This window comes from Sorex araneus, chromosome 2 (genome assembly GCF_027595985.1).
Source record: "Sorex araneus isolate mSorAra2 chromosome 2, mSorAra2.pri, whole genome shotgun sequence".
Lineage (NCBI taxonomy): Eukaryota > Metazoa > Chordata > Mammalia > Eulipotyphla > Soricidae > Sorex > Sorex araneus.
The window spans coordinates 369,216,302-369,286,255 of NC_073303.1; the positions used below are offsets into that span (position 1 = coordinate 369,216,302).

The window sequence follows — 69,954 nt, forward strand, 5'->3', positions numbered from 1 at the left end:
GTGGGGGGCTGGAGAGATAGGACGAGGTAAGGCATTTGCCTGGCATGCAGATGACCCAGGGTTGTCCCTGGTACCACATAGGGCACCGAGCTAGGAATATGCCCAGAGGCTCGGCCAAGTGTGGCCCCAAAACAAAAAAATTAGTTGTGGATCTCACATTTAACCTTCAATTATTTAGCACATGCCAACTGAAAGCATGAATATTTCTCCGTATGACCACAATATTATCTTATTACCCAAGAAAGTTTTGATTCATAAACTGCATCTAGTCAGTATATATTCAATTTTGCCCAATTAACTCCAACATCTTTTAGCAGTTTGTGTTTTTTTTTTCCCCCTGTGGTGCCAGGTATCAATCTCCCGACCTCACAAATATGCTCTGTTGCTGAGCTGTCTCCTTTGCCCCTCTTTTAGACTTGAAAAAAAAAAAAAAACTGTCACTGTCATCCGGTTGCTCATCGATTTGCTCGAGCAGGCACCAGTAATGTCTCCATTGTGAGACTTGTTACTATTTTTGGCATATTGAATATACCACAGGTAGCTTGCCAGGCTCTGCTGTGTGGGTGAGATACTCTCGGGAGATTGCCAGGCTCTCCAAGAGGGGCGGAGGAATCGAACCCGGCTTGGCCAGGTGCAAGGCGAATGCCCTACCCGCTGTGCTATTGCTCCAGCCCCTTCAGATCGTATACGTATATATATATATATATATATATATATATATATATGAAGGAACAAAAAACCTAAGGTCAGTCTGAGAAAGATAGTACAGTGCTTGCCTTATAAGCGGTCAACTCTACTTTGAATTCTGACACCAGATATGGTCCCCTGAGCAGAGCCTGTGGTTAGTCCTAAGTGCCATGAGGTGTGGGCCCCAAAGCAACCAAAAAAATCCTAAAATCCAATCATAGATTATATACGGCATTTGGCTGTCACCTCTTGAATTTTCTTTCATCTAGATCCTTCCTAGTTTTGCTTTTATGATGCCTTGTAGATTTGTGCCGATTGTCCCACAATCTAGATGGCTTTTACTTAATGATTAAATCCAGTGGGTACATTTTGGGAGGAATATGGCAAAGTATGAGTTTTAGTAACATCCATGACATGAAAATATTGAGTTGTTCCATTAGTGATCATGCTATTTGTGACCATGTGGCTAAGGTCTGTCTGTCGAGATCCAAAAGCCCCTTACCACTCTAACTGATAATGAGGGGTCATTTATTATTTTCTTGTCTTTCAGCCATATCCAGCTGTGCTTATTTCAGCACATCATTTGGGGGTCACTGCAGGCAGCACTCGGAGGTCCATGCTGGGCTAGAGATCAAACCCAGACTTCCCACATGACAAGGTACACTAACCTTTTAAGCTAACTCCCTGTCCCGAGATATTTTGAGAACAGGTGAATATTTTGCTTTCCATCAACTTTGCACTTGGTGGAAAAAATGCCTATATCATTTAGTGCTTGCAAAACAATATTTTTCCTTCTAAAAATGTCAGCTGTCATTCTTTTGTGAAAACAAGAGTTCCCCCCACCCTGAGTCCTTTTTTCCTTTGTGAATTCCTATGAATTTGGGATTCTCTCGTTCACTGGTACCATCTTACTCTTTTTGATACTAAAATTCTGCCACTTTGGGCCCCCTTATGTACCTATTTATTTTATTTCATTGGTCTATATGCCTTTTTCACATTACCCCACATCATTCTGCATTTCTGAACCAGTTAGCAAGAAGTTTGGAGCTTTCAGATTGGAATGATCAGACTGGAACTGCAAAGGTATCTGCAAGCGACACAGGGTGTTTTGTAGGTTGGATACTTGGGGAGGGGGCGTGGGGAAGAACTCAGGATTATTTTAAAAAGTAGGGGGTAAGATAGAGAAACTGAAGCTTGTTTGACAACCAAAATGTGACTAGTTATTTGACACAACCATTTATCCAAATACACCAAATAAAACACATCAGCATATTACACTCCAGGCAGTACTCCTGGCATGGTGGTTAGTCAGCCTTCTGGGCCTCCAGTTCTTCCTTTCCACAGGTCCTGAGAAACCAGTGTTATCTTTTGGGGGAGCTCACCCTTACCTTCTTGAACAGTTTGGCCAAAGGTCCACCATTTCCCGAGGCCCTTTAGGACCAGGGAGCTTAGTTTATGCCCTCTCCCTTGGCAAATGCCTAATGTTATTCAGTTCCTTTTTTTTTTTTTTCTTCAATTGTCTGAAATTTCTATAAGCTTGTTCTGGATGGAGGAGGGCAAGGCCGCAGGTCATTTCATACTGTTCTCACAGGCACTATAGGAACACACAGGGTCGTTCCATACCCAAGCACGCTGCAGGCTGGCAGTAGTTTCTCAATTTCTAACACAGGCCTCAGAATTTTCCACCCCAATTGCTTTAGAGTCATTTCTTTTTGGACAGGGTTCAGAGATTGGTGGACACTAGGGTTTCTCCGAAAGTTTCAGCATAAACATGGGAGAATTTTAGCAGTCCCGTCCCTGGGAACCTTTCTGACAGATAGAACACTGACTTGACCCCAACCCTACTCTTTAAAGAAAGGTGACTCCCGCCCCCACCCCAACACATTGGAGGCCCCGTCTACCAAAGGGGATACTGTCAACTGCTTCACTAGTGGTTTCTATCTCAAATTTCAAATAAACGTATAAAAATGCTTTTAAAGATGGATCCCACCCCCCCCCTTAAGTTATATACCAATGAATTATTTACCTGTGTTGTTCACAGGATCTTTAGACTAGCTTGTTAATTGTAATTAAAAAAAAAATAAAACAATTTAGTATTAAGTAGCTCTTAAAAGCATCATCTAACTTCTAGCTTTAACTATGGGTTGTGACCCCATATGGAGTCACTTAACTAAAAGTAGGGGCTGTTAAAATGTTTGACACTAGTAAAAGGTTTATGAACATGCAGCGACCAAAAATCAATTCTAAATCAACCTCGTAAAGAATCCAAGGTTTCTGGCAACGCTTGCCTGAGTCGTATTTCTCTGGCCACAAGGGTTTACAAGTGGGAAAGGCTTAAGAAGCCCTGACCTAACTAAATAAATGTATATGAACAAAAATTCCTATGGCATTTTGAGTGGTTGAGATTAAGAGTCTCTGCACGAAACTGAACAGAACTTAGTGGCTTCTCTGATACTTATGTTCCCAACAGTCCCAGATTCTGAGTGAATATTCACTTGATCCTAAGACAACTTTCAGTGACTGATCAGCAATGGGCATATATCCTAAGCTCAATTGAGGAAGACGCAATCTTAGCACTAGCCTGGCCATGAGGGGATTCAGATATTTTCTATGCCCTTGTTAGATAGAAACAGATTGATGCAGGAGTGTTGGGTTACTTTTGGTAACCATTCTCTACAGAAGAATGAACACCTACTGAATACCAGATGTTGAAAATATACAATTAGGCAACTCATAGTGATGGATGTTAGGACATTTATATCGAAATGGCAGTCAGAGTGGTGTAACTGAAAATGAATCAATAGGTATGAAGACTGAGAGCTCAGAATCTTGGGATGGACCTGGCTGGCTGCATCAGGATCTCATCTGGGGTACAAATGGTTTTCATCAGAGCCTCACTTTTACGGAGATGAGTTTCATGACCAGTCTGCTTGCAGCCACCTAATTAAGTTTCTTACAGTAACGTAATTGCAAAAAGGAATATTGAAAAATCTCCTTAATCTTTAATCACTGTCATAAAATAGCCTTGGACTTGAAACCAGTCTCTTGGTGGCATACAAATATTAGGACAGTAATGCTAACAATACCATATTTTGTTAATGTGGCACATACAACAATATACTTAAGATGCTCTCAGGGATGAGGGGTTGGATAGTATAGTGCAGTAAGGTGCTTGCCTCAGGCTTACCCATGTTTGATCCCCGGGCCCACCCCATAGGCCTCAGAGAATTGCCAGGAGTGATCCCTCAGCAGGAGGCAGGGGAAGTCCTGAGTATGGCTCACACACACCTCTGTGACTTACAGGGGTGGGTCACTCAGCCTGATCTTGATAAGCTGCTGGAGAAATGGGGCTCTGAAGCACTGCAATGGAGTGGGGGTGGGGTACGGAATAATTAGCACACTGTCTAGCTGGCGGATGAGAACCAGAACCACTAAATCCTAATGCATTTTCTAATATTGGTCAAAGGTATTGACAAAAGTCACCCACACTGATTACAAATCTGGATTCTGATGTGAAATTTATGGCTCCAGCACCCTGGAGAGTTGGATCACGTGGCTTCTGTTGTTGAGGAAAATAAACTTTTGCCCTGGTAACATGTGAAAATCATATTCAAGTTTTAGCTACTACACAAGAAGTTACCCATCTGGGTAACTACCCACAGAGCGCCTGGGGGTACCTCGCAAGATGACTATGAGTATCGGGTTTTTAAAATATTACACCGTGAGGCTTAGAGACATGGGAAAGGAGGTAGAAGAAGATGACTGGGCCAGTTGGTCACCAGCCAGAGGGGCAGGGATTTGCTAATAAACTTCCTACCGAGCTTTCTCCTGATAGTAATGACTCCTACACTACACCTAAAGAATGCAAGAAAACGGGAAAACTACACAAAATAATGGCTTTCGTGCAGTCTGTCAAATCAAACGTCAAGAACGTAATTGTCTCCCCAGGTTACCGCTGAGAAACCCAGTCAGGCTTCAGTGCAGCTTTCCCCCATTAAGGAGAAATTAGTTCCATTTATAAAGCTTTATCAATATATCAATATGAAGCTTTGTCAAGGGACAAAGCTATGACAGAGGCTTCATTCAGTATACTCTTCCGAACACTGCCAGAAAGTCGAGCACAATTCTTTGCAGAAAAAAAAAGAAAAGTTCCCACGTAGCTCTAGCGGGACTTGATTTTAAACGCTAAAACGTTTTTTAAAACCATTAAAAAAAAAAATTTTAACCCTCACAGGACCCGACTGGGTTACAAAATGTGTCCACTTAAAAAAGCCGGTCAAAAAATAAGTAGATAGAAGTAAAAATAAAATAAATTCAATTAAAAATTCAATTGAACGCCGGCCAGGGAGGGAGCCCGCGCCCCTGCCGGGGTCCCGGGCGTCAGGTGCAGCGACGCGGGCACAGCCCAGACGCTCCCGCGGCGGCGCGGCCCGCGCTGCTCAACCGTCGCGGAACTCGTCCCACAGAGCGTTGCCCACCCGCCGCGACCGTTAGCGGGCACCGGCCGCCCCGTCCCGCGGGCGGAGGCGAGCGGCGGCCCGCGGCGGGCGGCCTGACGGGCGGGCGCGCTCGCGGCGGGAGCCTGAGGCGGGGGAAGGCCGGCGCCCGGCCTCCTCTCACGCGGGCCGCCCCGCTCCCTCCCGGCCGCCGCCGGGCCCCCGGCCTTAGGACCGCGCGGGAGCCGCCGAGAGGGAGGCGGCCGGGGAGCGGCGGGGCGGGGCCTCGCGCGGAGGGGCGGCGCCGGGGGGCGGGGCGAGCTACGCCACGGCGGCCCGGGCCGCTGATTGGCCGAACGGCCTGCGCGGAGCCCGCCAGCGTCTCCGCCCGGCCGCTCCTCATCTCCGGCCCGCGGCTGGGTCCGCACCGGCTCGGGAGGGAACCGCTCGGGTGCCACCGCCGCCGCCACCGCCGCCGCCGCCGCCGCCCCAGGGGGAGCGCGGACGCCGCGACGACAGGGAGGCGGAAGGAGGACACGCTCGCTCGCCGGCGCGGAGCCCCGAGGGCGGAGCCGCCGCGGGCACGCCCCGCCTCGGGCCCGAGAAGACGTCGCGGGCGACCCCGCCGGCCGGCCGCCGCCCCCCGCCGCGGCCCAGACCCGCCCCCGGCCCCGGCCCCCCGCCGGCGGCATGGAGGGGCCGCGCTCCTGACGGCCGCGCCCGGCCGCTCCCGCACGCCCCCGCTCGCATGTCCGCGCCGCGCTAGCCGAGGATGCTGAGGATGAAGCTGCCGCCGAAGCCGACGCAGCCCGCCGAGCCGCCGCCCGAGGCGGACGAGCCCGAGGCGGACGCGCGGCCGCGCCGCCGCCGCGACGGTCGCGCCCCGCTGCCGCCGCCGCCGCCGCCCGCGGGCCCGCCGCGGGGACCCCCGGCGCCCCCCGCCGCGCCGCCGCCGCCGCCCGCCCGGGGGCTCGGGCCGCCTGTTGCTGGCGGCGGCGGCGGCGGCGCGGGGCCCGCGGCGGCGCTGCGGGAGCAGGAGCGCGTGTACGAGTGGTTCGGGCTGGTGCTGGGCTCGGCGCAGCGCCTGGAGTTCATGTGCGGGCTCCTGGACCTGTGCAACCCGCTGGAGCTGCGCTTCCTGGGCTCGTGCCTGGAGGACCTGGCGCGCAAGGACTACCACTGCCTGCGCGACTCGGAGGCCAAGGCCAACGGCCTCTCGGACCCGGGCCCGCTGGCCGACTTCCGCGAGCCCGCCGTGCGCTCGCGCCTCATCGTCTACCTGGCGCTGCTGGGCTCGGAGAACCGCGAGGCCGCCGGCCGCCTGCACCGCCTCCTGCCCCAGGTGGACTCGGTGCTCCGGAGCCTGCGCGGCGGCCGGGGCGACGACGAGCCGGACGCCGACGGTGACGCCGACGGCGACGGCGACGACGATGCGGAGCTGGACGGCTCGGGGCCGGAAGGCGGCGGCGGCGGCGGCGGGCTGGGCGCGCGGGCCCAGGAGGAGTTGCTGCTGCTCTTCACCATGGCCTCGCTGCACCCGGCCTTCTCCTTCCACCAGCGGGTCACGCTGCGGGAGCACCTGGAGCGGCTCCGCGCGGCGCTGCGCGGTGGCCCCGAGGACGCGGAGGCGGAGCCGTGCCGCCTGGCCGGCCCCTGGGCGCAGGTAAGGTGGGCGACGCCCCCCACCCTCGCCCGCCAGAACGGAAGCCTCGGGACGGCTCCTGCGTGACGCAGAACGCCGGGAGCGCGCCCCCCGCCCCCGCCCGGGGGTCTAGGGAGCGGCCACTGGGGGCACCAAAGCCCAGCGCGGGGGGTGTCGAGCGGGGGGGCTAGGGCCACCGCTCCGGGTGCACGGACCTGCCCGCCCCCACGTGGAGCGAGACGGTCGGCACCCAGGGCCTGGGTCCAGGCATCGGAGGGTGCCCCGAGAAGTAGCTTGGACGGTCGCGGAAGACCCCAGACCGGCCCAGGGACTGGGGCCCGGGATGCCCGCCGGGATCGGGGTGGCACAGATGGGCCCCATTGAGTTCGACACGAAGTTGTAGTGGCGGACACAGGTGGACCAGTTGTCGCAGCTACTACGTGTGATGTTTACGGGCGGGAGAGCGGACTCGCCTAGGCCCGGTGGGGAGTATTTGGGAGGGATTGCAGTGGCGGGGGGGGGGGGGGGTCCGAGTGAAAGCTACTTGGGATTGGCTTGTCCCTGTGGCTCGCGCGCAGCCCCTCCCGTCTCTGCAGAGTGCCCTCCGCGCGAGCTGGTCCCCGGGTGGCACGGGGGACGCGCAGACGCCTCCCCGCTTCCTGGCTGAAAGGTCTGCGTGGTTGTGCCCTGTCGTTCGGTGCCCTGGAATGAAAACGGTGCCTTGCGGGTCTCGCCGGCTCCGTGGGCCAGCAGTCACTGGGCATCGGGGCTGGAAGGCGTTGGCAGTGGCCCGCCGAGCCTCGCGCCCGTCCCCAGAGCGTCCCGAGCACGTGCTGTACCTGCGCCGGGCCCGGCTCCAGCCCCCGCCCCGCGCCCCCGGCACCGCGGAGTAGCCGCCGGAGCACGCGCACGGGTCACGGAGGACCGAGTGGGAGTCCCTATTCCCGTTCGGGCCCTGGGTGTGCACTGTAACGGTGACCTTAGCCGGCGGGGGTCACGGGAATGCCCCCAGTGGGGCAGATAGCGTCACTTGGGCTAAAAGGCTTCTGGGTTAGCCGCTGGGCGTCGTCCTCGCCTCCTTGGCATTCAGCACGTCGTGTAGGGGTGGGGGAGGGCGGGCGTGCTCGGGGGACCGCAGCTGGTGCTGGGGCCCGAACCGGGGTCGGAGCGTGCGGGGCAAGCGCCCCGCGAGGAGCTCTCCTCCGGACTGCAGCGTGGGTGGGTGCGTGCGGGCGGGGTGGCGGTCCCCGATTCGCCGCCGGCCCGGACACCCCGCCAGGCTGTCACTCGGCGGGTGCGGGAAGAGGGCTCGGCGGTCACGCGCCGCCGCCGACCGGCCGGCTGGGGGGGGGCGGTGCGGGCGGGGGGATGTCGGGCCCGCGGGCTCCGCCCCGCCCCGCCCCGAGAAATGGCGGCGGCGCGCCCACGTGACCGCGCTCCGCCCCTCCCCTGGGCGTGGCCACGGTGGCCCCGCCTCCCGGGCCCCGGCGGGGCGGGGCGGCGCGGGGCCCCGGGGGACCACGTGGATGGAGTCGCGGGCGTGACGCTGGGACGCGGTTGGTGCGGTGCCCGCTCGCTGCCCCGGAAGTAGCGTAGACGGGTTGGCGCGTTAGGGGCCTCGCCGCCAGACACCTAGCGCCGAGCTCGGTTTCCCTTGTAGCGCCCCGGCCCAGAGGAGGGTTCCGGACTCACTTGCAGGACGAGTCGCGGCGGCAGCGTCCCTTTGTCAAACAGGCGCGTGGCCCGGACAGGTAGAAGCCGTGCTGTGGGCAGCTCCCGCACCCTGGCTTCGCGCGGGTGGTGTGAGCGACAGGGCTGACCGGGCCGCGGACTGGGCCTCTAGAAAGTGGTTCCTTTCAGGAAGAGAGGGCGAGTCAGTGTTTGAAAGGCGGGTCTCCGCGGGCTTTCTCGAGTGGAGGAAGTGGTAGCCTTGGATTTCAGCCGAAACGTTGCCCTGCTTTTAGGAGAGTTTTGTGCATACAAGATGCAGCAGGTAGGCTAGTGGAGGGTGGTGTCCTGGGAAAAGTGCTGCATGTAGTTGACTTGTTAGAAAGTTTTTACTGCTGTGCAGCACAGTTGGAAATACCTATTTGTTAGTTGGTTTATTTATTTATTTCTTTGCTGCGGGGGTCGCGTGGAACACCCAGCCCCGTGCTCCCGGCCTGCTGCTAACTCTCTGCTTAGGGATCGCAGGGTCTCTGGGGGGCTCGGGAAACCCATCTGTGGCGTGGGGGATCCGTCAGGGTCAGGTGACACGTGCGAGGCAAGAGCCCTGCTAGCTGTACTATCACCCTGGCCTAAGACCTGGTTTTAAAAATTGGGGGTGGGGGTGGGGTGTTAATTGGGAACCACTAGATTCTGTGCACTGGGCAATAGCAGCAAAAAACTGCTAAACATTTTTAACATGTTTTCTTCTCTTTCATTGTAAGGTGAAAGAAACCAAGCATATTTTCATACCCAGAGAAAGTTAGGATATGGACATTTCGAATTTGGAGATTTACACTTAACTAGCAACACACACACAAATGTAACCTAAATTGCTGGACTGCCATAGTAGTAGTTAATGGTTATGTCTGACAGACCCTTTCTTTAAAGTCAGCTTTCCTGTTACCTTTATACAAAGTTTATTGTTACTGTAACAATTTTGCAAAGTTTTTTTAGTGAGATTATTTTTTTATAAATGGTCCATGCCCTCTTCTTTGGGGGTGCTAATCTCCAGAGAAACCCCAGATGTGATATTAGATCAGATATTTTAAAAGTCCCTTTTAAAGGGCATTTTTAAGTGAACTGCTCTTAGTGACTGTGAAGTAAACATAAATTTAAACTTTACAAAAGTGTTTTCTCCTAGTGTGTATGTATTAAGTATAAAATCTGAGGAGGCCAAGTACTTCAGCCGGTTTTTAACAATATAGAAGGAAACTTAAGGGTCAGTGTGAATACGCCTCTTCAGCAGCTTGAATATTTATTACATGGCAACCATAATTTTAGTAAGAACAGTAACTTAAAAGATGGGCCTAGGGAGGCTGGAGTGCAGCAGGACGCATGCTCGCTGGGAGGGCCTGGCCAGCACAGCAGGAGTGGCCCCCAAACAAACTTCCAAACAAAAAAGGGGACTAGACCCAGCACAGGGGACCCCAACAATAGTAATTTAAAAAAAAGAATCTGTCAAGGAGTTGGGCTAAGGGTGGGTGGAGATTGGTGGAGGGTGACTGAACAGTGAGATTGGAGGTGGGAACATTGTGTGCCTGAAACCCTAGTTTAAAAAAACTGTAAATCAGTGTCTGAGTTTTTTTTTTTTTTTATTGAAAAGAAAAAAAATCCTGCTTAATGGAAAGGTGACTTAGTGGCAATCACTCACATTGTATATGTACTCAGAATGTTGAAGTATAAAGCTGCTCTTTTGAGCCCTATGCAATGTTATAAATTAGTTACCTCATTAAAAATAACAAAAAGAGGGATAAGCTTATCAGAATTTCAATTGTATTAGGCACTAAAAGACGCTTCCTAAAAATTACTTTTCAAAAGAACTACTCAACGTAGTAGTAGTACCTATTTTCACAAGGTTTAAAAAAAAATCATCAATTTGTCTTTGGAGCAGTGGATGCTGTTTGAGCTTTGCTCGGCTCTAAGGGAGGGTTGGTAACTGAGATTAAGATTGCTAGAATAAAAGCGGACCAGAGCTGGAAGAGTGTTTGTGCTTCTCAGTATAAGTTAATAGCGGTGGATCAGAGTTGAGCCTTGGTTGGTATGTGGTAGTAGAGGAGCCTGGAGTAGAACTTAACCCTGCGCGTTTTGTGGGAAATTTTAGGGTATTTGGCTGCAGCAAAGAAGAAAAGCAGTTGAATTTTATATTCCTTTTGGAGAAGGGACTTTTTTGAGTATCAGAGTTAAGTGTGAGTTTTTAGCAAATGGGAGCTTTTGGTTAGCTTTCTCCAGTTGCTTACATTTTTTTTTCTGCAGTCATTTTCTTAGGTAAGAAGCGCTTAGGGAAGAATTTCAGATTGCGTTTGGAGAGGATGGTGGCAGGCAGTGGAGAGAAAGCGAATTCTTCTCAGATGAACGAGATTAAAGTCGTGTGCTTCTTGTTTCGGAGTTTCCTACTTTTCCGTGACTAGGAGGCAGGGATTGTGTTGTCGGGCTACGGAGACTTTCCGGAAGAGTGATGGTCAGCCTTCCAGAGCAGGCGCGCTTCACTGAGACTGCTCTGTGGAGCACTGGGCCCTCAGAACCCCTCAGCATCTGGGTTTTTTTTTTTTTTCTCTTCTCTTTTCTTTTGGAGAGGGGAGCCATCCTAAGCAGCTGGGTGCTCTCCCAATGATGCTCGGCCAGCTGGGCTGGGCCGTTAAATGCTGTGAACCACCAGGGTCATCCTCGCCGTGCTGGGGGCCATGTGATACGAGGTTCTGTATCCTTGACTCCAGAGTTCACCCCCCCCCCCCACCGCGCCTCAGTCTTAGCTATAAAAGGAGGACAGCAAAATCCTTTGGAGGGTAGGAGGACAGCAAAGTCCTTTGGAAGGTGTGGAGGTTAAACTAGCAAGTTAAGTAAATTAAGAATCTGGAGAAAATAGTACAGCAGGTAACACACTTAGCTTGCATGTAACCACCCAGGGGTTGGTCCCTAGCACCATATGTAGTCGTCTGAGGCAGTCTGGAGTGACCCCAAAAGCCAAAAAAAAAACCCCGACAAAATGAAAAAATAAAATGCACACATACATCCTTGAGCATGAATTTCCCATTGAGAATGATTCTTAGTGCTGTTATCTTTTCAGTTAAGATGCGAACATCTAGATTGTTACACCACTTTTTTTTTTTCAGGAACAGGTTCTCCTTTTTTCCCCACTTAATAAAATAGGTCCATATCATGTATTTGTTTTGTTATCTATTACCATACTTCTAAATATGTTTTAAAAAGCAAATAACAGGGGCTGGAGCGATAGCACAGCGGGTAGGGCGTTCGCCTTGCACGCGGCCGACCTGGGTTCGATCCCCGGCATCCCATATGGTCCCCCAAGCACCGCCAGGAGTAATTCCTGAGTGCAAAGCCAGGAGTAACCCCTGAGCATCGCTGGGTGTGACCCAAAAAGAAAAAAAAAAAAAGCAAATAACAGATAAAATAAGCTCAAAGGAATGTTGGGTCACAGACCATTAAAAATACACCATCAACCCATATGGGATTTGAGGGTTGGGAATAGAGAAAACACTTACTTTGAATTGGGATTAACTTTACCTTCCATGCTTCTATACTTTATTTAAGGAGGGTAGTGGACACCAGTGAAATGATTGGTGTTGGAACATTATACTTATAAAACTCAATCATACCTTTATAACTTTCATGGTGACTCAGTTGTTTTTTTTTTTCTTTTTGGGTCACACCCGGCGATGCACAGGGGTTACTCCTGGCTCTGCACTCAGGAATTACTCCTGGCGGTGCTCAGGGGACCATATGGGATGCTGGGAATCGAACCCGGGTCAGCCGCGTGCAAGGCAAACGCCCTACCCGCTGTGCTATTGCTGCAGCCCCGGTGACTCAGTTTTTTAAAAAAGTTTTTTTTTTTTTTTTTTACCAAAAACTATTTTAAATCTTTATATACGTTTTTCATTTCACTGATGAACCGTAAAGCTATTTCTCAGCTCAGGCTACATAAGTTTTTGGTGCAGAGCACAGACTGCATAGAGTTCATGGATAATTCAGGACTTACATTCTTAACACTTGTTGGGGCGGGGGGGGGGGGGGAGAGGGCGCCTCATAACCTGGTGGTGCTCAGGTGGCTCTCCTGACCCGCACCCAGGGATCACTCCTGGAGGGCTTGGGGGACCGTGTGTGGTGCTGGAGGTGGAGCCGGGCCAGCTGCATATGAGCACGCGCCCCCCTCGCTGTGCCATCGCTCTGGCCCTCTGGATACTTGTTTAATAGATGCGACTAAATCAGCTCATTGTAAAGCTTATTTAGTAGTTCCTGTTTTTTCTTTCTTTTTTTTTTTTTTTTTAAAAGACATGGAAAGCTCAGATGTTTCAGAAAGGGAAGCACCACCCGCGGAGCTGGCACACTGGGCTCTGTTGACTGTTCTTCCTTCCCGAGGACTCAAGCAACTCTCCCTGACTTCCACAGAGCCTTTGTCACAAAAGCCTCTGCAGGCAGACTATGTAAACAGCCCTCCAGAGGGAAGTGCCTGATCCGTGTTTGTGTTACAGGTGGCTGAGCTGCTAGGCTGGGTAGTCTGTTTCCTTCCCTTACGCTCCGGGGAACATTTGGCCTTTAGCGCTCTTCTAAATGTCTTAGCTCCTTAAAAGGGTTTCATGCGCATCCAAGAAATAATTTATTTGAGATCAACTTCAGGTATTGAAAAGGTTACTTTGACAAGTTTGTCTTCCCAATTTTCAATTGCTCAATATAAAACAGGGATGTTATCGTTTATTACCTATAGCTGTTATAAAAATGTGCATTATTATCAATTGAAATGGTCAGACAAGTGTGAGATTTATTGATTGTTCAGAGTGACTAGCACAGTTTGATTACAGTGCATGAACAGAAATAGAGTAGTTTGAAAATAACAGGGATTGAGTTACAGAGCGCCTTGAATGGAAGGTCGGGTGAAAGGAGCAGGCTGTCAGCAAGTTGCACCGGAGTCAGTGAACCCTGGTGTGCACTTGCCTGTGGCCTCGCTCCCCGAACTGTCCACTGTCGCCTTAAGTTTACTGTGTATAAAAGGAGCGCACCGTTGATTACTCAAGAAATCTTAGACTCGTGCTATTCTCTCAATGGTACCATTATATTTCTGTGTACTCGGATTGGCTTGATAATATTTTTGCCCCTCGTATCCCGAGTCCGCTCGTTCTTCCTTGCCAACAGCAGACTCCTTGGGGCCTTTATGCCTACGTCTACCACTGCTGCCACTAGTGGAGACAGCCGCTAGACCTATTTTCTTTTTTTTAAATGACTTTTGAGGTTTTTCTTTTCTTTTCAACCTCTTTGCGCGCTCACCAAGACTAATTCTTTTATCAGTAGCTTAATTGAAGATACAGGATCTGTGATGGGCAGACCCTTCCCCTTCGTTAGAAGGGACACCCTCCCTTGGCCCCTGAATCCTGACAGATCGGAGGAATGAGATACGTCTAGCAAGATCAGAGTCAGCAGAAATGAAGTTGGTTTCCCCAGACTTTCCGCCTCCTCCTTCCAATTAGGCTGACTTTTGGTGTCAGTGGTGCGCAGGGCTTAATCCCAGCTCTGCTCTCAGGGGTCCCTTCTGGTTGGGGCTCAGGGCACTATGTGTAATGCCAGGAACCAGGCCCACTTGGGCTGCATTCAAGACAAGTGTCCTACTCAGCGTACGATCCCTCCAGCCAGACTTACCTGCATTTCGGCAGTATTTACGCAGACCACATTTTCTCACGGTGATCTATAGAGCTGACCTTTGATAGGGGTGGGAAGTCAAAATCTCCTTCTGCCGCAGCCTTCCTTTCATGGAAAGCTGGTTCCTTTCATCACGTCTTACGTGATGCTCTCTGGAGCAGTTGTCTCTACCATGGGCTTCTCTGAAAATTCTCCGCTGTCACTCATTTCCAGGAGTGTGTATGTTTGTACTGTAATTTGAAGCTACTGCCGTGATCCTTTGAATTAATTTTCATAAAAAATGGACTTATCCTACTGAATTTTAAGTCCCTCAGTGTTCAGACATCATGGTCAGTATTGTAGATCAGTGACATCTTCATAGTGATTTTCTGTGCTCTGACTTTGTAGATTGAGCTCTGGAAATTGCCATTATGATAAATTTAAGACAATATGCATCAGGTAGTATTGTTCTTGTTTGTATTAGATTATACTTATCAGCAATGTTATTAGAATACTTGCAGCTGTGCTATAATCACAGTTGTTTGGGAAATCATAAAAGGATTGTTTCTTTAGGTACAGAGTACAGTATAGGTTCAAAGTGAATCTTCAATGGTGAATGTTGAATCGTACATTTGCTAATTACTATTTCATAATCAGACCATTTGTATATTTCCAACATGAACTAAACATGTGCCTAGCACATGGGATATTTTGGTCCATGAATTGGCTCATACCTATAGGTGATATTTTGGTAGAATGCAAAAACTAATAGACATTGTAGCTGTCAGGAGACCTTACTGCTGATTTTCAGTTTATAGTTTGCTTCAGAAATGGAGGATCAGATGTTTCTGTGAGTTGCTTACGATAAGAATGTTAAGAACTTTGGTCACTGAAATGAGCAACCTGAAATCTTTGAAGAGTTATAAAGTGCCATCTTTGTGCTTCTTGGAAGGATTGTCTGAATTGGAGTCTTAAGAATTTAACTTCCATGATATATATATATATACATATACATACATGCATACATTATATATATAATATATATATAGTCTCAGAGAGCCTGGCAAGCTACCGAGAATATCATGCCTGCACAGCAGAGCCTGGCAAGCACCCCGTGGCCTGTTCAATATGCCAAAAACAGTAACAATAACAGTTCTCATTCCCCTGAAAGAGCTTCCAATCTTTGGGAAAGACAAGTAAGGAGAGGCTGCTAAAATTGCAGGGCTGAGACAATTGGAGACGTTACTGGCGCCCACTCGAGTAACAGTGATACAGTGATACAGCAGTGTAATTGTTTTGGTATCAGAATTCGCCTTTTGGAACTGCAGTGGTGCTGGAAGGATCAGCATGGTGAGATGTGAAGGAGAGTGCCGTGGTGTCTGAAGAATACTTCTCCAAGAGTTCAGAACCAGGTGAGGGCGTGTGTTGCGATGCGCCTAGGTAGCATTAGTCAGAACCCCTAATGCAGTAATTCCCAGCACGGATGTTTATCAACCTATAAGTCACTATGAAGGATTCTCCTCAGTTTCTACAGGTTCTTGGAATGTGTCTCCAGGGGGAGGTAGGTGGAGTCTGCCACAGGAGCCAGGAGTCCCAGCAGCGCCATCGTTTCCAAGCTTCTGCTCCCGGGGGCCCTTGCTCTCTAACTCTCCTCTTTACCTGGGAATCCCTGCCCTCCCCTTCCTCTCCTCTGTGGAGTAGAGCTGTAAACGCAAGGGCCCTAGGAAGGCTACCTGTTGGCCAGAAAGGCTTAGGGTTCACCCGCCTTAAATTCTCTTATGTTTGGGGCTGGAGTGATAGCACAGCGGGTAGGGCGTTTGCCTTGCATGCGGCCGACCGGGGTTCGAATCCTAGCATCCCATATGGTCCCCTGAGCACCGCCAGGGGTAATTCCTGAGTGCATGAGCCAGGAGTGACCCCTGTGCATTGCCGGGTGTGACCCAAAAAGCAAAAAAAAAAAAAAAAAAAATTTCTCTTATGTTCACGGGTTTGTTCTGTCTTCTGAAGGCCATGGAGCAGGTTGCAGTCTGGAAACAGGTTGACTTGGAGCCACCTATCACAGCTTGCTGTAGCAGTTGTTAAAAGCTTGGGCTTTAATGTTAACCGCTGATGTTTAGAACTGCAGTGGGGAGACAGACCCAGAAGGTGCTTGAGCTGTGTGTTGTACATGCGTGAGGCCTCAGGACTCCGAGTGATCCAGGCTCTGCAGCTTCTTCCAGCCTGACCTGCACAGTCCCCAGACGTCCCTTCCGTCATGTTCTGTTGACCAGGCCAGTCTCGCAAGTCCGCCCAGACCTGCCTTCCAGTGGGAAGAATATCAGGGGATTTTTGACTGTCCTTATTCTTTTGCTCATGAGAATTTCATAGAATGGGGGTCAGAGTGACATCACAGTTAGTGGGTAGGGCGCTTGCCTTGCACAGTGGCCCGGTTTGATCCCTGGCACCCAAGATGATCCACCAGGAGCCATCCCTAGGCGTAGTCAGGAGTAAGCCCTGGAACCGCTGGGTATGGCTCAAAAAAAAAAATCTTCTCTTTTGTAGAATGTTATTTCAGAGTGCTTATTACTATATTCTAAGTTTCATTTTGTAGGTAGAAAATAGGCAGTTAAAAATTCAGTAAAAAATATTGGAATCTTTGTTTTTTGTGACTTTAAAGTGGAGGCAGACTTGGCATTTTATAATTTACGGTGTGTGTCAAAGAATTAGAGAAAACATTCGGAACATTATTAGATGAGCTAAAATAAACTCACCAGTTTCACCTTTGTGAAAATAAAGCAAAGCTCAGTGGGCCTTTTTCTTACGTGTTTCCAGAGAGGAGCCTCCTGTGAGCCGTCCGCCAGTTGGGACTCAGCCCAGCGCTACACTCGGCTATGAAGTGCTGTTGGGCTTCATGTGTGAAACTTTTGGGGGAGCATCTGTAGAGTGAAGGAGATGTGCAAGTCCCTGGCCAGGTGCTCTTAGAGGTTTCGGGCATGAGTTACAGACACAGTGCCAGGAGTACACACTCCCAAGCCAGGGCCTGGCCTTAGGGTTGGAAAAACTTTTGGAGCAGAGCAATAGCACAGCGGCAGGCGGCTTGTCTCGCACAGGGCTGGCTGGGGGTTCATCCTCCGTATCCCGGAGGGCTCCTCAGACTGATCCCTGAGAGCAGAGCCAGGATAAGCCCAGAGCACTGCCAGTGGCGGCCCCAACACGAGACAGCGCAAACCCTTTCGTATTCCTGGAGCAGTGTCTGCTTGTCGCTGGGCTGGCACTGCAGTAGTCCTTGTCAGGTGCAGCTGGCAGGCAGTCCCTTGCTTTCCCACGGGAGCTGAGCTGACCTGAGAAAATGGATGTCACTCTAGTAAATCCCATTAAAGCCGTGACGAGTGCTCTGAGCATGAGGCGCTCTCCCACGGAAGGTGGCGACTGGAGAGGCAGGGCACGCACAGCCGTGCCCACGTGTTGGGGCCAGCGAGACTCAATTCTCATCTCTCGAGCTAAAATGTTGTGATAAAACATCTTTTTTGGGGGCCACACTGGGCGGTGCTGGGGGGTTGTTTGCAGCACACAAAGCTTGCCACATGTGATTGAATTCTCTGAACAGAGCTGAGAGAGAGTACAGGAGGTAAGATACCGCGCATGGCTGCTTTGACCTGACCCCGGTTTGATTCTTAGCACTGCAAAACCTAAGAATTTGTAACATTGATAGGTGCTAATGGGGCAGTGGAACTTGTAGGTATTTCATAGGCTGATGAAGTTAGGCCCATGATTTTTCTCTGTAGGTTATTCATTTGGGGGGGGTGGGGGGGCACACAGGCAGTACTCGGGGTTTACTCTTGACTATGTTCAGGGCTCAAGAAATAACAGAATATATTTCTTTTTTTTTTTTTTTTTTTTTTGCTTTTTGGGTCACATCTGGCAATGCACAGGGGTTACTCCTGGCTCATGCACTCAGGAATTACTCCTGGCAGTGCTCAGGGGACACATATGGGATGCTGGGAATCAAACCCGGGTCGGCCACATGCAAGGCAAACGCCCTACCCACTGTGCTATCGCTCCAGCCCCTATTTTTTGTTTTTTAAATTGTGTTCTTGAAATAACTCAGATGTTAAAAATGTGATTTTGAAGCAAAACTTTTCTCAGAGTTGTTTTATATTTGCAGAAGCAGCATAATGAAATATAAATATTTTTATTTTAGAATTTGTATTGTCATAGGATGTGCGTTTTTAACCCTTTTCGGGTGTCAGTTTAGTGTAATATTAAGTTCATTCGCAGTTTTACGTAACCACCACCACCACCACTGTCAATGGATCCCAGAACTTTTCTTTCATTGCAAACTGAGTCTCTTAACTCTTTAAGGAGTGCTCGCCGTCCCTTTCCCCTGCCCCCTGGAGTCACTCTTTACTTTATGCACTCAGTGAGGAACCTCTTGAGAGTGGACCCAGGTAGTGTATGTCCTTTTGTGCCTACTTTACTCAGTATGGTATTCTCAAAACTTGTTCTTATTGTGGCTTCTACCTGAATGTGACTTGTTTGTTCCTGGGCCACACCTGGTGATATTCACAGCTTACTCATGGCTCTGTGCTCAGGGATCATTCCTGGTGGGGCTTGGGAGACTAGATTAAACCCTAGTCACCTGCATACCTCATTAAACCCTAGTCACTTGCATACCTCTGTACTGTCAGTCCCAGAATGTTGTTACTTTCTATGGCTGCATACTATTTAGTTGTATCACACCTCACTGTGCTTAGTTGTTTATCACTGGACATCTGTTTTTTTGGTTTTGGCTATCAAGAATAATGCTGGTTTGGGGCTGGAGTGATAGCATAGCGGGAAGGGCATTTGCCTTGCACTCGGCCGACCCGAGTTCAAATCCCAGCATCTCATATGGTCCCCTGAGCACAGCCAGGGGTGGTTCCTGAGTGCAGAGCCAGGAGTAACCCCTGTGCATCGCCAGGTGTGACCCAAAAAACAAAAAAAAAAAATAAAAAAAAAAGGTAGTTTGACATTTATGAACAAATCATCTATTTGAGTCCCTGTTCTTAGCTCTTTTTGGGCTGGAGCGATAGCACAGCGGGTAGGGCGTTTGAACCTGGGTTCAATTTCTCCGTCCCTCTCGGAGAGCCCAGCAAGCTACCGAGAGTATCCCACCCGCACAGCAGAGCCTGGCAAGCTCCCCGTGGCGTATCTGATATGCCAAAAGCAGTAACAACAAGTCTCACAATGGAGATGTTACTGGTGTCTGCTTGAGGAAATCGATGAGCAACAGAATGACAGTGACAGTGACAGTTCTCAGTCCCTTTTTGCACACCCGGAAGAGTTCCTGGGCTTCTCATTCCATTTTGCCTTTCTGAGGAACGGCCGTGCTTCCTTCCAAAGTGACTGCACCCATTTCTCATTGCTCTGTACACAACTTCCAATTTTGCATCCTTTTTCGTTTAAAAAAGAGTTACTAATAATAACCATCTTTGCTTTGTATTCCCCTAGTAAAAAATTACAGGTTTTATTTTGTGTAATTTTCATTTATGTTTCAGGATTTAAAGATAGTGGCCACACAGTGGTCCTGTGGGATTCAGGGCCTCTCCTGGCTGTGCGCACCTGTCCGTACAGAGCTTTCAGACCTCCAGAACGACTCAGCAGCGCCAGAGCACGGGCAATTCGGGGGCTCAAACTTAGCCTTGCAGTGCTATGCGTCTGCTCTACCTCTGGAGCCATGGCCCCGACTCCAAGATACTTAATTTTTGTGTTGTGTATGTGCAGTGTTGAATAATGAATGAAACAGTTGATCTATTAAGCTAAACTTCCAACAGTATTTAGTAGGATGAAGTGGTTTATTTTGGATTTTGAGGTGCTTATAGTACTTACATTTTTGATAAGTGAAATTTCTCTTAGGCAAATGTGGTTTTTTGTCTTTGCAGTGACAGCTTATGTGTTCAGGATTTGGATACATGTGCTTCTGTTTTTGGAAGAATTCCTCTATTCACTTACTGATCATAGTGACTGAGGAGTTGTATGTTAACTTAAGAGGCGTATAAGTGGTTGTGTGTGGACAGTCTTGGGTTTCTAGAGAAAGACAAAGTATAAGTGAACAAAGCTAGCTCCCAAGAGTAATGTGATGCTGTAGTTAACTGTCAGCTAGCAACCAACAGTCGTTGTCAGGCCGAATTGGAAGCAAATAAGGATCAAGTGGGATATTTGAGGAGTTGAGGATCTTCTCTTTGCTTCATTTCTTTACACAATTTAAAAAGTCTGTGACTGCGTATTTGTAAAAATGCAGATTCTTTACTCTGAGGCATTTGGGTAGTTCAGGGACTTTGAACAGGAAGGAATGGTGCTGGTGGTAACAGGACAGTGTTGCGAGTGGCCTGTGTTCTGGCTCCCCCATGGTAATGTGCCGCAGCACAGTCTCCCTGCAGGCTGCGTTCGGGAGCACTCGGAGGGGTCGCGGGAGCAAGCTGAGGCCAGTTCACTGGTGAGGGCTGCGCAGTCAGTTAAATTGAGAAGGACCAAGGGAAGTCAAGATTCTTCTGTTAGAAAATGCCTGGTGATTTATGTGAAAATACATACGAACGTGGCATGACGTGTGAAGGGACCATCTGTTAGATATGTTCTGCGATTCTGATTGCCTCTGTTAATGAACTGACCTCATGTGTAATTTAGAATAGCAGTCTGCACTTTCTACATTGCACTTCACCAATATGAAACTTACAGTTCCCAGAAAATTGGGACAGTAAGTAATTGATAGGATATTATTGTTAAAAGTCAAATGAATACTGGTCCTTACCCTTTTCCGCGTTTCTTCTCAAGTTTGCGTCATTTTGCACTTACGGGAAATCACCTTTTGATAGCTAAAATTGCTACTAAGGTTGTTATTAAAAGTATTAGGCTTTAATCTGGGTTTTTTTGAATTTTTTAATTTGGTTTATTTTTATGGGATTTGCTTTTCTTAGCCTACAGTGTAGATTAATGCACAGCCCTCTTTCTTACCCAGAATGACTCTGCTCACGGTGATTACATGCAAAATACCGAGGTCAGTTTGATAGAACAAGCCCCAATACCTCATGGCGGACTTACTGTGGCACCTCATAGAACTCAGCGAGAAGGTAGGTTCGGTTTTTCTGATAAGTCAAAAGCTTCTCTACTGGGAAGAGTGTGGAATACCTTGGTTGACTCGAACTCGTCTCCCTTTTGGAGGCCCAGAATCCTCCTGGACCTTGGCTGGGGAGGCGGCTCAAAGGGTTGGAGCACATGCTTTGCTAGTTTGGTCTCCAGTTCACATGGCCCTTCCAACACTGCCAGGGTACCTCCAGACTCCGCCAGGAAAGCCCCGACAGTGCATCCTCCCCAATCCCTTCAGAAATTATCCTCTTAGTTCTATATTAAGCTCAGGCTGGTTCCTTCCGTTCTGGGTCTGGGTCTGGCTTCTGTCCCAGCACTGCCTGTCCTCGCTTATGCTCTCAGTTCTGCCTGTGGCCAGTGGGCTTGAGTCTGGTGGTGGACTCCTGCAGGGCAAAGGCCATCACTTTTTCCCAGGGTACTATTCTGTAGAATGTTTCAGAATCTACTGGAAAAATATACTGAAGCAATTTCTCACACTGTGTCCATGCTTCCTGCAGTAACAATTTCAGGAAGGCTGAATGGACACCGCAGTCAGAAGGAAGTGAGTTCATGTAGTTTCTTCTCTTTGCATCTGGGGAGCCCGTTGGCCTGTGTTGAGAGAAAGAGGGAATTAGAAAATGAAAATATACATGAAGTGCCACTGTCCTAACACTATAATAGTAATAATCCATTTGTGTAATACATTTTCCTCAGAGGAAAAACCAAATGGACGTTTATTGTTAAATATTTACCTAGGGGCTAGAGTGATAGCATAGTGGGTAGGGCGTTTGCCTTGCACAGGGCCGACCCGGGTTTGATTCCCAGCATCCCATATGGTCCCCTGAGCACCGCCAGGAGTGATTCCTGAGTGCAGAGCCAGGAGTAACCTCTGTGCATCGCTGGGTGTGACCCAAAACAGCAAAAAAAAAAAAAAAAACAAAAAAAAAAAACCTGATAATTGCTGCTTATATTCAAGGTCATCACAGGACTCTCTCTGTCCTACTAAAGTGCTCGAATCATATATTAGCAAGTGTGAGACTTCAGGCTTCCCACACTTGCTAATAATCTAAAGTAGAGCTTGGTTTTTCAATGAAGATTCTTTTATATAAAATAAACTATTTTAGGGGCTGGGAACATATATACCTTGGTGGTAAGCGTACTTGCCTCGCATGTGTAGTGATTTGGGTTCAATTCCTGGCACAACAGAGAAAAAGTATTCTAGAAAAATAAGGCTATGTTAGAATGCTTATAGTTAATTTGACGGTGGTACTCTGTAAAAGTTTTCTTTTTTTTTTTAGTGGACCTAAGTTTTTAAGAGTGTGATACATGCTGATCACAGCTTCAGATTATGAGCATTGAAGGGTGCCCCATTACCAGTCATTTCTCTCCACATCTTTTTGTTTATTTATTTATTTATTTATTTGTCTTCCTCATCCTAATTCTGATAGATCACGGCAGGTAACCTTGGAAACCAAGGCAGAAGAGGGCCATGCCCTACTCCCCCTATTCCTAGCCCAGCTGTTTGCAGAGGTAGAGCTCCTTTTTGTTTATGAACATAGATTAGATCAGAAGGGTTTTTTTTTTCTTTTATTCCATAGCATTGTCCTTTAAGAGAAGGGAGCCAGAGAGCTAGCACGATGAACAGGGCGCTTGCCTTGCAAATGGCCAGCCCTGGTTCCTCCCCCGGCACCATGTGTGAACCCCCCCACCTGGTCCTGCCAGGAGTGATCCCTGAGCACAGAGCTAGGAATAAGCCCTGAGCACAGCTGGGTGTGGCCCAGTAACCTAAATCAATCAATCATGGAGAAACGTTTGAGAAGAGTGAAATCTCCCCCTCTTTCCTACATTGGCCTTTACCAAGTGCTGCAGTTTTGGGAATTCCAGGCTTCTTCCTTGGCTTTCTCTCCTTCCCATCCTTAGTGTTTCTCACCAGCTTAGAGGAAGCTGGCCCAGAGCAGGCCAGCAAACATGGTATGTTTGCAGAGTTGGCACAGCAGATTGGTCATGGATTCTCCTGGTTTGTCAGGACTCCAGGCAGAGTCCCTGTATCTTACGCTTGGTGCTTCTCATTGCCCACCTTCCGTGATCTATAAAAATCTTATTTCTTTCTGTGTATTTTTGTTACTTTGTGTACCCTAATTCATCTATTTTAACTTCTTTCTCTAAAGCAAAGTGAATCCTTCCCTCTTACTCCCTCTCCTGTTCCCTGAATCCAAGTGACCCTCATCCACTGAGTCACTTTCCTAACTTTTTCCTGCGACTTTATCATCTTCATTACCACCAGCCTCTGATATTTCCTCCCTCATTTTTAAGTACTTTTTCTTCTACTCATACCCTGAGCAATAGTCTTTCCCCTCCCCCCTTAAACCCTGTGCTATGCTAGGTAGGCAGACTTTTTCATTGTGTAAAGAGATTTACTTCCTGATGTGATACTTTCCTTAAGGGATGTATAAAATGAGTAGTTCAGGGATTTTGAATGGTTGCTTACATCATGAATAAGTTGATTGTCTTATCTATTTCAATTCATAGTAATTGTTCTTAAGTCACTAATGTAATTCATGGCCATGATTTTACATGTATAATTTGTCAAAAAATTAGTTGCCTGAAATTTCATAGTTAAATTTGTAGTAGCCTTTTAAGATATTAGAGCCATATTTGAGAATCAATTTTTAAGTTCCCAGTTGGAAAGACATTATCAGTTTCATTTTTGAGGGCTTAAACACGTAAAAGTATAAGCAGATTTTTTAGTATATAACTACCATTACACTTAAATAATTGAGAGAACCTAAGTGCTGTGTTTGGTGGTAATCTGCGTAACAAATAACTTGGAAGGTTATCGTCTAGAAAGATGATCTTCACAATCCATGTGTCCTATTTCTTGTAGAGTGCTTGTAGTGACTCCAAATGGACACAGAACAAAAGGGTTTGCGGATGGTCGGCACATTGGCTATGCTTCTGGGTTTTGTGCTTTACTTCATGATTTAAGACCAGTAATAACAATGTAGATAAATAGCTTAGTCGTTTAGCACGTGTCAGATTCAGTAACTGAAATGTCTCTAGTCCCTGTAGAAGAAGTCAGTGTGTTTTCTGTCTTTCAGCTGTACACATTGAGAAGATAATGTTGAAAGGAGTCCAGAGAAAAAGGGCTGACAAATATTGGGAGTACACCTTCAAAGTAAGCTACTCTCACCCCCAAAAGATACATCATATACTTGGTTAAGTAATCTTTTTGAAAGAATGAATATTGACCTTTGGGAAAACTTGCAGGTTTGCTAATTTTAAAGTTCTAGATATGTATTTTAAGTAATTTAATGTACTGATTACAGTAAATCATCATGGTTTGCCAAGTTTGAAAAAATTATATCACATTAAAATTAGTCTGCTGATTTTATTTAAAAAATGAGGGGGGAGGGTTGCTGGAGAGAGTACAGTAGGTTTGCCTGGCACTCCATACAGTCACCCAGCCCTGCCAGGAGTGATCATGAGCATGGCCAGATGTGACCCAAACAAAAATAGCGAAAGAAATAAGGTGTTAGCTAGACCTTAAAAGTGCAAGGAGACATTTCCACCAATATTTCAGTCCATGAGCCGCTGAAGCAAGTGTTCTACCAGTATTTTTAAAATCAGGGTCACGGGCTTTGTCTTTCCTCTGGCATTGTTTTCCCTGATACCTTTCTCCTCCTCTTTCCCACCTTGGTTTTGTTCCTTGGCTTGTACCGCCTGGCCTTCTGATCTGATTGCTCTTCTGCAAGACGGCTGTGGGGGCCTCTTTCCTCCACGCCCCTTCTTGCCTGTTGACTGTGTGTGGACTCTGTCCACATCTTTCGCTCTCCTCCTTCCTGGGCTTCCTTGACCCACGCGTCTGCTGAGGCCTAACCCGCGCACGCCGTAGCCGAGAGCCTGCTTCCCCACCTCACTTCTTCCCAGGGGCGTTGCTGGTCGCGGTGCAGCTGTCCTTTCCCATTAAGCCGTTTCTGGTTCCCAGCAGAATGTTTTCTCGTTCATCTAGGGGAAATACCATCAAATCTTTCCGAGATGATCTGACATTTGGATTACATGATTTGCCTTTCCAGTGGGTCATTGTATCGTGAACAGCAGGAACCTTCATTCCTGTCATCCCCACTGTATTTGACTTGCTCAAGACATTTGTTGAATTAACTGCACCATTTCGACTTCTTCTCTGTGAGATGTCTGCCCTCCATTTGCAAATTTTAAGCCCTTCTCTTTATTTTTCTCTTCAGATTTATCACCTGAGCCATAGTCCAGTTTTCCTTCCATGATACTGGCGCTCCTTCTGTTGTTGGGCTTAGCACTTATTCTTTCCATCGGCCTCTGCTGCCCCCTGGCTCTGGAATGATCTTCCCTCACCAGCCCCGCTGACAGCTCACAGGCATGCTCACTGCCCCTGCCCCTCGGGCTCCGCTGGGCCTGTGCGGGGCGCTGCTTCCTGCTGCTCCACTGTGCCTGACTCCTTGCCTTGGAGCTCTGCTCGCCCAGGGAAACCCTTCCCTGTTGATTTGCTTTCCTCTGCCTCCTGTGCTAGATCAAGAGTTGAGCTGCGGGGCACTTTGTCTTGCCTACGGTCACTGAACACCGTGTCTGACACAAGCCGTTCAGAGGACATCTGCCAGTTCATAAGAAGAATTCTCGTTTTGAGAGGCTGGAATGGTAGTACAGTGGGTAGGGCTCTTGCCTTGCACGTGGCTGACCCATGTTCATTTTCTGGCCCAACGTATTATGGCCCCATGAGCCTCTCTAGGAGTGATCCCTGAGCGCAGAGCCAGGAATAGGCCACCCACCATGTGGATAGGTAAAATTTAGTGTGCTTTTAAGCAGTTGATGAATTATGACTAGTTAATAAGTGTTAGATATTAGTACAATTGAAGGATTTTAAAAAATTATTACAAAAAAAAAATAATTTACAGGGGCTGGAGTGATAGCACAGCAGGTAGGGCATTTGTCTTGCATGCGGCCGACCCGGGTTCAATTCCCAGCATGCCATGTGGTCTGAGCACGGCCAGGGGTAATTCCTGAGTGCAGAGCCAGGAGTGACCCCTGAGCATCGCTGGGTGTGACCCCAAAAGCAAAACAATGATAATAATAATAATAATAATAATAATAATTATTATTATTATTATTATTTACAAATAAAAATTTTGAGTGGTTGGCCATTGAATATCTTCTGAATTAAAATATCCAAAAGTGAGGTGATACAACGGATTTCAGTTCTGGCTCTTCTATTGACCTAGGGTAAAATCTAAGGCAAAAAAACTAAAAAAACTAAACCTTTTTAGTTTCAGATTTGCCACCTGGAAATGGAAGTGGTTATACTTGCCTCTTCCACTTTAACAGAATTTTTAAAAAATGAGATCATGAGACCCTTTCAGAAACTATAATTTCCCATAAAAATACTAAAAAAGGGAAGGAAGGTCTGGTTATTTGAAGAATGCAAAATAATAAATTTCAGGAGATAGCTTTTTATCTTCTTGGCCATAGAGTTATGCTGTCATAGCCTCCTTTCAGAGTCCTGCAGTAGCTTCACAAGAAAGGAACACAGACAGTACCCATTCTAAAAAGTTGTTATAACACTCAAATAATTTTAGGCCACGTTTTACAAAAATGTGATTTAAAAGAAATTAACAACTATTTAAGTAAATTATACCAATGAACACTAATTTTTTTAACAATTTAAATGAAACCACAAAAATACCAGATTAAGTATAAATTTTTAATTATTAAAAAGTTTTAAATAAGGCCCTTTATTTTACACATGGCTTTTTTTTCTAGCCGGTTCCTGCCTAAGAAATAACCATATGGTATATGTGTTTTTTTTTAAATCAGGTAAATTGGTCTGATCTTTCAGTCACAACAGTAACAAAAACCCACCAAGAACTACAGGAATTTCTACTGAAGGTAAAAATATAGATTTTGTTGTTAAAATAAGTTTTACATAATGCAAAGAATCCATAAATCTCAGCAGTCACATTTTTTAAAAAAAAAGGAAAATTAAGACGCATATCTCAGAACTTGGTAAGCGGTAGAAAATGTCTGTTATTCTAAACAAAGTGTTCTTTATGTTGCCAATACAAGGAAAAGATGAAAGGTTTTTCACTGTAAACAAATAGAACCCAATATCTTGTCCCTTGCCAAATGTTAGTGGCTGTTGGCAGAGGTGCGTTTATGAGTGCATGTGTCTGAGAATTCCCTGGAGCTGTGGGCATCTCATCTGCTTGTGACTCTCACACCTCCCGTAACTCCTTTGGGGGGGCTTCCTTAGCTCTGTCTCCATTTCTTCCTTGAGTTCCAGCTTTTCCCAGACTCTCCCGAAGATAGACTCTTCACACTATTGAAAGTTAAGGTTAAATAATGGGAATTAGATTTAGCAAGGTGAGGTAAGGTGCCACCAGCTTAACCTCTTCCCTGTTCCTTTTATGCTCATCAAATTGTTTTAGTAAGTGTATGGGTAGAGCTGAATATTAATGGAGAGAGTGGGGTTAAATGTTTAACAGATTGCTGTTCCTCAGTAAGGAATATTTTTAAATGCATTGTGAAGAGGGAGATGGTGTCCAGAAGAAACCCTAGTCCCCGCTCCTTCCCTCACTCGGGTGGAGCCCGTCACCTGGGCATGCTTAGGACTCTGCTGGTTTTGAAGCTCATCGCCACCTGGACTTTAGTTTTCAGGCCACGTGTCCCCGTGTGTTGTCACAGCTAAGAGGCTGTTGTCGCAGTGGGCAGCGCTCTGAAGTGCATGCTTCTTGCTCCTTGTTTCCTGCGCCGCCCCCTGTTGGTCCCGAGGAGTCGTGTCCAGGGACTGGCTGGAGCAGCCTTTTCCTGGACTTGTAGCTGGGCACTCCAGGGACAGAAGCCTGCGGCCTGCCAGTGGCAGCGGCAGGAGGGCAGGCGCGTGGACTCTGGCGCCATGGGAGAGGACTCTTGCCTGGGAAGGCAGGCGCTCTGCCCTGCCCCTTCCGCCTCTCATTTAAGAAATCTGATGGTTTCAGATTTTCCCGTCTCCTGACAGAATAAGTGTATCGGAATTTATAAGGGCAAAAATCAGAAACAGGCTTCATGTGGCCATGCGTGACTGCGCACCAGAGGGTTCTGCTGGGCACGCCAGGGCCCGTGGCTGCGGAACTGACCCCATGCTCTCCTGCGGCCTCCCATGCCGCCTCTGTTGTTTGCTGGGGAGAAGGCAGCTTTTCTAAGAGCTGTGTGCTTTATGAACAAACCCCAGCCACGCATAAAGAAAATGTACGGTTTAGAACCCTAGTAATGACCCCCCAGCTTAGCCAGCAGCTGAATATGGCACTTTCTAACTAGGACAGATGACTTGCATGCCTGGCTGCATTACTCAATGCGCTTTGAGTTGGCCCTGATTGGGGAGGGGGGAGGGGGAGTGTCCTCTGGGTCCTAGCGCCTGCCGCTGCTGCTTAGCTTCCATCAGAACTCCACAGCTGTCCTCGCTGCCTGCCAGAAAGGAGGGAGGGGGCAGGGTTACTTTTCTGTGTCATTGCTGAACCTGCAGTGCCTAAGACTTTGCTATGCTTGGGGCCGTCAGCTGGCTTGGAGTATTTGTGGGTTGAATGAATGAATGAATGAATGAATGAACGATAGGAAGTGTTTACAGAAACTGACTTTAATATGGTTTTGTAGGTGGTTCCCTATTAGGCCTCAGTGTTTTGAGATAAGAGCTGGAAATACATGTAAATGCCTTCCAGTTCTAAACTTACGCTGATACTGACTGACCCCGGGGCTCTCAGAGCTTGGATAGGTTCATATGAGGACCACAGTGAGAACATTCAGGGTAGCTACACAGAAGAGAGATTTTTAAAGCTATGTTTTTTGCAAATGTGCCTGGGTTTTGAGTTGGAAGTAGAAGATGCCTGCCTTAGTGGTCAGCTTGTAAATACTGATTACTGATGACTAAGTAACTCCCCTCTACCTGATCACACAACCAGTAACTGATGAGGTGAACCTTGTTTGGGCCTTCACTCCCAGTGCTTAGAAGAATCTGCAGTAATTTGGTAGTTGGAATAAACACCACAGAAGCTGATTTCCTTTGGCTATATACAGATATATATATATAGCAGAATTTGTTTAAAATGGACAGGATGCTTTAATAATATATATCCTAATTCCATATTAGCAAGATAAATGTCAATATGTGGATACATATTTACCAATATGTAACTAGTCACTTCTTTGTAGACCTAGAATTTGTTTCTTCTTGTTAGGATCTGGGTCCCTGATCTGCAAGGGAGAATTTCCTTCTCCCACATCTGAATTTGTAGATTCAAGGACCTAAAATTAATAGTCTTTGTACTATCTTTGTGAAATTCCCAATTTCTGAATACTCAGAGTACTTATTTGTCAAAGGCATACTTCTTGGGGTTCTCAAATTAAAGCTCAGTATGTGAAGTGACAGTTTATGTGGGTGGTTTTATCTCCCTGACTCCTTAGGTACCTTGCTATGAATCTAATTAATTGGAGTTAAATGTTCTATTCGTAATCTCTGGGAAAGTTCGGTAATTCAGAGGATAACTACAAAGATTTTTCATCTGAAGTCAGATTTAAACTTTGAATTCTTAAGATTTGGAAAGTTTTATAAGTGATTTTTAGGAATTAGAAAACATAAACTGAAAATGAAATCGATGACATATACTTTTACTATTCTAATTTTCTTGGCCCACTAGTGAGTTTTCTTGCTGTGTTTTTTTGCCAGTTGCTCTCAGGGCACTTCTGAGAAAGTCACTAACCTGTAGTTAAGTGACTTGTTTTATGGACAGTATTCGAACTTTTTTCCACACCAGTTGCCTGTTTGGTAGATAGTGTCTGTGGTCTGACTTTGCCTTAGATTCAGAAGCAGGACCGGATGCAGAAGAGACCCCTGCAAGGTGGCGAGAATGCTTTGGGAAGTAGCCTTCGCTGTGCTCCGCAGAGGGTGCTGCCTGGGGGGGTCACGGTGCTGTGCTGGGGGAACTCTGAGTGGGGGTGTGCAGGCTGCTCTGCACCGTAGGACTCGTCAGGTGCACCCAGAGAGCAGATGCGGAGTGATGAATGCTCAGTGAGGCCCGTTATGAGAACCTAGGACAGGAGAGTCTTACTGTGGTCACTTAGCAGGGGCGTTTATCCTCCTTGTATGCCTTTAGAAGCAAACTTCCCAGCGAGGGAGAAATGTAACATTGGCGATGCCGGTTTTCTTTTCCAGCTTCCAAAGGAATTGTCTTCAGAGACTTTTGACAAGACCATCTTAAGAGCTCTGAATCAGGGCTCGTTGAAAAGGGAAGAACGACGGCATCCTGATCTGGAACCCATCCTCAGGTAAAGGTGGCTGACCTGTCACCTCAGGGTTACCAGTGGGAATCTGGGCAGATCAAGGCATCTTTTTTCAAGTTGGACTTTACATCCTTGCTTTAGGCTCATTGTGAGAGATTCCAAACGGTTTTCTTCATCTCTCTGGTGCAATAAATAATTGCTTTTAAAATACACAAAGATTTGTTGAGCCCTCTGAGTTTCTCCATTAAGTAGTTTCTGCTTGAAGATTCTTGTCCATGAGCTCCGGTTGTCAAGTAAGCTTAGGCTTTTGGGTGGCAGTGTGAAAGGAATATCACTTTTGCTTTGCTTTTTAGTTTTTGAGTCATACCCAGCTGCTCAGGGATCACTCCTGGCAGAGTTCTGGCTACCGTAAGTAGTGCCAAGAACCCAACCTAGGTCTGCTGCACTATTGCTCCAGTCCCAACTCCCCTTTACTTTAAAACTAGAATCTGGGGGCTAGAGTGATAATACAGTGGGCAGGATGTTTGCCTTGCACGCTGCCCACCTAGGTTCAATCCCCTACATCCCATATGGTCCCCTGAGCGCCACCAGGAGTAATTCTTGAGTGCAGAGCCAAAAGTAAGTCCTAAGCATTGCCTGATGTGATTCAAAAGAAAAAAAAAACTAGAATCTATAATTGATAATATTTGCATTTACTGTGAAATTTGATGATACTTTGCACACTTTTCTTTTGCTTCTTCTTTTCATGATATATTTTGTACAGCTTGGCAAGCAACCAAGAGTATCTCGCCCGCACGGCAGAGCCTGGCAAGCTACCCGTGGCGTATTCGATATGCCAAAAACAGTAACAAGTCTCACAATGGAGACGTTACTGGTGCCCACTCAAGCAAATCGATGACCAATGAGATGACAGTGATACGGTGATTTTGTACATAGAAACATATCCATGTGGAATGTCTCCATTAATGTTACTGACAAGTAACACAACCATTTTGATCAGAGGCACATTGATAAACAAGAGTTAGGGTTTTTTGTTTTTTGGGGTTTTTTTTTGGTTTTTGGGTCACACCTGGTGATGCACAGGGGTTACTCCTGGCTCTGCACTCAGGGGACCTTATGGAATGCTTGGATGCAAACTCGGTCAGCCTTGTGCAAGGCAAACGCCCTACCCCCTGTGTTATCGCTCCAGCCCCAAGAGTTAGGTTCTTGTGGTGTATTTCTGGTTGCGAAACCTTCATTGAATGTAGGACAGGCGCTGGCCCACAGGTGAGAAAGGGTAAAGAATGCTGGCTTACAAAACCTAACAGTTAAAAAGGAGGAGGGAAAAATTGCTTTATGAGCAAGGAGTGATTCAGTTGGTAGGACAGTGCATTTAAATTAGAAAAATGAAAACATGACTATAAAATATAAGTTTGGGATTGGACAATTTCTATCATGTCAAAATGTAATTGTTATTTTTTCAGTAGTTAGCGGCCACTTTGAGTTTTCGTTACAGGTATCGCTTTGTCTTCCTAGGCTTATGAATTCCGGAGCTTTTAATTTAGTCCATCCACTGGTTTCAGGCCGTTCCTTATTTCCTGGTATACTTGAACGGTATGGTTTGGGTTCCCAGTGGACCGGCACATGGTATTTGGAGTCAAAGGGGAGTCTTGGCACTGGTCGAAGCCCACAGACCTTGAACTGAAGGTGTACCTGTGCGCTTTCTTCATTGGGGAGTGAATGTCACTGGGTTTCAGTAAGTCTCAGCATTGTTTGGACTTTGTTCCGAATGGCTTCTGACCCGGGGGCTTAGACTAGCTCACGCTTTCTTCCATCTCTTAGTTTCTTTGTCTTTCTACTGAATGTTCACTTCCACATTGCACACCAAGGTGCAGTTTTAACTGCCTGGTATGAAGCCATTTTAACTTGTAAGAATCACTTACGGTCTTTCATGGCTTTTAATAGTCATAATTAAATCTTCAGATCTGAACGAGAAGCCAAAAGCCCTGGAGAGAAATTAAGATTTAAAATTTTAAATGCGCATCTAAAGTCTAGAGAGATATTACTGCCGGTGGGTGCTTGCCTTTCACCTGGCCACCCCGGGTTTGATCCCCAGCACCCAATATGTCCCCGTGTCCTCCAGGAATGATCCCTGAACACAGCTAGGAGTAAGCCCCGAACACCACATGTGGCTCAAGCCCTCACTCCCAGCAGAACTGAGCATCTTAAGTGTTCAGAGGGTTGTGAAAAGAAAGGATTTGTATGTTGAATGGGTTGACAGTTTAATTTCCATATGCTGTTTGAGTCTTAGAACCTTGAGCAATGGCAGTGGGACCACTGAAAGGCCACATGAATGGGTAGGTGGACTGGCCTGTCAGTGGTTGAACTGATGGTCTCTCTCTGCCCCAAAGGGAACACCTCTGATTGAACTCTTAATCCCGCTAATGGAAGATTGGCGAGAGCCTGTGTCCTAAGGTAGAGACTCCGGGACACAGAAGTGGGGCTTGCGTCAGTCATGCCACCTGCCCTGCCTGTCTGTGGTGGTCCCTCCAGTGGTACTAACTTCCTGTTTCCCGCCTCAGGTGGTGGCAGGCAGGGGTTAGCCAAGGAATGAACCTTGACACCTAGTAAGAGCTGGAAATGACCATTCTTTTTCTGAGCGCAGAGGTACCACTTGGGCAGAAAACTGAAACACAGTTTTCATCAAAATGGAAACCTTCTGTTATGTAAAATTCAAAGTAACCCAGAGCCAGAGAGATATTACCGCTCGCTCCCACGCTGCCTGCCCGTATGCGCCCCTGAGCACCGCCTGAGTGCAGAGCCAGGGTTCACTCCTGAGCACTGCTGGGCCATCACCACCATCATCATCATCCCGTTGATCGTCAAATTTCTCAAGCGGTCTCAGGAACGTCTCCATTCATCCTAGTCCTGAGATTTTAGAAGCCTCTCTTTACTCACCCTTTCTAACAATGCCACATTGGAGGCTCTTTCAGGGCCAGGGAATGAAACCCATCATTGTTACTGGTTTTGGCATATAAATACACCATGGGGAGTTTGCCAGGCTCTCCCATGCGGGCAGGAAACTCGGTAGCTTGCCAGGTTGTTCCAGAGGGAGAAGTAGGCTATAAGATGTCTTCCGGGAGTTTGGTTTTAAGTCTCTGGATATTGGCCGTTGGTGGGATTACACGGCGCCAGGGGCAGTCCCTGGGTGTGACCGCCTAGCTACTGGAAAATGGGGAATCTGGGTGGAAGAGGCCCAGTCCCAATCCGAGCATTGCTGGGTATGGCCCCCAAACCAAAGAAAACATTTTTAATGGAAATAAAAAATAACCCTGGTCTTTAGATTTTTACCAAAAGATTAAGTTGTAGTTTATTCATCTCATTAGATGGGAAAAAACAATCTTTACCTTTGGAAAACCATGTTTTTCATACATGAATTAAACTGCCACTGAAGTTTGCATTACAGTCTAAACAGAGAACCTTGTGGGTTTACATTACATGAAAATAACAGATTCTTCCTTCTATCTGCAGGCAGCTATTTTCAACTTCGTCACAAGCTTTTCTACAGAGTCAGAAAGTGCACAGCTTTTTCCAGTCCTTATCGTCAGAGCCGCTCCACAGCCTCAGTAAGACCACAGCCCTCGCGCCACCTGCGGAAGGAATACTGGCGTCCTTGCCCGGTGTTCGCATTTTCCCCAGTGAATTTTAACCCTGAAGTCTTGAAGAAAATATTTGTTACAAGATAGACTGATTGCAAACAGGAGTGCGAGAGGGTCTCTGAAAGTCACTGACATCCCCAGTGCTCCGGTTCCTCAGAGCTGGTCTGCATGGAGCAGCAGGCCGCGCGGCAGTGCTGGCCCCGTGCTGGTCACTCCTTAGATCCACACTCAGCCTTCGGGCTTTCATCTTCTGTGTTCGCTGGGCCAAGGGCGGCCAGCCTCACACTGTCAGGTCTCCACTGCTTCTGTGCCAAGTCGGGCTTTCCCTGCAGGCTCTAGTTCTCACTCCACGGGTCTGTCTCAGGGTTATCTCAGGGACAGATCTGATTGTTAATCCCCCACTCAGAATCTGAGAATCTAGTATAAACTCAGGCCTGTCACATGATCACACAGACCTCCTTTCCCAGCTTCTCAGCTCCTTCCGGCTGCCTGGGGCTCGTGTCCCTGCGAGCCTGTCCAGTCAGAAGGTGCCTTCCCTCGCTCACAGCACCGTCAGGCAGCACCTGTTTTAAGACCCAACTGATGTAGCACCTCAGGCAGAGATTTTTCCTTCTGTTCCTGTTAGTCTCTTTGTCTTTAGTTTAAGCATTCATCAGTCTGCTTTACGTTTAGTTTTATCCTCATAGTACTCAGCCACCTTTCACCAGTGTCTTGCTGATAACGGTGATGGGTATTTCTGTTAACACGTTGATGCAACACTGCAGTTTGTGTTAATTAAGCCACATCCAAGTGTGAGCCACCGGTGGGATGTGCTGACGTCAGCATTTAAGTATAGCCGCCGTGGCAAGCAGGTGCCTATTTTCAGCAGTCATAGTTCCTGAAGGGGGAAGGGAATGCTTACTTTTAATCATAGTGAAAGATAAAGGATAAAATATATGATTAGGTTTTAAAACAGATTAACATCCATAGTGCTTTCCTAATTTGTGTAAGTGTATATATGTATTTACATGTATATTTATACATACACCTTAGATATTTTAAACAGGTAAGTAGCCTCTAGAATTAATGACACCTCATGACTAGCTGACTAATATCAAAATTAATAACTCCATAGTTATTAATATGCTTCATGTCTGATAGTGACAATGTAAAAAGGATTTGATCATTTTTCAGTTGAAATACTGATTTGGCAATCAGTATTTTCTGCTTGACCAATTTAAATACTTTTTAATATTTGCACATAGCATCTGTTCTATAGAGGTGTGTAAGTACAATGTTATACTTTTCTTCAGACTAAAATCCTTCCCAGGAATACTTACCCAAGAAGGCAGTCTATAAATTATAGAAATTTTAGACTGGACTGATAGTGTAGCAGGTAGGGCGCTTGCCTTGCACACAGCTGAACCAAGTTCGATTCCCAGCACCCCTTATGGTGCTCCAAGCACCACCAGGAGTATTTCTTGAATTCAGAGCCAGGACTAACCCCTGAGCTTTGCCAGGTGTGACCCATCTCTCCTTCCTCCTCTCCTCCCCTCCCAAAATAAATAACGAGAACGTGAAATCCCATCCTGAGAGTTTGGCATTATTTAAATTATATCAGCATTTCTAGAGAGGATTTTATTTTAAGATGCCACATTTATGAGAAAACTACATTAAAATCTGGTCAGGATAATGATCACAAAAATCCAGATTCTTTCAACAAGGAATATGGAATACACTGTCAAAGTTATTTTGCACTTACTCTTGAAAAAAGTGACAGCTCTACCACCATAACCACCCCCGGGAGAGGATCATTCCATATCATGACAACTGAAAACACAAATTTCAATTCAGTGAGTTAGAGTTTGGCCTTCTGGGTTCCCCACTGTAAGTGGGGCAGTCACGGGTGCTGTCAGGATGCTCTGCATTAGCCAGTGCTGGTCTGGAGTAGAAGGAAAACTTGAGTAGACACCGGGAGATTTCCCTGTGGTTTAACCTCGCCACCTGCCAAACTGGAAGCTTTAAAAAGCGACAACCCCCGGCGGCCCAGAGTGCAGTGGCTTTGAGTAGCAGCCTCCTTGGGAGCTTCTGCAGCCTGCCGCTGTGTAGACTGCCCAAAGGGACCTTGGCGATGGTCCTTCTCGGACATTCAGGTCTGCTTCCCTGCCATCGCCTTCCAAGAGCACGCGGTTGGCGCTGCGTGCCAGGTGCAGCAGGATTCATGTCTCCAAGAATGGAGTAAAGACCCTGGCCCTTTACCCAGGGTCGGGGAGGATGGGTTTAGAGACTTGGTGGCTGAGAGCGGCTCCTCCCCAGTGGCTGTGGGGTCAAGTGCATGACCAGTCAGGCACCTTTGGGTGAATGGCACGCTCCTGACCTCTCAGGGCCCGCCCGTCCTGAGCTTCCTGCTTCCGTCTCAGCCCGGTCAAACCTGTCTCCTAGGAAGTCCGAGAAAAGCCTTAGCACACCACGTAGTATCCTTCCCACTGGCACTTGGAAGGGGGCTGAGCTGTGAGCCAGCCTGCCAGCTTCGGTGCCAGGCCATCGTGCTTTCTTAGAGGCAGGCGCTAACTGCCACAAGCCTTCTTGTTACCATAAATCCTCCACACGCATCTTTCTTAAAATTAATTTTGGAAAATTAATTTGTTTGGGGCTACACCCTGCAGGACTCAGGGCTTGCTCCTGGCAGTGCTGGGGTAGGGGCCATATACGGTGCTGTGGATTGAGCCGGGGTTGGCTGCATGCAAGGCAGAATGCCTGCCTTGCCTGTCCCTGTATACTCTCTTCAACTCATAATTATTTGTTTAACTTCCTGTTTGAATTGTCCTAAAAAGTTTAATGGTATTGAATACTTTCCTCCAGATAACCTACAGCCCTCACTGAAGACATCAAAGATACTAGAACACTTAAAAGAAGACAGCTCAGAAGCTTCAAGTCAGGAAGAAGGTAAATGCTGATGCACTGCAGTAGGTCACTCTGCCTGGTGGTGGCTCGGGGTTAGACCAGTAGAGCAGTGGAATAAATAAGGGAGCTGAGAAACACACAGGAGCTTGGAGTGTGACCATCAGCATTACCGGTAGTAGGGAAAGAGACTGTCGATGGTGGCGTGTCGACCGAGTTTCCAATTAAAAAAGAAATGATGTAAAGTTTAAATTCCTATATCGTGCATGAATATTTTAAGTTACTATCAAATATGGTATACAGCATACATGTTTACTATAACATGTAAGACTGAAAATGTAACATTTACATTTTAATAATCTAGGAAGAGACCTTCCCAAACAGGGCACCGCCAGACCTTGGGGAGAGCTTTCCCAGACAGCACACCAACTACACAGAGTTTGCGGATCAAGAATACACCTAGGTTGTAGAATCTCCTCAGCCAGTGAGAAAATCAGTTCAGTGGCAGTACTGTCAGAGAAACAAAGCTAAGCAGAAGACGAGGAGAACCCTGCATGGCTGTTGAAAGGGGTTTAACCTCACAGGGAGTCTTGAGATCCAACTTGAAGATTTTTTATTTTATTCTTGTCAGAGTGGCAAGAACATTTTAAAATATATTATTGTGGATGTAAAGAAGCAGGAATTCTCAACTGCTGGTGGTAGAAATGTAAATTTATAAAACTATATGGACAGAGATTTTTTTTTTGCTTTTTGGGTCACACCCAGCAATGCTCAGGGGTTACTCCTGGCTTTGCACTCAGGAATCACTCCTGGCAGTGCTCAGGGGACCATATGGATGCTGGGAATCGAACCTGGGTCGACCGAGTGCAAGGCAAACGCCCTACCCGCCGTGCTATCGCTCCAGCCCCATGGACAGAGATTTGATGCTATACAGTTATGTTGGAGAGAACTAATTTTACGCTTCTGCCCAGGAATTCTGCTTCTTTGAAAATTTCATGTGCTTGGCGACAGGGACAGAAAATAACTTGGATATTACCCATTGTTCTCGGAGTTATAAGCAGGTTGTGGGATTATTCATGCTAGGTGGCTACTAAATAAAGGACATGTAGTATGTTCAGAAATGCAGCACTGCTAATGTGTATGTAAAAGCCAGCACTACAGTGTTGCAGCCACTTAATCTCTGGAGAGAGAATGAAGGACAAGGTGGTTTCTGTCATACTGCATGTCTTAAAGGAGATACTGGGAGCTGGGTATGCAGTGCTTGCTTCATTGATGGTTATTGGTTTTTTTTTAATTACTTAAATGATTACCTCAAATTGGACATTAATAGTTTTGCAGTGGTTTACTCATAATGAACTTTAACACTTTGGGACAAAATTGAGTTGCTGTTTATTAGGAACAAAGTTTATTGTAAGAAAACTCACTGCTTTAAGGAATTTTCTGTGCTGAAAAATGCTTTGTTCTCCACATAATGTTGCTGGCCACTGTTAGCCACATAAATGCATTTCATTCTTTTGGCATTTGCAGAGTATTTGGAATAATAATTTGTTTTTCCTTTACTCTAGATGTGTTACAGCACACCATAATCCACAAGAAGCATACTGGGAAAAACCCCATTATGAAGTAGGTGTCTGATTCTTAAATCATAATATCTGTCATTTTTAATTTAATGTAATTACCAGTATATTTGGCTGTAATCCCATTGTTTTACTAATTGTTAGTTGTTCCATTTTGTGTTTCTCTTTCTCCCTAGAGGTTCTGTGACTCATCTTTGCTTAAAAACCTTAGCAATCTAGGGTCAGAGAAGAGAGGACAGTGGGTAGGGCACTTGCCTTGCATGCAGCTGACCAGGTTCAATCCCCAGCATGCTGTACGGTCTTCCAGGATTACCAGGAGTGGTCCCTGGGCTCAGAGGCGGGAATAAGCCCTGAGCACCACCGGATGTGGCCCCCAAACCACAATTAAAATAAAACTCTTTGTAACGTTTGAGTAGTGTACCTTAGTTTGCTCATACCACTTCCCAGACCTTAGCTTGTTGTGACTTTTTTACTGTCTTCCTGGCCTATAAGGTCTCGCTCTCCTGCATTTTGATTCTTTTATATTTTAAACTTCATAAGCTCTTACTTTGCTAAAGATTTAGACTTTGTCATTTCTTTTTTCTTTATATCCACTGATCCTTTTCTTTCTATTTGAAGAATCTTCCTGCTTCCCTGTGTCATATCTGTCAGAGATGGATTTTCTTTGTGTTAACCTTCACTGTATCACTGTCATCCCGTTGCTCATTGATTTGTTCCAATGGGCACCAGTAATGTCTCCATTGTGAGACTTGTTACTGTTTTTGGCATATTGAATACATCACAGGTAGCTTGCCAGGCTCTACCATGTGGGCGGGATACTCTCGGTAGTTTGCCGGGCTCTCTGAGAGGGATGCAGGAATCAAACCTGGGTCGGCCGTGTGTAAGGCAGACGCCGTACCCGATGCGCTGTCGCTCCAGCCCCTGAGAAACAATATAGCTGTTAAACAGAGCTGGCTCAGAAACCAGCCTACCTTGACTTAAATTTTGAGTCTTCTTAGCTCTGTGAACTAGGTCAGTAGATCTGTAAAACTGTATTAACCTTTAAAAAAAAAATTACAAAAACCTATCTTGCATTCATTTTTAGAAGATATTTGTGCTGGATATAGGATTCTAGCTGACCTTTTCTGTTCCACTCTTGGAAACTGAAGCGTCACGTTGTCTTTGGTCATGTCCTCTCGGCCCAGCTCCAGTTTTGGCCACGAGTGACATGAAGCCATGTATGTGATCTCTCACCACTTGGTTCGCTACTGCCCCGCCCCCCCCGCACGGTCCCGGGACTTCCGAGTCCCACTCAGGGCCAGAAGTGGCCTCCCTGGCCTTTGGAAGCACAGTCTCTAAGCCCTAAATGGAGACCCAGTGCCCCATTAGTTGAGGGTGGGAATGGGGGTTCGGGCCAGCATCCTGCCTCGGGCAGATGACCCTGGGAGGCAGCCTCAGTCCTGGACCGGCTCCTGCTGCTGCTGCTAGGACCGCCAGGTGCCGCTTCCAGGGGTGCTGCTACCTGGTTCTCTTGCTCCCTCTGCTGAGCTCCCTAGTACTTCCAGTTTTTCACCATGGCCCAAACCTCAAATGGTTTTGCATTTTCCATGACTTTTTTCTTCTTTGTGTTATAATCTCACGATCACGAAATCCCGTTAATCATCGATTCCTCAAGCGGGCTCAGTAACCTCTCCATTCGTCCTTTCCCTCAGATTTTAGAAGTCTCTCTAGACTCGGTCCCCTCAATGATGTGGCACTGGAGGCTCTTTCAGGGTCAGGGGAATGGGATCCAGCTTGTTACTGGCTTTAGCATATGGATACACCGTGGGAAGCTTGCAAGGCTGTCCCATGTGGGCAGAAAACTCTCAGAAGCTTGCTAGTTTCTCCCAGAGGGAGAGGTAGGCTACAAGATATTGTGCGGCCGCAAAGCGGCCGTGTGCTCTGGGAGCTTGCTTTTAAATCTCTGGATGTTGGCCGTTGATGGGATTACACACACCTGGGTTCCTCTGCCGGTTCCTCTGGGTACCTTCATGCGTGAGACCTGTCCGAACGTGTGGAGAGGGGCCTCAAGCATGGCTATGGCTAGGTTCCGGTGATCTTCGGCCTCTGGGAGCTCTGCTCAGGGCAGAGAGGGAAGCTAGAGCCCATCCCCTCCGAGGGGCCCCGGGGAAGACAGCCAGGCATACGGGCAAGAGACTGTATATAATACTATATAGTGTTATAATCTGTTTTTATAAAATAATAATAATAATAATAATAATGAGTTCCTTTATGTTTTCCATCCATTGAGCTCTTAATTTTTGTTTCAGTTCTAGATTTGAGATACTTATGTGTTTTTTTTAGATACATGTTTCAATTAATATTTTCTAGTACAGTTACAGAATTCTAGTCTTACTTGACTACTTTAAGCACTGCTATTCAAAGGTTTTGTTCAGTAACTTCTTCTCTGGATTCTCTTTGGTTCTGTTGTCTGTTTCTTAGTTTTTTACTCACATCGTACTGTTCCTCCATGTGTTGGACGCGGAACTTCTCAGGTTTCCCAGAACTATGGTTTTGCAGCAGCTGTCAGTGCTGCAGGGCATCCTGGCGTGGAGTCTGGAGGGAGGATGTGTGTGTGTTGTGTGTTCCCTGAAGTCTAGTGTTAGTTATCCTGTCATTGTGGACATGTGTTTGTTTCCCACATGGTATGCTTTTTATTTTCTCAGGACCATCTCTTTGCAGGCTCTGATAAACTGACCTTTTAAAGCAAAGGCCGCTGGTGTCTGCAGTGTGGCTTGCAGTAATCTTGCCCTCCTTTCCTACGGCGGGATCAGGTGGGGCAAGTCCTTACGCGTGTCTGACTTCTGTTTTGACAGCACTATTGGTACGAGTTGCTCTCCGCTGGATGGGCTGGCGATGCAGTATTCTGAGCAGAACGGGATTGCGGATTGGAGGGAGCAGAGCTGTGCCGCCGTGCCGCGTCCAGAGCACTGTGTGACCGTGGTGGGACAGCAGGTACGGGGGCTGTGTGTGTGCCTTCTGTTGCGCTGGCCGTGAGAAGGGCAGCATTGTGCCAGCACATCTGGTAGGAAGCGCAGGAATGCCGGCTGGCTCAGTTTGACACTGCCTCCTCTCTGTGCCAGATACCCCTCTCCCCTCCGCCTCCCTCCCTCCCTCTCTCTCTCTCCCCCCTCCCATCCTCTCTCTCTTCTCCCTCCCTCCCTCCTTCCCTCCTTTTCTCCCTCCCTTCCTTTTTGGGCACTATAGTTTGCAATATTGTTACTGAAAGGGTATCGTGGATATCACTTTACCTCCTTTCAGCTCTTAGTTCTTGTCCAGTGTGGTCATTTCTAATCATCACTGCCATAGTGTCCCTTCTCTGTCCTGACTGCACTCCCCCACTTGTGGCAAGCTTCCTACCATGGACCAATCAGTTTTTTTTTCTTTTTTTTTTTTTGGCTTTTTGGGTCACACCCGGCAATGCTCAGGGCTGACTCCTGGCTCTGCACTCAGGAATCATGCCTGGCGGTGCTCAGGGGACCAATATGGGATGCTGGGAATCGAACCCGGATCGACCGTGTGCAAGGCAAATGCCCTACCTGCTGTACTATGGCTCCAGCCCCTCAATCTTTCTTTTTTTATTGAATCTCTCTCTCTCCTTTTGGGCATTGCAGTTTGCAGTACAGATACTGAAATGTTAGCAGGTATTTCCCTTTACCTACTTTTAACACTCAGTTCTTGTCCAGCGTGATCATTCCCAGCTCATGACCAATCTTCCTGACTCAGTTGTACTGTGTTTGAATATTACTCTCATGCCGTGTTTTTTTTTTTCAGTGTTCAACAAAAGATGGCGGTTATTCTGTGTCTGTCCCTCTCTCGGCATTTCACTCAGCATGATACTCCCTTTGTCCATCCATGTAAAATCAAGTTTCGTGACGTCATTTTTCCTAACAGCTGCATAGTATTCCATTGTCTAGATGTTCCGTGGTTTTCATTATCTGCTCATCTGGTCTGGAGCACTTGTGAGTAGTGCTGCAGTGAACTCGGGCGCAGATGGCTTTCGGGCATTGTTTGGGCCTGTAGCTTCTTCCCAGGTGTGGTATTGCTGGCTTGTATGGAAGCTCAGTTTCTAGGTGTTTTGAGGAATGCCCTGCTTTGCAAAAAGGGTGACCCAGTCGGCATTCCCACCACCAGTGAAGGGAGCCCTTTTCCCCCCACAGCCTCGCCAGCAACTGGTTCCTGTTGTTCTGGATGTGTGGCAGTCTCTGGCGTGAGAGGATAGCTTATTGCTGTTTTAATTTATATCTCCCTGATGGCTAGTGATGTGCAGCATTTATTCATGTGCCTTTTGACCATTTGTATTTCTTCTTTGAAGAAGTTTCCATTCACTTACCCTTTTTTGGTAGGGTTGAATGTTTTTTTCTTGTAAAGTTCTACCAGTGCCTTGATGTATCTTTGATATTGACCCTTTATCAGATGGATATTGGATAAATAATTTTTCTCATGGGCTGTCTCTATATCCTGAGCATTGTTTCCTTCGGGGTGCAGAAGCTTCTTAGTTTAATGTGGTCTCGTTTATCTTTGCTTCCACTTGCATGGTCAGTGGCCTTCTAGCCTGTCCTTGAAGATGCTTCTAACTTCATGTCGTGGAGGATTCCACCTGTGTTTTCCTCTGTGTTCCTTATGAATTCAGGTCTGATGTCGAGGTCCTTAATCGAGTTTGATTTGACTTTTGTGCATGATGTTAAGAGTTCTGAGTTCAGGTTTTTTGCATGTAGGTGACCTGTTTTCCCTTACTCCACTTCATATTTCTTGCTCCCTTGTTGAAGATTAACTGTTCATATACCTGAGGGTCTATCTCGCGATGTTCAGCTCTATTCTTTTGATCTGAGGGTCTGTCTTTATTTCAGTAACATGCTGTTTTAATTACTGCTGCTTTGTAGTGCGGTTTGAAGTTGGGGAAAATGATGCCTCCTATCGTATTTTTCCCAAGGATTTTGCTTTGTGGGGGGGTGGGGGGTGAGACAATTACGTTCCAGAGGCATTTCAGGAGTGTTTGTTTCTTTGAAAAGTGCCAGAGACTGCATTGAATCTGAACCATGCTTTGTTTGGGGAGTTTTGCCATTTTAATGATACTGATCCTCCTAATCCATGAGCAGGAAGTTTATTTTATTTCCTCGTGTCCTCTTATTTCTTGAAGTACTGTGTAGTGTTTTGTGGTTTTCTTTATAAATGTGGTGACCTAATTTTTTTATTTGCAGTCATCAGTCAGACCCAAATGTTGGCCTGTGCTGGGATTCTTTGTATGAACTGAAGCACTGAAGCTTATTATCTGAGTCCTGCTGATTTAATGACTTACTTTCAAAGTCTGTCTGTTGTACTTTTTCTTCTTCGGTGATTACATCTGTTTTTAGTGTTGACCAAATTGCTTGGTGTTAGTGAAGAAAGTAGTAGAGATGGATAGCAAATAGCCAGTCACTTGATTGTGTTTCATTTTTGTGCTTAGAAGAAAGAATACACGTTTATTTTCAAACCAGAATAGAAGGGCTGGAGACCACTCAGGTGCTGGAGCATGTACCTGGTGTGTGCGAGGCTCCGAGTTTGACCCCGCCACCACCTGCCCAGCACTGAAGCTTGCGGCTCATACCGCCAGACAGCCATCACCAGGATGGGTCCCTACTTTTTTGGGGGCCACACCTGACTGTGCTCAGGACCTACTCCTGGCTCTCCTTGGGGCTCACTCCTGGTGAAGGCTGGGTATCACCTGTGATACCAGGGATTCGAGCCGGGGCAGCTGCAAGTCAGGCAAACACCTTAGCCCTGTATGATATGTCTCCTCAGCCCCACCCACCCAAGTTTTTAAGCAAAAAAGAAATTATTTTTCTCGTAGTTATTATCAGAGATTCTGTAAATTTTATTATTTGAGGTCAGTAACTAAAAAAAGAACCCCAAACTAAGGGGGTGGCTCAGAGGCCTGGGGGTGCACGCTTTGCCTGTGGGAAGCTGGGCCCGCTCTTTGGCACCGCTTGATGTCTTGAGCACTGCTCAGGAGCAACCCCAAACACTGACCCAGGAGTGAGGGCCCCTGAGCACTGCTGGTTGCCTCCCCTGTGTATTATGGCCCAGTTTAAGGTAGTTTAAGGTCCAGAGTATATTGTTTGACCCTTGGCACTCCATGGTCCCTTCCACATGCCCAGAGTAGCACCTCCCCTTCCCAGCCCTTGGAGCACAACTGGCTGTGGCACAAATAACAAGAAATTGTCCAGGGCTGGGGGCAGCGCAGAAGTCTCAGTGCTCGGGGGCACGTGCCTTGTGTGCACAGGGACCGGGGGCCTCCCAGCACCACCAGGGTGACTGGCCATCCCCAGCGCCCGTCTGAAGTAGCCCGCACTGCAGCACCCTGCTGGCTGGCTGACTCTCAGCGGGCATGAGGTTTGGCCCCCCCAAGCTGCTACTGTTGGGAGCCCCAGCAAAAAATAGGAGAAAAAAGGTCAGAAATCATTAGCATGAACAGTTGGGAATATTTCACCTTGATGTTTGGTATCAGAGTAAGAGGTTCCCTACATATGAATATAATCACGCATGTTCAATCTGCTGTCTCTTTATACTAGCATTCAACTGAAAAACGAAGTATGTCTTCAATAAATAAGAAGAAAGGAAAACCACAAATAGAAAAGTAAGTCCACTGCAGTGTTCCCAATGACGTAATTGGTAAGAAAAAGCAACATGTAGCATTGGGCTGTAGTTTTATGTATTTTAGGGCTGGAGCGATAGCATAGCAGGTAAGGCATTTGCCTTGCACACGGCTGACCTGGGTTTGATTCCTCTGCCCCTCTCACAAAACCTGGCAAGCTACCGAGAGTATGTCTCCCGCACGGCAGAACCTGGCAAGCTACCCATGGCATATTCGATATCCAAAAAACAGTAACAAGTCTCACAATGGAGATGTTACTGGTGCCCGCTCAAGCAAATTGATGAGCAACGGGATGACAGTGACAGTTTATGTATTATCAGTAGGAGCAGACATCACTTGTCACATATTTACATCTGGGCTTTTTTATTGTTTAGAATAATGTATGTATAACTGATTAAAGCTTATTGAATTTTAAATTATTAAAGTTATTATTTAAACATTATTTAAATTATTAGGATTCCTGTCACTGTCATCCTGTTGCTCATCGATTTGTTTGAGCGGGCACCAGTAACGTCTCTCATTGAGAGACTTATTGTTACTGTTTTTGGCATATCCAATACGCATGGGTAGCTTGCCAGGCTCTGCCGAGAGGACTTGATACTCTTGGTAGCTTGCTGGGCTCTCCGAGAGGGACGGAGGAGTCAAACTCGGGTCGGCCGCGTGAAAGGCGAACACCCAACCGCTCTGCTATCGCTCCAGCGCATTTAAATTATTAAAGCTTATTAAAGCTTATAGGCCAAAACTCAAAATTGTACTATGGGCTGGAGCGATAGCACAGCGGGGAGGGCGTTTGCCTTGCACACGGCCGACCCGGGTTTGATTCCCAGCATCCCATATGATCCCCTGAGCCCGCCAAGGTTAATTCCTGAGTGCAGAGCCAGGAGTAACCCCTGAGCATCGCTGGGTGTGACCCAGAAAGAAAAAAAAAAAAGGAATTGTACTGTAAATGGTGACTATGTCTTACTGATTTTTCTAAATTATGAAACTTTATGAATGCAGTTTTATAGCGTGTGTTTTCTCGAGGATCTTATTTAAAGTGTTGTTGATGTGGGCTTTTTGCTACAGGGAGAAAATTAAAACGGACAACAGGTTGACTGGTAGGATAAACGGCGTTCGGCTCTCCGCTGCTCAGCATGCCCACGGGGGTCCCGTGAAAGGTGAGAGTACTTCCTGCAGAAGCCCGTCCCTGCCCGCCCCCGCTGGCCCCGTGCAGCCGGCAGTGAGAGCTGCTCTGTCCCCGTCTGAAGCAGTTCTCCACTGACGTGTCAGTGTGGGGGACAGTGTCACGGGAGCTGGTTTGGGAAGGGAAGTGCTGGCGGGTCGCAAACGCCGCCTTTGCAGCTGTCACGTTGGCCCCGCCCCCTGCACTCAGCAGAGGCCCAGGCCCCGCAAGCCTGCGCGTTCCCGTGGACAGTCATGTCTTAAGTCTTGGTCACGGGTCACTAGTTTCTAGTGACCGTCCTTAGGATGGAGTCTTTCGGGCTCTGGGGCAGCCGGGCCTGCATGTTCCTGCCGTGCTGCATTTGTCTGCTGGTAGCGTCAGTTCCAGGTTCCTCTTTACGGATGAAGATTATATTTTATTATGCATCTTGATGTTTTAAAACTTCCTCTATTTTCAAGTAAAAGGGTTTGGGTTCACTTGAGAAGTGTCTCTTCTGGTTCATTGATAATTTTTGTCTTATGTGTATCTTTGATCATCATCAAAAAGATGCAAAAGAGCAAAAGCCCACAGACCCAGGCGACTGTTGTCCTTGAGCACACCTGGTGACTTTCGGTCGCTCGGAGCTGATGCCACTAACAAGAGGTTTTGTTTTTTTGTTTTTTCAATTTAGCTATTTTTACATTGACTTGTACATCGTTAGTAACTTCAGAAAAAGTATATGCGTATACACGCACTTTGGGGTGTGCCCTCCTAAGCACCATTTGGGAGGCCCAGAGAACATTCCCTTTGGTAACTGGCTGCCTGAGGACGTGACGACGCTGCAGCCCGGCCGCCATGAGGGCTGCACTCGGGCCAGGGCCCGCTGTCGGCCTGGGAGTCGCCTCTGAGCCTCACAGCCCTCCCCCCCCAGCTCAGTGAGCATCTCCTCACCTGAGCGACTGGGGGGCGGGGGAACACGGGAGTAACCGGTCCCTGAGCAGACAGTGGCAAGGAGCTTCTGCCACTTCCCGCTCGCCGCTTTCTCCTCCTCCGCATTCTATGCTGCCCCCATTTGTCCTTTGACGCGTGTGCAGAGGGGTCACCCGGGGAGACTCTTCCGAGGACAGTCTCGGGACGTGAGCGCCTCTTCCCGTGCAGGCTTTCTTCGGCAGCGGCTGGGCCTTTGGCTCACTGCCTTCCCTGTAGAGCAGAACTAATACCGCGCCACGAGAACCACACGGCAGCGCCGAGCGTGGCTGTGGGGAGTTGCTTTCCCCTGCTAGTGGGCGAAGGAAACACACGTGCTGTCAGACTCCAGTTCCCGTCTCTGAACTCTCAAATACTCTGAAAATAAAAACTCAGAATTTTTGAGTAAGATAAACTTTAATCTTTGTGTTTTTCCCTCTACATATATTACTGACTCAAACATTTGCACTTATGGACTAGGATTATAAATGAACCAATTTAAACCATTTACCTTTGTTGTCAAATGTAGGTCAAATATTTGCTGACTCCGGTGTAAAAAACCTTTATTAATTTTTCTTTGTAATATTAGGAAATCAAGAGTGAATTATCTATTTTTATATACAGTGCGTAATTATTTTTAACTATTTTAATACTGTGGTTTGCAGATTTGTTCATAATACAGTTGTTTCAGGTATGCAGTGTTCCGGCACCAATCCCACCACCACTGTGAGCGTTCCCGCCACCATTGCCCCCACTTTCACACCCACCCCCGGCACAAAGGGGGCACAAAATATTTATTACTGCTTGTTACAGCAAAATGACTAGTGGAATTATAAAAAAATACTTCAATAAAAGAAAAATTGTGAAAATTGCTATTCTCACAATGGAGACATTAACGTATCGAGGGTTTCCTAAGCTGTTCTTCCAGCCGAGCCTTCTGTTGCACCCTGTTGGCTTAGAGGCTTCTGTGCGACTTTACAGTCCACTGTGCTCTGGGCCGTCAGGAGTGTGGAATTGGAGGCCGGGAGCCGCGTGTGTCCAGTGGCCAGCGAGTCTCTTCTGAGATGAGTGGGGAGGCCGGGAGCCCGGGCTGTCGCCTGTGGGGTTTGGCTAGGAAGGAGTCACCCCAAAGCCTTCGGGAAACCCAGGGTGTTTGAAGGTCTTTGTGCCGTCTCCCTCCGCCCTGCAACAGTTGTGCTGCTCGTAGGTTGTCTATACCTTTAAATCTAATTTAAGGTAATTTCACTCCCAGGCCGGGAGACTGGTACGGTGGATAGGATGTGTGTCTCGCCTGGGGCTGACCTGGGTCCATCCCTGGCATCCCAGATAGTCCCTGAGCACCACCAGGAGTGCCGCCTGAGTGCAGAGCCGGAGTGGCCCTGAGCATTGCCATTGTGGCCTCAGAACAGAACAGTTGCACAGGTCCAAAAGGGAAGGAAACAAGCGTCCCTGCTCTGTCTTCCTGGCAGGACCCCAGAGCAGTGACCCGCGGCACATCTGCTTTCTGTTTTGTGTTGAGGCCACACCCAGTGGCCCGCAGACTTCTCCTGACTGTGCTTTGGGGTCACCGGGTTGCAGCCAGGCTCAGCTGCTTCAGGACAAGCTCCTCACACACTTGTACTTCCACTTGGGGTGCGGGGGGTGGGGGGCTGAGGGGGTGGGAGGGGTTCTGTGTAGTTTCCTTTTTGTACTTACTAACCAGAATTTTTTTTTGTTAGAATAGCAGTTGTTAAAGTTATGCTTTTTGTTTTCTTAAAAGTGACCTTTTAGTTTTGATATTTAACAGCAGGCTTATGTTTATTTAAAGGGGTAATTTAAGGAATTTTGTTTAGCATAATTGTATTATCCTTCCATAACTTAGGATTCTAGGAAATCACATAATTTCTGTTTATAAAATTCCAGGGCTGGAGCAATAGCACAGGGGGTAGGGCGTTTGCCTTGCAGGCGGCTGACCCGGGTTCAATTCCTCTGTCCCTCTCAGAGAGTCCAGCAAGCTGCCGAAAGTATTCCGCCTGCATGGCAGAGCCTGGCAAGCTCCCTGTGGTGTATTCGATATGCCAAAAACAGTAACAACAAGTCTCACAATGGAGACGTCACTGGTGCCCGCTCGAGCAATTTCAGAGACTTAACTCCGAAGCACCTCTGGCTCCTGTGAAAGAGAAACGGGGGCCAAGGAGATGGGCCTAGAACCCTCAGCAGAACTGTCTGCCCTCTCCAGGCGCTGGCTGGGTTCCCCTGGTGGCCTGCACAGCTGGAGCACTGTCCCCGAGCCCTCTCCCCAGGGAGCCCTCTCCCCAGGCCCTGGGAAAGAGGAAAGGATCTTGGGCGCAGATTTGTCTATATATTACAGTTTTGAAAACTGCAGCTTTGTGTGTGATTTCTTGGTGGCAGCGTATTTGCTCGCTGCGTTATCTAAAGAAATTGGTTGTAGAAATACCATTTTGAGGGGCTCGAGCATGGTACCGCAGGGAGGGTGCTTGCCTTGCCTGTGGCCAACCCAGGGGCCCCTGAGCACTGCCAAGAGTGATCCCTGAGCACAGGGCCAAGAGTAAGCCCTGAGTACTGCTGGGTGTGGCTCCAAAAACAAATGTGTTGTGTGTGTGAGGTTTTTGGAAAGTCAGCTTAAAACAAAACCCGCGAAAACCCTACGTGAAGTGTTGTGAAGTTTCCAGGACTGCACTGTCGCTCGCTCCGGGCCTCGGAGCCTCCCTCAGCTCACGAGTGGCTTCTGTCTCTGCGGCGTCCCTCTTGGTTGTTGCTACTGTTCGGGGCCACGCCCAGCTGTGCTCAGGGGCCACTCCTGGCGGGCTGAGAGGACCGCAAGGGACGCCCTGCACAGATGAACCCGGGCCCCTGCCCGCTGGACTGTCGCTCAAGCCCCAGCCTCCTGGTTTCTGGGAGTGAATCAATAAATGAAAATACTTGTTTTAAATTTTTGTTTTAAGAACGTTTTCACCTACTGTTTTCTGTTAAAATTGTGATGTTTTAGTGAATGCTGACGTGGGTCAGGAACTGGCTGTTTGAGGCCTGGTAAGCCCGAAAAGCAGTTTTGTAGCTGCAGCATATTTCTAGCAGTTGAACTGCTTAACGTGGTGTTTTGAAAAATACAACTGTTGTTTGTAGATGTGAATTTGGACCTTGGATCGGGACATGACACCTGTGGAGAAACATCCTCAGAGAGCTACAGTTCTCCGTCCAGCCCGCGGCATGACGGGAGAGAAAGCTTCGACAGCGAGGAGGAGAAGGACCGAGGTTTGCTCCTCTCGGGGTCAGGGGGTTGGGAGAGTAGCTGGCTTGGGGCGGGGAGTGTTGTCTGCTGAAGTCAAAGGCGAAGAAGTCCCGCGTGTCGCTAAACGCCGAGGCTGGGCTGGAGAGGTAGTACCCCAGGGAGCGCCCCAGGTTTGCCCCTGGCACCCCGCGTGCCTCCTCCCGACTCCTGCACGCGCCCTTGGACACGGCACTGAGGAGTGAGGAGGTCGCTGCTCCCGGGGGACAGCGTCGTGTCCGGCAGTCCTTTGCGTAGTTTCCCAGGCTGCGGGGGCATGGCACGTGGTGTCTCTTGGGCCACCTCAGATGAGGAGACTTCCTGCCCCCACACATTTTGGCCTTTGCTGCCTGCCAGGTGTCTGCCCCTGGTCGGGCGCCATGTCCTTGCCGGCAGCTCTGGGGCCCGGGCTCTGTGGGCAGGCAGCCCCGCTCGTCGGCTCTGCAGCTTCCCTGCGAACTCTGCCCGGCTGGAGGAGAGACTGTCTCCGCTTCCTCCAGTCGGCCCGCTCGGGTCTCCTTCCCCACGGTGCCAAGTTCTGTGAAGCAGCTGCCCGCTCCGTAGCTGGACACGCCCATCTGCCCGGGGGTGACTTGGGTCCAGTGTGTCTGTCCGCCCAGGTACTTGGCACGGAGGGCGAGTCCCGGGTCTGTCTGGGAAATGAGCTTGTTTTCCAGCAGGTCCAGGTACCGCGGGACCGACGGAGCCTTCCTGAAGAAAGACCCATTTCCCGCTCGGCTGCGGTTCAGGAGTCTCAGTCCGCTGGAGTTCAGCGGACTCCGTGTGGCTTTGTCCTTGTTTACAGTGAGGTTTTGTCTGGAGACTGCGCTTTCAAAGCCAGTGCAGGAGGGGAAAAAGGACAAGACCTACTTGAGTAACTAAATCCTGAAAATATCAGCAAACGCTTGGCATTATTTAAAAACGGTTAAGAAGAAGATGAGCAGAACAGGGGGCTTTAGGATGAGACGTCCCGGGCCCAGAGTGGTAGCGTGGCTCTCCTTGCCTGCGTCCCACCCCGCTTTGGTTCCCGCCTCCCCCACCGGCCCTCAGGCACCTGCAGGGGCGACCCCTGAGTACCGCGCCGAGTAAGGCCAGTGCACTGCCGAGTGTGGCCCAAAAACCAAGAGAAAAAGCCCAGTTCAGATAGGAATTTTAAAATGAAAGGTTTATTTTGGTGGGGTCGGGCACACGTGTCGGTCTTGGGGACCCCTGTGGGCTGCTCAGAATCTGACCTGGGCCAGAACCTGCACTTCAGCTCCTTGAGTCCTAAAAAGGAAAATTTTATTTATTTATTTTAGGTCATACCTGGCGATGCACAGGGGTTACTCCTGGCTTTGCACTCAGGAATTACTCCTGGAGGTGCTCGGGGGACCATATGGGATGCTGGGAATCGAACTCGGGTTGGCCGCATGCGAGGCAAATGCCCTCCCCGCTGTGCTATCGCTCCAGCCCCCCAAAATGAAAAATTTTTACTTGAAAATGTTACTGCTCCTTTTTGGACTTGAAATATTTCTTTACTCATACAGTGATAGAGAATGTTTAGACACTGTCCTCTTTGCAGGGTTTAGAAATAAACACCCCCGGGGCTGGAGCCATAGCACAGCAGGTAGGCGTTTGCCTCACACGCTGCCAACCCGGGTTCGATTCCCAGCACCCCGTATGGTCCCCTGAGCCAGGAGTGACCCCTGTGCATCGCCGGGTATGACCCAAAAAGCAAAACAAAAAAAGAAACACCCCACTTTTTAGCAGACTTTATGCTATAATAATATGCTCATAAATTGACCTTGTTCTTTTTTTTTTTTTTTTTTGCTTTTGCTTTTTGGGTCACACCCAGCAGTTCACAGGGGTTACTCCTGGCTCTGCACTCAGGAATTACTCCTGGCAGTGCTGGGGGACCATATGGGATGCTGGGAATTGAACGTGGGTCGGCCGCGTGCAAGACAAATGCCCTACCCGCTATCGCTCCAGCCCCCCGACCTTGTTCTTAATACAGATTAAATAGTTGAATGATTAAAAGTCTGATCCTCAGTCATTAATTAAGGTTTCTTCAGGAAAATGGCAATGACTTGTCGATATTTGGCTTAAAAAAAATGTTTAATAGGGCAAGGCGAAATATTGCAGCCTATAAGGCACTTGCTTTGGGGCTGTCCCTGGTTCTGTCTGTGGCACCCCGTATGGGTTCCCCCGACCTCTGCCGATTGTGGCCCTGAAACTGAAGTAAAAAGTCTAACATCTTAGCTGAAGGTAGCTTTATATTACCTTAATACTGTTTTTTAATTTAAAGTACAGATTATTTCTGATTTACTTATGAATGGAAAGATGCTGAAATAGGCAGTACATTTAATTAAACGGTCTCTCTGCATTTCACTGCAGAACTTAGGACTTTGCTATTTTGGATCTGGGTTTTGAGGCCGTCTGTGTCAGTGTCCGGAGGCCAGGGCACGGCTTCTTCTGTGGAGAAGCCGGGCCCCTGTGTGCGTGGCCTGTGCTCCGACGCTCGCCTCTCTCTGTGGCCCTTAGTAGGAACTACTACTGAGATGAGCCTAAGGGAGCTGCAGTAGCACACAGAAGCAGGACAGTTGGACGTGGACCGTTCCGTGCTGTGTGAGGCCGTGCTCCTGTCCTGCCAGGTTGCTGGTGTTCGAGCGCGTGGGTTCTGTGGCAGTAGCCTGTACGGGCTAGAACACAGCACAGCGGGATAGGAGAGAAACCTAGTGGACTGATGGGTTAAGAGTACTGACTGGCTCGCTCAGTTGTCAGGTGCTGCTGTGCATAGGCTTCTGGCTTTGCAGAGTGCTTGATGCAGAGTCTCAGCCGGCTTCTCTACAGAGTTCCTCTCTCGCACTTTTGCTGCTGCTCGTGAGGACGTGGTTATTTTTCTTCAGCAGTTTTAGGTTTGCAGTAAGACTGGAGGCAGGTACAGATATTTCCCACACGCCCTCCCCTCCCAGAGATGCTGCTGCGTGGGCCTCGTGCTCTCGGGCCCGGGCGTCCGCAGTGCTCCCGTCCCGTGTGTGGGCCTCGTGCTCTCGGCCTGGGCGTCCCTGGCCTCCCGACCCCTGTGTGGGCCTCGTGCTCTCGGCCCGGGCGTCCGCAGCCTCCCGTCCCGTGTGTGGGCCTCGTGCTCTCGGGCCCGGGCGTCCCCGGCCTCCCGTCCCGTGTGTGGGCCTCGTGCTCTCGGGCCCGGGCGTCCCCGGCCTCCCGTCCCGTGTGTGGGCCTCGTGCTCTCGGGCCGGGCGTCCGCAGCCTCCCGACCCGTGTGTGGGCCTCGTGCTCTCGGCCCGGGCGTCCGCAGTGCTCCCGTCCCGTGTGTGGGCCTCGTGCTCTCGGCCCGGGCGTCCCCGGCCTCCCGACCCGTGTGTGGGCCTCGTGCTCTCGGCCCGGGCGTCCGCAGTGCTCCCATCCCGTGTGTGGGCCTCGTGCTCTCGGCCCGGGCGTCCCCGGCCTCCCGTCCCGTGTGTGGGCCTCGTGCTCTCGGCCCGGGCGTCCCCGGCCTCCCGTCCCGTGTGTGGGCCTCGTGCTCTCGGGCCCGGGCGTCCCCAGCCTCCCGTCCCATGTGTGGGCCTCGTGCTCTCGGGCCCGGGCGTCCCCAGCCTCCCGTCCCGTGCCTTCCATCGGCTCGCAGGGCTGCCCTGCGGCCATCCATCCTTTGAACCCGCTGCAGGCTCTCCCCTGCCCTGCAGACGCTCGCAGCCCCTCCCGCCCTGACGGTCCTCTTCCGTCCCCACGGCCGTCTCGCGTCTTCCTCTTCGCTGCGGAATCCCAGAGAGACGCTCCCAAGACAGCCAGGGCCCCAGGCGTCCACGTGGGAGGGGCTGGGAGCCGCATGCGTGGGAGGCTCTCGCTTGCGTCGGGCAGACAGGAAGGAGCAGGCCGCTCACTGACGCTGCCGCCGTTCTCGCCCACAGACACCGACAGCAATTCCGAGGACTCCGGGAACCCATCCCCGGCCCGCTTTCCAGGCTACGGCGTGAAGCCCCCAGTGCACGCGTCCCCCCTGGGCAGTGACGCCGGCGGGCTGCTGGAGGAGCCCGCACCCTCGCCCAAGTACCAGCACATCTTCATGCCGGCCCTCCACTGTGTCGTGCACAACAGTGCCCCCAAGTCCCCAGTGGTGCTTCCTCCCGCCAAGACCACGGACGGCAAGGCCCTGGGCGTGCTGGTGCCCAGCCCCGTGGCGCTGTCTGCCGTCAGGGAGTCTGTGAACTCCGCCCCCTCGGGGCTCCTCGTGCCCGCGGCTTCCCCGGGGGACTCGGACAAGCACCTGGAATTGCTGGCGTCCCCCCTGTCCCTGCCCGCCCCCTTCCTCCCGCACGGCAGTGCCCCCGCTTTGCACCTGACCATCCAGAGGCTGAAGCTGTCCCCGCAGGGGTCCCCCGAGAGCTGCGCCGGGACTGGCCCGCAGCCGCCCCCCGGGGGCCTGGGCTCCCCGAATACTGCCTTTCTCCCCGGCCACGGCCCCGCCAGCTTCCCGGGCTCTCCCGTGGGCACCTCGGACCCCAAGCCCACGTCCCAGGTCGTCGGACTCACCCAGATGGTGCCTCAGATGGAGGGGGCGGCGGGGGCCGGCCCCGCGCCTGCCAGCGTGAAGGTCGTCCTGCCCGCGGCCCCGCCGGCAGCGTCCTACACCCTGCCCGGCTCCCCGCTCGCCGCGGCCCCGGCCTCCCAGCCAGCTGCCGCGGGCCTGAGTCCAGCGCCCGCCTCGGTCCCCCCGGCAGTGCCCACCCACACCCCGGGCCCCGCGCCCAGCCCCAGCCCGGCCCTGACCCACAGCACGGCGCAGAGCGACAGCACGTCCTTCCTCAGCGCCGTGGGGAACTCGACCGCCAGCGGGACGATGCTGCCGCCCCAGCAGCTGGGCTCCGGGCCCTGCGGCTCCTGCGGGCGGCGGTGCAGCTGCGGGACCAACGGCAGCGTGCAGCTCAGCAGCTACTACTACCCCGGCCCCGTGCCCGGGCCCATGTACCGGGTGTCGCCCTTCTTCACCCTGCCCTCCCTCTGCAATGGCAGCTACCTCAGCCAAGCACACCAGAGCAACGGGAACCAACTTCCTTTCTTTCTGCCTCAGACTCCGTACGCCAACGGCCTGGTGCCCGACCCGGTGCTGGGCGGCCAGGCCAGCTACGGCGTGCAGCAGCTGCCGGCGGGCTTCGGGCGCTTCTACCCCGTGTACCCGCCGCCCGGCGTCGTGGCCGGCTCGAGCGGCTCCGGGGCCAAGAAGAACGGGAACGTGTCGTGCTACAACTGTGGGGTGAGCGGCCACTACGCGCAGGAGTGCAAGCAGGCGCCCATGGAGGCCGGCCAGCAAGGTAACCCCGACAGCGCCCCGAGGACTGGCTTCTAGGCCCCCGCCGAGGGGTCGTGGTGCTTCTGGCGGGTGTCCCGCAGTGTAGACGCGGGTCGTGCGGGACCAGGAAGTGGAGCGGAGCTCAGTGGCGGCCGGGACACTTGGGTCGTGGCCCTCTCTGCGTGGTGGAGTAGCCGGTCTCTCGCTTGCAGCACTTTCACTCTCTTAAGCTCGGGGCCCGTTTCATAGTGTCAGCGCTGGCCCGAGGACGGAGGCGGCAGGCCAAGGGCTTTGTCACCTGTGGTGCGTCCCTGCGCACTGCCCGGCCGCAGGCTCCACCTTCCTGCTTCCCTCTCCCTCCCCCGGGGTCCAGGAAGGTGCCCCTACGCTGGCTGGGGGGAGTTGGGGCGCAGGTGTGGAGGGAGAGGGCCCTGAGGCGGGAGCCGCACAGCCCCCAGCCCTGGGCGCCAGGCGCCGGGCCGCTCCCGGCTCTTGTCCTCCTGCCGGTCTCCCGCAGAAAGTGGCCCCCAAGTGGGCGATGGGCCCGGTGCTTGGACAGGAAGATGCAGGTGGATAGCTGTAGGTGAGGCCCGAGCACAGCTGACAGGACTCCTGGAGTCCCTGAGGGACGCCCCTCCGCGCCCCGCGTGACTCAGCCCTTCTGTCTCTCCCGTTTTAGGCGCTTACAGACTGAGATACGCTCCTCCCCTCCCCCCTTCCAATGACACGTTGGACTCTGCAGACTGAAGCGCGTAACGCTTGTCGCCCGGGCACGCTGCGTGCGGGCAGGCTGGGGAGAGGAGGGCGGAGAGGAGACGCGTGTCCTTCGTCTCTGCGCTTCCCAGGCCCGAAGCAGCGGGGACTGACTCGCTTCCCGTGGACGACTGTCCGAACAAAAGAATGCATGGGTTTTGTCTCTGGGCCTCTCGTCTCGGGCTCCCCGCAGGCTTCTCTGTGTGACACGGGGGAGTCAGACGCCCAGACGCGCTGTCCGGGGGACGCGGGGTGTGCTTCTTTTACACTGACTACTTGCTGTGTGCAATGTTTACCGAATCTTTAAAACTGTGTATTTGACTGTTTTTGTTTTTGTTTTTGTTTTGACAACACTGGTGAGCGTCCGTGTGGTTTTGAAGAAGCGAGACATTGCTCCCTGAGCTTCCTCCCTTCGGCCCTGACGGTCACTGTCCCCCCACACCCTTGCCCCTTCCTGGGCCCGTCTCACCCCACCCCCACCGGCCACTGCCCTGCGTCTGAAACGGGGCCCCTGTCTCGCCGTGGCCGAGGGACAGAGGCCGCCTCCCGCACACCTGGGCGCCTCGTGGGAGAGGCCGGGGAAGCCGGATGAACCCGGGAAAACGCCACGAACCGAGTGGACAAAGCTTTTTCTTAAAGGAAAACCTTTTATCAGCCTTACCTGGCCTGTTGCTTCCGAGAGACGGAGCGAACCAACCGCGCGAATGTTCTCCCTGTCTGTAGCGCCCGTCGGCCGCGCCTGTCCCCCCCGGTCCAGTGTTACATGTCGAGAGTGTGTGGGGCGGCGAGCGGGCAGACGCTGGCTCGAACCCGGCCTCGGGCTCGCTCCCGAGGCTGCAACGGGCGCCCCGGTGTTAATCATGTGTGTGTCCGTGCCACTCAGTTCATGCTGCTGTTTGGGGGAAACCGAGAGCCAATCTATGGACTAAACTGCTTCCAGGTCATTCTTGATTTCCTAAAGTGCACTGAGGTTACCTGGAAGGGGCGTGTCGCCGCCGGCCCTGGCGGGAGAGGTCAGGGGAGAGGCCCGCCCTCGCTCCGGCTCGGGAGCCGGCAGGTTGCTTAGGCAGGGGGGAAAACTTGAAGAGAAAAGAAGCTTCCTCTCCTGCTTCCTAGGTCGCGTTTCTATTTATAGCACCCATGTACATTCTGGAACTTCCTTTCAGGGGTGGGGCGAAGGGGGAGGACGCGGGAGGGGGGTGGCGAGGGTAGATGAAAGCTTTAATTTAAAAAAGAAAAAGAGTTCGAGTAAAGGAAATTATTTTGATTAAATATATTTTATTTGATCTGGGTATTTTTGGACCACATTATTAAATTAATTGTTAAGCTGCAGTTGAGTTGTTCAAGTGAGAGTTTTGATAAGCCACGTCTGGACCGCATTGTGAATCACTTGCCAGTTGTACTTTACGGAGCTTATTTTATGATTTAAAATACTGTACTGTACATAGGAGGTATGTTACCTTCTCCTTATTTGTATGTTTACCATATACTTTGATATTTGAAATGTTATGTACTGGAAAGGCCACTTATATTTCTAGAACAGATTGGATTTTATGCAACCTTTTTTCCTTGAATTAACAGCAATAAAAAAGTGAAAAACAGCTCAAGGACTGCGCTTCCATGGCAGGTCGGCGGGAGGGTGGGTGTGGGGGCGGGCCCCTCCGAGACCCCTTCCTTCCCGCTTCCTCCCGTCGGGCCTCGTCCCTCCTCATGACGGTCACACTCCCTTGGATGTGTCTGGGCTGGACCGAGGGGCGCCCCGGCCCCACCTGCCTCTTGGGTCCCGTGGTCCCAGGTGCTGTTCCTGTCACAAGCAGGGCGGCTGTTCTCTCCCTGACCCGCTCACACACATGTCCCCGCCTTTCTCTGTTTTCTGGGCCACCCCCTGTGGTGCTCGGGACCCGTATGGGCTGCGGGGATGGAACCCAGGTGGGCCGTACCCAAGGCCAGCACCGTCCCCTGCTCACATCAACCCTGGGCTCCCTTCTCCGGCCCCAGGGCGCTGGCTGCAGTGCTGGTTATGGGGGCCGGTGAGCAGGGGACAGTGGCGAGTGCCCCGGGGGCAGGGCTCGGCCTGGTGCCAGGGTTAGCGTGGTCCAGGAGGGAGCCACGGGCGGGTGGGGAGGTGGAACGGGAGACCCTTTGGTGAGACCAGGGCCAAGAGGGGGCGCCAGGGAGGGCTGGCGCGGGGCGGCCGTGGGGTGAGGAGCCCGAGAGAGAAGATGCCGGTCCTGAGACAGCTGCAGGGGCAGGTGATGGAGACGGGTAATGTCGGGGAGGTGAGGCGGGCGGGCAGGACTTGGAGTGGGTGTCGGCCGTGGCTGGGTCCTCAGGCAGTGCAGGGGTGCTCTCTGCAAGCGGGGAGCACCGAGAGGGCCCCCCGAGACTGAAGCCATGGTGAGATGGCCTCTCCTGGCTGGGAGCACCTAGTTCTCAGCACCCTCTGCCGGCCCCGACAGGCTCCCCTTTCCAGTTCTTTCTGGGGACAAAGGGCGCCCCTGGTGAAGGTGGCGGTGGTTGAGGGTCAGCCCGTCCCCCGCACAGCGCCCTGCCAGGTTGGGTCGCGGTGTGGGGTGAAGGAGAGGGTGCTGACGAAGCCGGCCCTCGTGCAGCTGGCCCATCCCTGTCTAGGGTTTGGGGGACGGGGGTGCCCGGCACTGAGAATGAAGGGCCCGGGCACCGGGGCTGAAGTGGGCGTGTCCCCGGGGAGCCGGCGTGCCCAGGCTGACCAGCCCGCACCCTCACATCCGCCCTGGCAGAATGAGCACTGGACGGTGAGAATCAGCCCCCAGCCTGCCTCAGCCGTCTGGGCAGGCGGAGGGAAAGCAGAGACCCTGGGCAGACCACAGACACCACAGGGAGCTTTGAGTCCCAAGATCCCGTTTTTGCCCCTTGAAATTCGGGGGCTATATTTGAGGGTAGGGGCTGTTCGAGGCGCGGTTGCCCCCTGCAGCTCCTACTAGGGCCACCCTGCAAGGGGCTCAGCCGGCCTCGCTCCTGAAATCGCGGGCGGGAGGCAGCGCCACCTGGCGGGGGACGAGAGGAGCGCAAGCAGGCTGTCCTAAGGCGGAGAGGACCGGAAGTGGCCCTGGCCCAGACCCCTGCAAGAACACAGCCTGAGTGACGGGAACAGGCCCTGCTCGGAAGTTGTCACAGAGGCACGTTGAGGCCTCCGGCGTACCCGCGAAGGATTTGGGGGTTTCTTCCCTAGTTTCTAAGATTAGAAATGAGGCTCGAGAAGAGCCACGTGCCACCGCTGTGCCCACGATGAAGGCCAGGTGCCACCTTTCTGCCCACGGACCGTGGGTCCTGCTGAGCCGCATCACCCAACAGGGACAGACCTGGCCGGGAGTGTCTGGGTCCCCCGGGAGCAGGCCCAGGGGACGGGCTGTCTCTCCTGGGGCCCCGCTGGCAGACTGCAGGGAAGGTGTCCAGAGACGGGCTCGGCCCTTGCAGAGTAAGCTGGAAGCACGGATTTCCCTCGTCTCAGAGACCTCGAGGAGCACCAGCTCTCCCAAACCCAGGTTTTGTTGCTGTTTGGGGGCCACCCCCAGCAGTGCTCCGTGCCCACACCTGCTCTGCGTCCTCTCCAGCAGACTCGGGACCCGTATGGGGTGCTGGGGATCGAACCCAGGCTGGCCGCGCGCACGGTAAGCACCGGGCCTGCTCCACGGTTGCTTCGACCCCTCTGTGGAGGATTTTAAACACAGGAGACGCCCAAACACCAGGGTTTCCTCTGCAGAGACTTTTATTACAGCGGGGGAGGCGGGTGCCTGGCAAGCAGCCAGTCCAGATTTGGCCCTGGGGACCCCACTCGGTCCCCGAAGCTGCCAGGAGTAACTCCTGAGTGCAGAGCCCTGCGTTAACCCGAAGGCCAGCAGAACTGTGACTCGCCCACGTTCATTATTACAGCTTCGTTCTCTCGCTGGTTTCGGTGGGGTGAAGGCTGGAAGCCCCCGCTTGTCACCTCGTACCAGTGAGGGGACAGGAGGAAGTTTTCCGGGACCCTTGGGAGCACGGGGGTCGGGGGCTCCATCAGACGTGGTCAGTGGGGCAGCTCAGGTTCGCGCCCTCTCTGGCGCCTCTGCCCTCAGGTTCAGCATTTGCACCCCTGGCCCCTTAAGGTTACACCCACCTTCGGAGTCCCCGGCTGCGGCTCCTGACCTCGGGCTGGGTTTTATCTCCTCGATGCGGCAGGAAGTCCGTGGTGCAGGGGTCAGATGTGGAGCCTCGAGGGTCCGGCAGACGCCCTGCCCGCCAGCACCCCGGGCTGTCCCGCGCTCCAGTGCTGGGGAGAGCGCGAGGGACTTCAGGCGCCGATGCTCTGCGCCACACTCGGCCCCCGGCGCCCTGCCAGCAGTGCGTGCCCCCTGCAACCACCGGCTGCAGCCCCCCACGCGGGAGAAACCCAGTCACCTGCCTCTGCAAATGGAGCAGCTGCCCCGTGCGTGCGGTGGCCTGGCCCCCGGCGTGCCCTCTGGTTTGCACGTAAGTGAGTGGGCTCCCCCCAACCCCCGGGCCACACAGCACATTCCCTGACCCCCTGACCCCCCGAGCGGTACCAGCCTGTCTCCTCCAGGGCCGTCAGAATCCGGACCGCTGTCCTTCGCTCTTGCAGGAAACGCCTGGTCGCCCTCCACGCGGTGCTCTGGCCTCACCTCTCACTGCTGAGCTCGCGTCGAGGGGGCCACGCTTGGGTGGGGGTGATTGAGCCCCTCGGAGACGCCCGCTGTCTGGCTGTCCTGGTTTGACAGCAGCAGAGCAGGGGGGCACCCCAAGGCCCCTTGTCCCCGAGTTTTCTGGACTGTCTGGAGCATCAAGGACCCCCCAGAGGGCCCCCAAACCCCCCCCAGCACACTGCCCTCTAGTGGCGAGTGAACACCAGGGCCGCAGACGCCGACCCCTCCCCCGCAGAAGGCCGACGCTAGGACAGTCCTGGCCTAGGGGTCCCAGGTCAGCCCTATCAGGAAGCCCCTGTGGTGACCAAGGGGACGGGTGCCTGGGGCAGTGCTCCCCCGAGCCCCTGGCGTGGCCCCTCCATCTCCAAGGAGGGGCTTGTCTCCTGGACCGAGGCGGGCAGGGCTAGGCAGGGCTCAGAGAGGGAACCTGCGGGTTCTGGGACGTTTCTCGAGGTCCCTGCCCCTGGGCATGGGGGAGTGCACGCGGGGAGCACCCACCTCTCCCCAGACCCAGCACTCGGCTCACCTTCTCGTCTTTTCCTTGGAGGCCGCAGGAAACCAGGAGACCGTGGCTTGGAGCTGCTTCTCTCCCCGCTGGCCATCCTAGGGGACAGGCAAGGCAGCCCCTTCCCCTCTCCCTGACAAGGACGGGGAGCCCGGCAGGGAGGGGGTGGTCTCCAGCGGGGGAGCAGCAGGGGGCTTACCTGGCACCTGCCGTCCCGGCTCAGGGTTAGCGCCCAGGGGCTGAACTCAGGCCAGGTCCATGCCCGGCCCTCTGGGCTGCCTCTGATAACCAATACTCCAGTGTCCAGAACTAGTGTAAAGGTCTTCTGCTCCTGGTCATTCCCCGGAACCCAGACTCTGAGTCTCCCTCCCAGCCCTCGAGGGGGCACTGGAGTGGAATGGGAGCCTCGCCAGAAAAAAAAAAATACAAGAAACACCAACTCTTACCATTTTTCTTACGGGTCAGAGAGCTCTGAGTTCCCTGGGGTTGTCACCACAGAATCCCAATAGCTGTAGCACCCTGAGTCTGTCACCAGGCGGCGGGTATATTTGCACTGTAGAGCACCCGCCCTGCGTGAGTGAGTCCCCGGGCTCAGGTCCTGCCCACCCCCCGGATTCACAGTAAAAGAAAATACGGTAACAGGCCCAAGAGTGTCGCTTTAGCTCTTAATGACAAGCTCCACGGACCCTGTCCAGAGCAGCCCCGGGGTAGGGGGCAGCAGGAGCTCAGCCCCCAGCCTGGGGGTCCTGCTTCCCTTGGAAAAGCATCATGGTGGCGCTGGGGCTGTCTCGAGCGTGAGACCCCAGGGGCTGATCCCTGGCGCCACCCCCCAGAAATGCACAAGATAAAGTAAGACTATGCCCGCTCGAGCAAATCGATGAGCAACGGGGTGACAGTGATACGGTGACACAGTGATGCATACAAGAACATACTGGAAGCAGAAGAACATACAGCCGCTCTGTGCTTCATGCCTGCTCTCCCTGCATACGTGTCACGTGTACAGTTTACCGAGTCGGCTTTGGTGGGCACCAGCTACTCTAGAGATCTCACTTGACGTTTCCACTGACTGGCAGAGTCTCTCTTTTGTGGCTGAAACATTGAACTTGTTCCTAACGCTGAGAGTGGGCTGCTTTCCCTTGTTTGTTGTTTCTTGGTGCTGGCAAGGACCAGTGGTCCTGGGTGTGGAGCCCGGGGCTCCCACATGCGGGGCATGTGCCCCATCTGCCTGGTCCCTCTTTCCTTTTCTCTTCCATCCTTTGTGTCGGAGCCTGGCTGGAGGATGAGTGAGGGGCTGGTAGGATCCTGTTTGGCTTCGTGGTGGTGCTGGAGCCGGACGCCAGGCCTTGTCCCTGCTCTCGCCACCGAGCTGTGTCCTGGGTCCCCGTGGTTTATTTTGTACAGAGCACTGCTGGGAATCGTTCTGACAACTTACCATTTGAGGGTGTGGGCCCCCAGAGGTCAGCTCCTGGGGCAGAGGACCCCCGCTGTTGGCTCCCAGCCAGAGTCCTTCTCTGCCCGAGCAGGCCTGGCCGTGGAGCCTAGTGATTCACACACCATCTCTCCTGCAGACATAAGACTCCAAGTTTCGGGACTGGAGCAAGAGCCTAGTGGGTAGGGCATTTGCCTTGCAAGCAGCCAACCCGGGTTCAATTCCCAGCATCCCATAGGGTCCCCCGAGCACCACCAGGAGTAATTCCTGAGTGCAGAGCCAGGAGTAACCCCTGTGCATCACCAGGTGTGACCCACCAAAAAATAAGAAAGAAAAAAAAGACTCGGAGTTTCATCCCCAGCACCCTCCCCCGTGAGACCCAGCGGCACTGACCGTGGGGACCCCAGTGCCACAGCACATGACGTCCAGTGTGTGGACACTGCAGCTGTGTGTGCGCGACCCTCACTCTGCGTTTAGTAAGCACCGGAGGGCCAGGGGGAACCAAGGGAGTCGCTGTTCTCAGAATCACTCGCAGCAGGCAGCCGTGAGTTTCCCCTTCACCAACAGATTCTTCTTGGGTTTCCTTTCGGTTCTTCTGCTTTGCCGGCGTGCCGGTCCCTGGCTGGTGCTGGGGGCTCCCTCCCGGCTCTGCGCTCAGGCCTCGTTCTTGGTGCTGCTGGGAGACCGTCGAGGGTGCAGGGAGCAAAACCAGGTCAGCTGCGTGCAAGGCAAATGCCCTTCCTGCTCCGTCTCCCGGACTCGCCTTTGCTTTCCTCTCTGCTCCCCTCCCTCTCATGAACAGCTCTGCGACATTATTGGTTATTTTTGCCCTCCCCCCACACCCCTGTATGCAGCACTGCTCTGTGAAGCACCAGGGCCGGAGAGACGGTACCGTGGGTAAGTCTGTGCGGCCTTGCATGCAGCCCAGCTGGCTTCACTCCTGAGCACCCCCAGGAGTGATCCCTGAGCACTGAGGAGAGAGTAAACTGGGTGTGGCCACCCCCCACATTCAAACATAAATTGCTTAACTTTTTTTAAAAAAATTTATTTTAGTGAATCAGCATGAAATTCAGTTACAAGCTTTCAGGTTGAGTTTCGGTCACACAATGATCAAACACCCATCCCTCCACCAGTGCACATTCCCCACCACCAATTTCCCAGTATCCCCCCCTTCCCGCCCTCCCCCTGCCTCCGTGGCAGACAATTTCCCCCATACGCTCTGCTTTCGGGCACTATGGTCTGCTGTCCAGATACCGAGAGGCCATCCCGTCTCGTCCTTTATCTACTTGCATGCCACTGGCCAGTGTCAGGGCCCGGGGGTGGCTGACGGTGGAGAGAGAAGCGCAGAGCCCAGCAGAGGTGCCCGCGGACACGGGACAGGGTGGGTGCAGCCTGGGGCCTGGCCACTCGCCCCCTCCCCACAGTCCCGACAGAGGGCCCAGGGCCGAGGGCCGAGGGGAGTGGGTGCCGCAGGGAGCGGAGGCCAGCCCTCCTTCCGGAAGCTTCCGCGGGTCCTGAACCCACTGGCAGTTCTGGCCTTTGTCACCCCTCGCCCCACCCCCCAGCCTCACCCTTCCTTTCCAGACACTGGTCCTGACTCTGAATTTACTGCGTCCCAGGGGGTGGGGGTGGGGGGGTGGGGAGCGAAGGGGCTGGGGGTGTCCCAGGCGCTGCCTGCTCCAGCTTCCCCCCTGCGGTCCCCCCCGCCCCGCCCCGCCTGCCTTCCCACCCGTCGCCTCCCGCGGGCTCGGCTGCTGCTCTCGCCAAGGCAGACCCTGCCTAGCCCGCCCCTCTCTCCCCGAGCTCGCCCGCGCGCAGGGCGGGTTTGGAAAAGAGTCTTTCCCGGGATGTCCAGCAGGTGGCGCTGCAGACGCACGCGGCCGTGCCCGGGCGGCCCCGCTCTCACCGGGATGCGCCTTGGCCTTGGCCTGTCAGCCACCAATGACTTCCTGGGAGTGCTGGGGAGTCCGCAGCCACCGGTGGGCCACGTCACTGGGATGGAGATGACGGACACACTCACAGTGACAGGCCTGGCACTGCCCCTCCTGGGCACGTCCTGGCCAGTGCTGGGACCTACAAACCCCCAGCGGCCACCCGTTGATCACAGAACCCCACGGGGGTCTCGTCTTCCTCCTGGGGGGCGTGTGTGCGGGGCCTGCCCAGCTGCGTGTGCAGGTTCTCCCTTAGCAGAGCGCCGAGACCAGCCTCCACTGGAGCAAATAACTCCCAGGCGGAAGCATGGCCTGTTGGGTGGAGGGGGTGAGGGGGTACACTGCATTGATAAAAGGTACCTGTCGGGGGCCGGAGAGATAGTACAGTGGGCAGGGCACTTGCCTTGCATGCAGCTGACCCAGGTTTGATCCCCGGCATCCCCTAGGGTCCCCTGAACCCACCAGAAGTAACCCTTGAACTCGGCTGAGTTTGTGTCCCCCCCCCCCGCCCCTACCAAAAAAAAAGTGGGAGGAGCCAGAGCCATAGCACAGCAGGTGGGGCTCTTGCCTTGCACGCGGCAGGCCGGGTTCGATCCCCGGCATCCCATATGGTCCGCAGTGCACCGCCAGTAGAAATTCCTCAGGGCAGAGTCAGGAGTAGCCCCTGAGCACCGCCAGGTGTGGCCCATAACCACGGCCATAAATCAAGACAAAGGGAACCTGCACTCAGGGCTTGTCTCCGTCATCCCTGCGGGCTTAGATTCCTGCGAGGACCCGGGGGCAGGTCAGCGGAAGCCGCCGCCGGCGGGAGAAAGGCCCCACCTCAGCTGGGCACCTCGCTCGGCCTTTGGCCCGCGCTGGCCCCTGGCGCCCTCTCGTCCTGCCCCGCCTGCCAGGTCTGTGCTTCCGGCTCAGCCCTCGGCACCCCCGGGGACCCCCGCAAGGCAGCCCCGGGGTGCTCGCCGGAGAAGGCTGACCCACGGGCCGCCCTGTGGTCCCCAACAGCCCCGGGTCAGGCACGGAGAGCAGGTGTGTTTGCGGCACCGGCCAGGGAGCGTGACCAAAGGCTGTGGCACCCCTGGGCCGGGCCTCGGGAGGACCCAGCGGCACGGCGGGGAGGGGGAAGGGCAAAAAGGGCGGGTTGAAGCAGCGGATTCTGTTAGCTCCCTTTAATCACAGAAGTTTAGCGTTTGCTTTGGGGCCTCTACCCAGAGGTGCTTAGGGGGTAGTTCCCGGCTCTCGGGGTCACTTCCCAGCAGTGTTCGGGGCCACCTGGGAGCCGGGAGCCCTCAGGACCCCTTTGAATGCACTCAGCCCCCCGGGGCCGTCTCTCTGGAGCCTCGAATTAGTTTTGATTTGTGTGTTCTGGAGGATGGGACCTTGCCTGGCGTTGCCAGGGCTTACTCCTGGCCCGGTGCTCCGGGGTCGCGCCTGGCATCTGCTGGGCCTCAAGCCAGGGGTGGCCGTGTGCCGGGCAGGCGCCTCGCCCGCAGGCCTGACAGGACTCTGCAACTCGGGCCTCCCCCGGCCCACGCTCCTCCGCAGCCCCTCAGCTCCGTGGAGTGGAGGCAAGTCCGAGAGAGTCCCTGTTCTTGGGGGAATCCGGCCAAGTTGGGGGCTGGGCTGGGGGAGGCAGGAAAGAGGGCGTGACGGCAGCTCCTTGGGGCATCACAGTAGCAGCTGCTCAGGGCACGTGAGCGTGTCCAAACCCAGCTGCCAGAGTGACCGCCACGCTGGACAGAGGTGGGCAGTGTCCAGCTCTGGTGAGCTTGTGGGGAACATCTCCTGACAGTCAGCCCAGGGGCCAGAGCGATAGCACAGCGGGGAGGGCCTTTGCCTTGCACGCGGCAGACCCGGGTTCGATCCCCGGCATCCCCTATGGCCCCCGAGCACGGCCAGGAGTGATTCCTGGGACCTGGGTGCAGAGCCAGGAGTATCCCCTGCGCATGGCCGGGTGTGCCCCTCCCCCAAAAGGAGGGTCCAGGCCCACATCCCAGGACACAAGCCCTGCCCTGAGCTGCAGCCTCCCCAGGGCCTGTGCCCAGCCCCCCACAGGCCGGCATTCGGGGCTTCCGGGGCGGCGGGCCCTGCCTCTGGGCTGTGACAGGCCCTTGGCGTGGGTCTGACTCACTCGCCAGATGCTGGGGCCGTTTTCCCACGGCTGCGCCAACGGCCGGAGCAGCCCCGCGTCCAGCTGCTGTTTCCCACGCATGAGGCCGCGGCGGGAGGAAGGGGCTGTTTGTTTCTTTATTTTTAATGCTGACCCGGAAGCGGGGTTTGTATACTGTGGGGCTGGGGGTGGGTGGGAAAGAGAATGAGGAGAACTAGAAGTGTTTGGCTCCAGAACCCGTACTTGTTCACGTAACTCACAGAAGCTCGAAGGAGGCTCACTTTGGCTCAGGAAAAAGGAACACTTCCATTGGGTTGCTCTGCATTTTCGAGGCCCGGGACAGAAGGAAGACCTTCCTGTTTTTGTTTAGTTTTGATTTTTAAGGCCACACCCAGCCGGTGCTCGGGCCTCCCCCGTGTCTCTGCGCTTAGAGATCTCTCCTGGCGGTTCTCGGGGGATTATACGGGATGCTGGGATCGAACCCGTTCGTCCAGTTAACCAGGGTTAAAGCATGTGCAAGGCACGCGCCCTCCCTGCTCTACTACTGGTCTGGCCCCTTCATTCCGCCCCGCCCCCCCCGCCTCCCCCCCAGCAGAGGAGAGGAACGCAGACCGTCGCAGACTACCGTTTCTGTCCCACCTGGAAGAGAGTCGGGGCCCCGCCGCCTGTTTCCACCCTGAGCGGGCACATCAGAACGTTCCCAGCTGCCCGCCAGGTGTGGGCAGGAGGATCCGGGTCGTCGTGCCAGTCACTCACTCCTCTGTGGATGACCCCAGCACCCGGCTGGAGGGCTAGTACAGCCTTCCACGTGGCCAACCCGGGTTCGATTCCCAGCATTCCATATGGTCCCCTGAGCACCACCAGGAGGAATTCCTGAGTGCAGAGCCAGAAGTGACCCCTGTGCATCGCCGGGTGTGACCCCCCCCCAAAAAAAAGAGAAAATTCAGCACTTTTGTGGGGAGCATGGGGAACCTCCCATGGAGAACCCCCTCCCCACACACCCATCCAAGGGTTCCCAGGGCCTGAGGACGTGCTTGGGGCTGCACCCAGTGACATGCTGGGGTCACACCTGGTGCCGGGGGTCTACATGGGTCATGCAAGGCACACGCGTTAGCCCCGGTTAACTGTGAGCACAAAAGCAGATCTTCCCATGTTGGGGGTTCTTGAGAACCGTGGTCAACCTCTCGTCGTAGGGACCCACTCGCCACGGGACTGTGCGTCAAAGTTCAAGCCCGAGTTCAAGTTCAGGAGTGGAAGCAAAGAGGACACGAGAGGGCCAGGGCTCATGAGCCCAAGGGGAGAAAGCGGGGCTGGGGGTGGGCGGCAGGGGCGGCTGGGGGATGACCCTCACGCGTGCCGCTGCTGGGCGTTCCTCGCCGCCCGGCCCAGAGCAGAGGAAGTGGGTGTGGAGCGGCCCACACTTCCTCACCACCCCGGCTTCCCTGACTCGCATATTCTTAGACACAGGCAGGAGCGGCCGGGCCGGAAGAGGGCCGAGGTATTGTCCGAGGGGCCCTTCCGCTGGGTGAGGGAGGGGTCAGCGCTGGAGCTGGGCTGTGGCCCGGAACTGAGGGGAGGGGATGAGCAAAAAAAACACATTTTCCAGATTTCCCTCAAGCCCCGATTCTGCGTCTGTCTCCCCATTGACGCTCTGGCTGCTCGGGGGCCGTCCTTCCGTCGTTAAGCCTCACTCTGACCCTGGGCTACAGTCCCCAGGGACTCCCCGCTGACCCACAGCTTAGCGAGAAAAGATTCTCATTTATTTATTTATTTATTTAATTTGCTTTTTGGGTCACACCCGGCGATGCTCAGGGGTTGCTCCTGGCTCTGCACTCAGGGATCACTCCTGGCGGTGCTCAGGGGACCGTATGGGATGCTGGGAATTGAACCCGGGTCGGCCTTGTGCAAGGCAAACGCCCTACCCGCTGTGCTATGGCTCCAGCCCCAAGATTCACATTTCTGCTTGTTTTTCCCAAAGGATGCTTCCATCCTAGAGAAGGTTACCTATTGGTCCGACAGTTTCCTGAGGGTTGTATTAGAGATTTGAAACCAGGAAGAAACTTTTATTTGGTCTCTCACATAGGGCACTTGGACCACAACCAATTCCTTCCCCTCCCCACCCCCACCCCTACCTTGAGCTTCCCCTCAGTCTCCTGGATGTTTCCCCTGGCACTGGACCGTCCCCCCTAAAGATTCTGACATGATGGCACCTGGGCCTTACTGCAAGATTAAAATGAAAACCAAGCCAACATTTAGAAACTCCACAGAGTTGAGTTATTTCCAATCTTTAGAACGTGACCGTCTTCCTTTGTGGATTTACTCCTATGTTCTGGGAAATCCAGTCCTTGTTTTGAAAATTGGTAAGGCCTTTGGCCTGGTGCTGGGAGCTTAGTTGTTTCAGGAACATTTCCCTGCATTGAAACGGTTCTGTTTATTGGGAAATGAGCAGCGCCTGCACAAAATTGGAGCTCCTCTTGCCCCCATTCTAAGGATGGGAAAGGGTTACTTCTCCCAAGCCCCAGGCCAGCCTGAGGTCAGGGAGGTCAGAGCCTACATGCGTCAATGCTATAGTTCAAGTTTAAAGACGGGCAGGCTGGAGATTTCCTTCCTGCTCAGGGATCAACCAGCGTTGTGCTAGCCTCATCTTCAACTGATTGGACGAGGCCCACCCCATTAATTCACCGATGT

At 51.5% G+C, this 69,954-nt stretch overlaps 1 protein-coding gene and 1 non-coding gene across 2 annotated transcripts; one reads left to right on the forward strand and one right to left on the reverse strand.

The window, feature by feature from the left end:
• Nucleotides 1-2,201: 2,201 nt before the first annotated feature.
• Nucleotides 2,202-2,333, reverse strand: LOC129403039 (small nucleolar RNA SNORA9). Its single transcript, XR_008629029.1, has one exon. It is a non-coding gene; the product is annotated as a small nucleolar RNA SNORA9 (small nucleolar RNA).
• Nucleotides 2,334-5,516: 3,183 nt separating this feature from the next.
• Nucleotides 5,517-58,207, forward strand: ZCCHC2 (zinc finger CCHC-type containing 2). Its single transcript, XM_004601986.2, has 14 exons — nt 5,517-6,786; nt 21,071-21,182; nt 24,276-24,352; nt 27,019-27,090; nt 30,386-30,498; nt 33,964-34,058; nt 36,933-37,016; nt 38,537-38,594; nt 41,383-41,521; nt 45,118-45,182; nt 46,266-46,357; nt 50,431-50,559; nt 54,481-55,881; nt 56,539-58,207. Exons 1-14 carry the CDS (start codon nt 5,896-5,898, stop codon nt 56,604-56,606), a joined length of 3,396 nt encoding a protein of 1,131 aa, XP_004602043.2. The 5' UTR covers nt 5,517-5,895; the 3' UTR covers nt 56,607-58,207.
• The last annotated feature ends 11,747 nt before the right edge of the window (nt 58,208-69,954 follow it).

What these genes read in the sequence shown, in the direction of transcription:
- ZCCHC2 (XM_004601986.2), top strand. Translation starts at nt 5,896, where the DNA reads ATGCTGAGGATGAAGCTGCCGCCGAAGCCGACGCAGCCCGCCGAGCCG. An exon ending in ATTGGGAGTACACCTTCAAA is followed by an intron (nt 24,353 to 27,018) that starts GTAAGCTACTCT and finishes TTTTTAAATCAG; the next exon opens with GTAAATTGGTCTGATCTTTC. An exon ending in CGAGGAGGAGAAGGACCGAG is followed by an intron (nt 50,560 to 54,480) that starts GTTTGCTCCTCT and finishes TCTCGCCCACAG; the next exon opens with ACACCGACAGCAATTCCGAG.